At 35.0% G+C, this 72,089-nt stretch overlaps 3 protein-coding genes and 1 non-coding gene across 4 annotated transcripts; 2 read left to right on the top strand and 2 right to left on the bottom strand.

Moving 5' to 3' along the window:
* Positions 1-8,716: 8,716 nt before the first annotated feature.
* LOC131182419 (NAC transcription factor 32-like) lies at positions 8,717-10,244 on the bottom strand. The gene is made up of 3 exons (XM_058151969.1): positions 9,826-10,244; positions 9,365-9,648; positions 8,717-9,277 (listed from the first exon to the last, which is right to left on the bottom strand). Exons 1-3 carry the CDS (start codon positions 10,082-10,084, stop codon positions 8,717-8,719), a joined length of 1,104 nt encoding a protein of 367 aa, XP_058007952.1. The 5' UTR covers positions 10,085-10,244.
* Positions 10,245-40,166: 29,922 nt separating this feature from the next.
* LOC131182451 (cation/H(+) antiporter 2-like) lies at positions 40,167-40,754 on the top strand. Its single transcript, XM_058152003.1, has 2 exons — positions 40,167-40,400; positions 40,497-40,754. The coding sequence occupies exons 1-2, from the start codon at positions 40,233-40,235 to the stop codon at positions 40,752-40,754; spliced, it is 426 nt and encodes a 141-aa protein (XP_058007986.1). The 5' UTR covers positions 40,167-40,232.
* A 26-nt stretch (positions 40,755-40,780) lies between these two features.
* Positions 40,781-42,427, bottom strand: LOC110654203 (NAC transcription factor 32-like). Its single transcript, XM_058152001.1, has 3 exons — positions 42,015-42,427; positions 41,554-41,837; positions 40,781-41,466 (listed from the first exon to the last, which is right to left on the bottom strand). Exons 1-3 carry the CDS (start codon positions 42,271-42,273, stop codon positions 40,930-40,932), a joined length of 1,080 nt encoding a protein of 359 aa, XP_058007984.1. The 5' UTR covers positions 42,274-42,427; the 3' UTR covers positions 40,781-40,929.
* Positions 42,428-64,635: 22,208 nt separating this feature from the next.
* Positions 64,636-64,742, top strand: LOC131182667 (small nucleolar RNA R71). The gene has a single exon (XR_009150929.1). It is a non-coding gene; the product is annotated as a small nucleolar RNA R71 (small nucleolar RNA).
* Positions 64,743-72,089: the final 7,347 nt, after the last annotated feature.

The raw sequence follows: 72,089 nt of genomic DNA, 5'->3' as shown, positions 1-72,089 counted from the left end.
CAATTGAGAGGAGAGGCTGCTGGTTATGTTTTCTTTTCATAACCACACTTAAATAGCTAGGTTAACACACTAAACCCTAGCCACATGTCACCTTTTGATTAGCTCTAGGTTTAAGTGACCCAATCACATTGTGCCAAGTGTCAAACCTATATTTAATCTTGATTGTAATCATCTTACATGATTAAAAAACATTTGGCAAGCTTATGTGTTATGCCATGTGTCACCATCTCATGGTGCCACGTGTCACACTGTGAAATGACCAAAATGCCCCTGTGTCTTAATTTTGAGTTCTTAACCCAAAATAATTATTTTCTTCTTCTAATTAATTTATATCAAATATAAATTAATTAATTAATCTCTATTAATTAATTTCTCATCAATTAAATTCATATTTAAACACTTTAAATATAAATTTAATTTATACTACACATCCAATAATCTAGATTTGGTTTCAAGTCATGCTAGGGACTTTGCAATTTAATTGCAAACCAAATCTATTTAATTAATCAATTAAACTCTTTAATTAATTAATTAAATCATATTTAAATAGGTGATAACTTGTGTATGTGTGTGACTTACTAGGCTCATCACTAATTGGCAATGAGACATGATATCAACTCTTAATATCATCAGAACTCTTTCTTGCCATAAATGATTTCTCTAAATCATTTTATGAACCTCATAGACCATGGTTAACACCTAGCATAGCATGCCATGGCCACCCAATTAGTAATAAGGTTTACCTTAAATGAACCTATAATCATATGTTACCATGCACTAAAATCTCTCTGTTACAAAATCCCAACTCAAGCTGGAGTCATGGTTTATGTCAAACTCCATTTGCTATGAATATTATGTTCTCTTTTAATTCCAGTTCTTGATTAAAAGATTTTTCTCATCAGAAACTCTTTTCTGAATAAATCTATCTGTCTTGGCAGAACTTGAAACATCAAGAACAATTAAATGAACATAAGATTTTAACTCTATTTACTTAGAGGCAGATTCCATCTTGATCAACACCTACCTCCATATATAACTAGCAGGAGCCAACACATGCCCATATACCCATACATAGTACAAGTATGAAAGCGATATCAAACTCAAACTACCTATATACAAGATAAGCTGTGCTATCTCGTGTCTAAAGATTATATGCACTGATATGATTTATGACAAAACATTGACAAGAGTAAACTCCATGTGCTTGTCATAAGTGTCACTGGTTCGGCCTACTTATCATTTATAAGTGCCTATCATGTTTGTCATATGGCATGAGACTCACCATTCCATCTTATTTATATCTCATATAAATAACTTAGGAACAAACAAGAATACAATCTTTCTGGATAAGTCATGTCCTTATTATGAAGTATCCTTGATTGTGAACCTATTTATGATACTTTGTGCTAGAAATATTGTCACTCATATTCTTAACAACTTAAGAATAATATTTCTAACAAAATATCAATGGACCTTTTCTATTACACATAAATATATTATGTAAACGGAAAAGTGGAAATGCCTTTTATTATTAAAAATATGTACAAGATACATACTAAATGATATGCTCTAGGGCATACTACTAACAATCTCCCACTAGCACTAGAGCCATTCATTACAATATCTTAGACCTATCTTCTCAAGATGTCGGTCTAACTGAGTCTGTGACATAGGCTTAGTGAATGGATCAGCTGGATTTTCAGCTGATGCTATTTTCTGCATGGCTACATCGCCTCACCCAACTATTTCTCTGATAATGTGGTAGCGCCTTTCTATGTGTTTGGATTTTTGGTGAGACCTTGGTTCCTTAGCCTGTATGACTGCTCCATTGTTGTCACAATGTAATGGAGCTACGACTCAATGGAAGGAACTCTGTAAGTTACATCACGAACTTCTTTATCCAAAGCGACTTCCTTTGCAACATCGATGCAACAATATACTCGGCCTCGATAGTGGAATCTGCGATGCGTGCTCTGTTTGGAACTCTTCCAACCGATCGCACCTCCATTACAAATGAACACATATCCAGAGGTAGACTTTCTATAATCGAAATCTTATTGGAAATCAGAATCAATATAACAAATCAATTGCAAGTCTCAACCTCCATAAATCAAGAATAAATCATTATTTCTTCTCAAGTACTAAAGGAAATTCTTGTGACTATCGATGTTCCAAACTGGATTGGATTGATACCTGCTAGTCAAACTAACAGCATATGCGATATCGGGCCTAGTACACAACATTGCATACATTAAACTTCCAATAGCCGAAGCATATGGAATCCTGGCCATCTTATCTCTTTCTTCAGGTGTCTTTGGAGACATCTCTTTAGAAAGGTGGATACCATGTCTCACTGGTAACAATCCTCTCTTGGAATCAAGCATGTTAAACCTCTTTAACACCTTTTCCAAGTATAGACTTTGGGATAAACCAATTATTCTTTTCGCTCTATCTCTATAGATGCGAATCCCAAGAATATAGGTTGCCTCCCCTAAGTCTTTCATGGAGAATGTATTTGACAACCATACCTTTATAGTTGTCAACATACCGTATCATTACCCATCAACGATATGTCATCCACATATAAGACAAGGAAAGTGATAGCTTTGTCACTAACCTTCTTATATACACATGGCTCATCCTCATTTTTATAAAACCAAAAGATTTAATGGCTTCATCAAAACGGATGTTCCAACTCCTCGAAGCTTGTTTCAACCCATAAATGGATCGCTTTAGCTTGCATACCTTGGAACCATCTTGGGATTCAAATCCCCTAGGTTGTTCCATGAAAATGTTTTCTTCAATGTATCCATTGAGAAAGGCTGTTTTGACATCCATCTGCCAAATCTCATAATCATAGTATGTAGCTATTGCTAATAAAATCCTAATTGATTTAAGCATGGCAACAGGCGAGAAAGTCTCCTCATAGTCTATTCCTTGCCTTTGGCGAAACCCTTTCGCTACTAGCCTTGCCATATAGGTCTCTACCTTTCCATCAGAACCAATTTTCTTCTTGAAAACCCATTTGTTCCCTATAGGTACAATACCTTCAGGTGGGTCAACAAGATCCCAAACTTGATTCTTATACATGGAATCAATCTCGGATTTCATAGCATCAATCCATTTTGAAGAGTCTATATCTGATATAGCTTCTTCATAGGTAAGTGGATCATCTCCATGATCTACTTCTTCATGAGTAGACAACTCTTGTTCTTCTTCATGAAGAAAACCATATCTCACTGGTGGGTGAGATACCCTGGTTGTTCTACGAGGAACAGCTGTAGATGTTTCATCAATGGGTATAGGTTGACTAGATGGATCTATATCCATCTGATGCATTGGTTGGTCAGAATTCTCCAATTCTAACTCTATTTGCCTTCCTTTGCCTCCTTCTTGAACAAACTGTTGTTCAAGAAATGTGGCATCTCTACTTATCACAGCCTTTTGTGAAGTAGGCAAATAAAAATAATATCCAAAACTATCTTTTGGATATCCAACAAATCGACCTCTTACGATCTGGTCTCCAATTTATCGGTGTTGACTTTTGATATAATTGGACAACCCCAAATCTTAACATGCTTAAGACTTGGTTTTCTTCCATGCCATATCTCATAAGGTGTGGAAGAAAGCGATTTTGATGGAATCCTATTCAGAATATATAAAGTGATTCTAATGCAAATCCCCAAAGGAGATTGGCATATCAGTATAGCTCATCATACTACGTACCATATCCAATAGGTACGATTTCTCCTTTCAGATACACCATTCAGCTGTGGCGTTCCTGGAGGAGTCAGCTGAGAAACAATGCCATGCTCTCTCAAGTATTCATCAAATTCAGTACTCAAATATTCACCTCCACGATCTGATCGAAGAGCTTTAATACTTTTTCCTGTTTGATTTTCTACTTCAGATTTAAATTCCTTAAACTTTTCAAAGGATTCATGTTTGTATTTCATCAAATACAAATACCCAAACCTTGATTTATCATCAGTAAAGGTAATAAAATAATGAAAGCCCCCTCTAGCCATTTCTTTAAACGGACCACATACATCACTATGTATTAGTTCCAAAATATTTTCAGCTCTTAGCCCTTGTCCAACAAAGGGTGATCTAGTCATTTTGCCTTGAAGGCAAGATTCACAAGTTGGACAAGGGCTCAGCTCAATTGGTAAGAGGCGAGTAAAACCGTGAGGTGATATGGGTTCGAATCCTAGCTTTGCAGGGCCAAGGGATTAACTCCACCAAAGCGGACAGTACTGATTTGAGTTGCAGGCCCGGCCTCTAGAAGGGTACGCTGGCAAGAAGGCTCACTAGAGGGGCTTGAGCTGGGGCCCACTAAGCCGGGGTGTGACAAGATGAAGGTCTAAGACATAAAGTATATGAGCTAGTCTGGATTTTAATACTGGCAACTGAAGATAGTTTCCAACTCTCTATCTGTGTGCTTATGAAAACTATCGTAATGTGCCAATGAATGCAAACTTTTGATTTTGAATTCAACAAACCTGTTCATTGTCTACAGAAACTGTTGTAATGTAGCTATATTTTTCTTTTATTTGATTTGGTTCTGACCAGAGTTGAAACTAAAGACTTTACAGCCTTGAAACAAATTTAATGTCAAAGGGAAAAAAGAAAAGCAAAGAAGCAAATACTAGGGGATTGCTCATTCTTTGTGTTTGCTCTGTTTGTTAATTATAAGAAAAAATTTGGTATCATGATTAAACAAAAATGGTGGGAATTTAAATTTTTTAATATTTACAGTTAGAGGGATCTTGAGTCAATTTGTATGCACTGAGATTAAGTTTATTCTTGAGTAATTTTATGATCACATTTTCACATCAACGGGTGTATTTAAGATAAACAATTCTAGAGCTGGGTTGAATTTTGATAAATAAAATATGAGAGCTCTCATTTTTATTAATTGGACTAAATCTATTGGGTAGTAACCCAATTTATTATAACTTTTGTATTATTTATCCCTAATATGCATTTCTATGTGAAAATTTATTTTTCTTATTTGAATCAATGACAGTAAAAAAGAAATTTCCTTTTTTTTAAGGCTTATAACTTGAACTCAAGACCTTACAATTTTAAAATTATTATTTAAACATTATCTATATACTATCTTCCATTTTATCTTATATTTCAAATTTTAATAATTATATATTTTAAGATAAAATTATTTAGTTAAGGATTACTTAATAGTATTAATTATAACCAGAAAAAAATAATTAAAGTGAAATTTAAAATTATTATATTTATGAATTATATATGTCAAAAATTTTGAATATATATAATTATATATTATGATAATTTAGCATTACGAAAAAATATGGTTTAAAACCAGAAAAAAAAAAGAACTAGAAAGTTCAGATAAATAAAATAAGACTTTCTAACTAAGGATACTCGTTAAAAAGCTTATCATAGTAGCGCTTCACCAGCCTTTGCTCCCAAGATGTATCCATATCATCTTCCTCAGTACGTATGAACCTTAAAAGGTTGAAGAAATAATTAATATACAAGGGAAATTTTCATATCAGGAAGGAGGAGAAATAGACTATGTAATGCATTACAAATTCCTAGAATTGATCCATAAAGTCCATGGTTCAATAGAAATATATTCCCAATTCCAGCTGCCTCAAACTATAACTCCCTTAACCATTTCTCAGTCTAACACTAAATCAAAGAGCTAAAATTAGAAGGAAAAAAATAAGTTGCAAGACAATATATAATTATGAATGCACAGTAATCCACATGAATTTTGTTAGAGACCAAAGATACCTATATCCTTCTCTTAGGGTGTCCCGATCCGTTTTAACTGGCAATTTCACATTTGATGACTTTTCTTTCCCTTAGAAGCTAACTGCATCAAATTGAACACCCCAAAAATGGAACAAAAAATTCAAAACACAAGGATGATTGTAGCCTTCTTCCTTCCTCAGTGGAAGAGACTATTCATCATCCATTTGCTATAGGACATAAAGGATTTCACAAATACAAAACTCTCCATTTGCATAATTCCATTTATGTCCACCTTTCAGCTTAATAAAACAAATAAAGAATCTTTTAGGCCGAATACTAACAACTTCATTTTTCAAATTCTAAAGCTTCAAATCATCAACTAGCTAAACAGTATCGTACCATAATCGTTCAAGAATTTCTTGTGCCGATCGTAGGCGTTGAGGCCTCGAATGTGAGCTTGGTATTGCCTGTCTTCAGTACCCAAATCCATTGAATAACAAATATCTACAGCAATACAGGGATCAAAATGTTAATTAGCATTGAGAAAGAGGAAAAAGGCCCAGATGGTACTGCTTTCTCTTCTCTGTCGTAGATTGCCAATTACAGATACCCAAAAGAAGCCACTTTAACCCCAGCTACTCTGTGGCTTTTGGACTTGAAGGAATTGCTGCTTTCTCCCTCAAGTCTTCGAGTTTTACATCAATTTGCAAATTAGGGCGGTAGAGAGGAGAGCTGGAAGGAAATCAATGTAATTACTGTGAAATATACAGAGGAAGGAATATAGTGATTTATTTATGCTTTGAAGAAAAAAAAAATATAAAGATAAAGTTATTATATTATTATATTAAAAATAACTATTTATAAAAAAGGCATAATGAAAAAAAAATTAATAGTATATTTCCTTTCCGCTTAATTTGAATAGAAAACAAAATGATTCAAATGATTTTTCACAAAAAATTTTATAATTTTATTTTCTTTCTTATAAAATATGGAAATTAGACTTTTTATTTTTCATTTTCTTTTATTTTTATCAATAAAATAAGAGAGTTGCCTATTTTCGCTTTTCATACTGTTTCTTCTCTTTTTTCTGCCTTATAAAATGTCTTTATAATTTGTGTTAAATTAACGTTTCTAGTTTTTGTATTTTAAAAAATAAATAATTTTTTTTTATTTTTTTTATATAATTGACTTCAATCGAGATTTAAATTTAAAAATTTTATGATTTTAGAGATGACTCTAATTCTATTGAACCATAACTTATAAATATTTAAACTTCATGTTTTTTCATTATTTTTGTCGATATAATCAATAATTAATAAATTAAAAGGTGATCGGTAAATAAAAATATTCATAATGATAAAATTTAAGCGTAAAATGGTAATTATCGTAAGATATTAATATATTTTTAAGTTAAGGAAATCAATGGAAAGTTGAAACTATATAATAAAATTAAAACAAAAAAAAATCTATTGAATAATTGAACCGTTAGGTCGACCGAGTCATATCGAATCGCTTTTTTATCTAGCTCATTAATAAACTTAGACTAATTTAACGGCTGATTCATTGGTTCACCGGTTCAATTGGCAGGTTTGATCCGAATTTAACAACTATGCATTTATATCTAAATTAAGAGATTTGCAAATAAGAAAAATGCTTCATTTGTGGTCTTATTTAAGAATTTTAACTCTTAAATAATAAGGTGAGAAGTCAATTCATTTTATTTTTATAAGTTATATTATCCCTTGTTATTTTTGTTATTAATTTGGCTTCAATTGTGATTTGAATTTGAGATTTTATATTTTTAAAGACAATTACAATACTATTGAATTAAAGTTGGTTAATTGCTAACCCTTGCTTAATTAGTGCTTTATAATTTTTATCTTAGAAATGGTGCTTTCAGAGAAATAAGGAGAATGGTAAGGAGTTGGTTGCTCACTCTTTCAACTCCCTGGACACATATACAAAAGGAAAGAGTCAAATGTATAGAAATGAAAAAACAAAGCATATAGTCTCTAACCATGTCGCCGCAAACAAAGGTTCTCCAAGAAATCTCAGATGTGAAGATAATGCCCCCAAGCCACACACAAGTCCTAAGCACAGAAAATGGGTGATGAGATAGGAGGAAAAAGGAAGGGATGTTAATCTTGCTATAATCTCTCTCTCTCTCTTCTCTCTCTTTACTTTCTTGATGCTTCTAAGTCCCTTTCTCTAGCTTAGTTTCCATTCTTGTTCGGGTATCAACTTGCAATTGTAAACTAAGCAGAAGGCTATTCTTGGGAAATGGATGCTGCACAATTTGCCAAACGTGCAATTTGCCAGAAAGATCTCTTTAACTTTAACCCAATAATAACAACAGGAATGCAGGCAGCTCGTATGCTTGTAATCTCCCGCATTTTTCATCTTATCTTGACACCTTCAGGACAACCAGGACCTGTTGCAAATATTATTGTATGCATTTCCTGTCTTTCTTTGATACAAGAGCAGATTTTTAAGGTTTTTGCAGTACTTCATATGTTGTTGTTTTTTCGCTGTTTTGTTTTTCAGGCTGGACTAGTGCTAGGTCCTTCATTGTTGTGCAAAATCAAAAAACTTCAGGAATTCTTTATCCAGTCTTCTTCTATAGAATACTATCAACTTCTGACATTCAATTTTCGAGTCATTTTTTTGTTCTTGATTGGTTTGGACACAGACGTTCCTTATATGAGGCGAAATCTGCGTTTGGCAAGCACTCTTGCATTTGAAGGTATAATTGCATGCATCCTTTTTGGAGCAGCTTCTGCAATCGCTATCTCCATTTATTGAAGTAAATGGAAATTGGTTATTGTTTTTCCATTGATTCTAGCAAATTCAATTTACAAAACTGGATGTTCCCTGCTAACTAACCAGTTATCATCATCCTTTACATAAGTTGATCACCAAATGACTAAATAATTTCAAATCAGATGATGGTCAATCACTCTATATAACTAATTACTAACTATAGTAGACAATTGGAAATAATATCCCAATCATCCGGTGATAGTGATAGCTCGAACTCACAAGAATTCTCATTCAGATATTTAGATACGATGTCCTCTGTGGGTTGTATCTGGATGTCCTCTGTGGGATGTATCTGGATGTCCTCTGCGGAATGTATCTGGATGTCCTCTGGGGGATATATCTGAACAGGTTCAGGCATTGGTGGTGTCATACCAGTAGCATAAGTTCGATAAGATCCATAGTTGGCAGCTGCACACATTGCTCGTTGATAATTGGCAGCTTCTAACATTGCTTGGTGATGATCATGATCGTTGATTGGAACATAAGGAGGATCTTCATAAAATGCACTTGGATTCTCTTGGATTGGGATTGAAACAATTTGCTTATTGTCATTAAGGGCGTTTGTGTAGGCTGGAGGATCGCTATTTTTGTCAACATCCCTAACAACATCAGCAGTTTGATCATCTAACTCTGCAGATTGTTCCTCATTTGAAAGTCGACTTCTCAAATTGTCTTTCGCATCCCTCTTATATATCTTGCATAAAACCACATTATCCAACTGCCACAGAAAAAGAATAGAGAATTAATCAAACAAAAGAAAAATTAATGAACAACAAACAAGAAATTTAAATATTTATTTAATTACCCTCATATCATCGGCACTTGTTTTGATTCTTGGAGGGGCATCACTGACCCTATATTCATGCATAATCCAGTTAGTCTTTGTACCATTTGGAGGCTTTCCCATGTAGAAAACAAGTGCCTTCCTATATCCAACCACAGCACCCTTATATTTAACAGCTTTATCCCCTCCAGTTGCCTTCCAGTATCCACCACCGGCATCTCGTTTTGGTCTACTTCCATTTGGATATCTCTTGTCCCTTGGTGTAAAAAAGTACCATTCTGTCTCCCCACATTGCCAATACTCCTCTGTTCATCAAAACAAGGAAAAGGTAAATCCATCGACAAAACATAGATTTAATCATAACATTGCAAAACAAAATCATAGTGGAAAAGAAGAAAAAAAATTATAGCATTGCAAAAACAAAATCATCGCGTAAATATATGCATAAGCATGGAAATAGGTTGTGTTAAAGATCAAAGAACCTGCAAGCTTCTCGGGATTGTACTCATAAAGTTTAACCTCCATGATCTTGTTTGGAGGCAAGGGTTGATTGGCTATCTTGTTTTTCAAGTAATGAACGACAAGCTCTCCGTCCAAAGGGCGAAACCTATACCCGGGTGGAAAAGAATTAAAATAATCAATATCAATGAAGTTCTTTCTGTTGTTGTCATTGATGGGGTCTGTTCGAGGTTGACGAGTAGCGGTAACAGAAGCATTGGACTGCGGCTGTGTCACCTCCATAATTGGACTCTTGCGAGGAATTTTTTCCCGAGAAGACTGATGCAAGCTAACGTAAAAGTATTGAAATTCTCTCTCCCTCAACTTTCTCTCTTTTATATGAATAGACTTCTAATAAAAATTAAAATAACCCTAAAAGATAGATTTTCAAGACTTAATATTTATCTATTCTTATTAGAAACCAAGTTTGAAACTAGATAAGTGTGGGACACAAGTTTTTTTAATATCTGATAAACCAATCAAACTTCTAAGATTATTTAAACATTATCCCTATACTATCTTCCATTTTATTTTATATTTCAAATTTTAATAATTATATATTTAAAGATAAAATTATTTAGTTAAGTATTATTTAATAGTATTAATTATAACCAGAAAAAAATAATTAAAATGAAATTTAAGATTATTATATTTATAAATTATATCATCACACCTTATGATATGCATATGGATATTTATGAATTATATATGTCAAAAATTTTGAATATATATATATATACATATAATTTATTAAAAATTAAATTTCAAATGTTATATCTTTCAAATTCTAAATATTTTTTTTTAAAATAAAATTATCATTTAAACATTATCTATTTCTATATTTCATTTTATTTTGTATTTCAAATTTCAAACGTTATATCTTTTAAATTCTAAATATTTTATTTTTTAAATAAAATTATCATTTAAACATTATCTATTACTATCTTTCATTTTATTTTATATTTCAAATAATTATATATTATGATAATTTAGCATTATGGAAAATAAAAGACTACATTTAACCGTTGATGAAAATCAATTTATTTTAAATTTTTATTTTTAAATTAATTTTAAATTATTTTAAAAAATTAATTTTAGAATTTATATAAATTTACATTTTTAGTCTAACTTTGACTAAACTTCTACCCAATTAAGTTTTTTTATTGTAATTTAAAATAAAATTTTATATAATAATAATAATAATAATAATAATAATAATAATAATAATAATAATAATATAGGTATGAATTTTTTTTTATTTATCTAATAAACTAATCTTAGAAATTAATTAATTTATTCGGTATATATAAATGTTACACAAATAGCAAAATATTTAGAAGAAACAAGAAACCATTGAATACAAAGCAAAATCATCCAATAGACTTGGATAGGAGTGAAACCCTATAATACGAGTGATTTGTGATAAGATTATCAAGATAGCATCTCATTTTGTTGTTGCAATCCTCATCTCATGTAACTAATGGGCTAATGTTTATCAGCGCCTTGCAACTCTTTACAATGGCCACTTCTCAAAGTTTAATCCACGCCAACTAAAACTCACTAGAGAGCTACAAAATACAAAATGGAGCATCCTTGTTTGTGCTAACAACATAGCAATAACAGGACTAAAATTCCAGAATACCAATCAACTCTCAAGACAGCAAAAGAAAGCAACAGGAAGCAAGCAGAGATCAAAACTCTGATTCATGTGGGCAATTTCTAAGAATTGATTGAATCCCCAAGATTACAAAGCCAGCCATAAGACCCCACTTTAACATCAAAGTTTAAATCTCAGCAGTATAAAAGAGCAAAGTGTGGAAATCAACAGTGTTCACCCAACCTTGTATATATGTCTCTGAGTTTTACTCTTCACTTGCAGTTTAATGCATTCAGCTTCCATTAAACAGGCATTATTTCTTTGGAGCCACAAGGAACATGACATTGCAAAAAAGGACAGCTAAAATTCTTCTTGCATTTTCCACTAACTAGAGCCATCCATTAAAGAAATATTGATGCAAAATCCTTCGGGAAGCGAAAAACAATACCCCACCATTGAAGGAAAAGTTTCAGATGATCCTGCTAAATTGAAAGAGAAACTGTTGGGTGGATTGAAACGGATCACTACAAGGTGATTGAAACCATAAGCAGAAAAGGAGAAGGTTATAATAAAGGAGAGGAATCAACGGCTGGAGTGTTGCAAAAGGTCATTAATCCATAAAGTATCTTGCCACGGGTTCATCTGAATGAGAAAAAGACATACCCAACTGCTTTCCCATGTTGACAGCTTGCCAAGCTTCATCTGCTATGTCTAAGGAATATTCATTGGAATATTTTTCTCTTGGGGCGAGAATTCATGCGATGGATGTCACTATTTGCTGGCTTCACAATTCTTCCTGTTTTTGATCCTTTTTTCATTTTTCCGCCACCATTAAGCTTTGGGGAGATCTGAAATAAGTGATTCGCAGGGAGTGGGAGCTGGGCTGGGCTAGTAGCTATATAAGGAACCAGAGCTAAATGGTTTGGGCTGGCTGGTGTTGTTGATTAGGCCCGGAGTAATTGATAACAGTTGGAGAGGAAATAATGGGTGCAGGGAGGCTTACCAATTTCTAGAAGCTCCGAGTTAATAAAGGAAGATTGGCAACTGTCATTTACCGTTTGCTGTGTTGATTAAAGGTGCTAAGGGGTCCTCAAAGACAGGAGCAGCGTGCAGATAATCAGAATTCAAATTATGCTTATGCATTGGAGAACAAGATTCTGTTATCTGTATTTCAAATTCTGACGATGCTTCGATTTAAGATTTGTGGAGCTCGATGTTCTTTGGGGTTCCCAACTCGTCCCCATCTGTTTGGATGGCAAGAGTTGCCGAAGAATCGTTAAGGGAGAGGCGGCTATGGTGTTGGTTCAATAATTGATGTTGCTTATCATGCGTTGCAGATGAATTTTCATGATCGATGTAGTTGTCTTCAGAAAGGTATAAGCCACTTGTACTCACATTCTCATTGCGCTTGCCAGATGCACCAATAGGGTTGTTTTCGGAGTCCACGTCAGCATCCGAACTTTCTGACAGGGACAATCGTCGTTCGTTGTTGGAGATTGGAGGTGAGAACAACTCATGGCATGGTTCTTCGGTGGCTCTGATATTGAATTTGACATGATCAATATCCACCTGAATGATTTTGTTAATAAACTCAGTAGAATCTGTCAAAATCAGCACTCTTGCGTAATCAAATCTTGATTTTGCTAGGGTTACGCCATCAAGAGAGATGAATTCTCCACAAAGACTTCCAACCCATTGAAAGAAATGTGAGGTCCGCGCATCCATGAAAAGACAAAGCATTTACATATAGATTGCTAACCTTCTTTCCATGAAAGGACAAAGCATTTGCATATTGATTGCCATGTTCGAAAACAATAGATCATGCATTTATTCTAAGTTCCAACTTGCTGATTTTTTTACCAAGTGCTTAGCTGTCGTCTGTTCCCATTTATTTTCCGATCAATATTCCTGAATAATATAGAGAATAAAATTATTCTTCCGATTAAACAATGAAATACTATATCACCACCAAACTTGGCCAACCATACATCACTTTCAATTCATTAATCATATGTTATTATTATAATGCAATATGGTTTTTATATATGAATATTAAAAAAGGAATATGATTCCATAATTTATATTTCATAGAAACCACGCTCTGATAGGACCCATTTAGTCCGATATTCCTCTCTCTCTATATATATATAAAAGAGTAGTTGATAGGAGTTGACACGTAAAATTATTATTTTTATACTAAATTTATTTTTTTATTTTTCTTTTAAATGTTATTTTTTTTATAATTAACTATCAAAACTCAAAATTTTTATTAAATTTATTATCTAAAAATTATTATATTATTTTTTTAATAAAAAAATAAAATAATAATATTTTTTATTTAATATTCATATGTATATATAGCGCACGTAAAGTTTTCCTGATATTGTCAATAAAATTATGAAATTATAATAAATTTATTTATAAAACATAATATGTTTAATTTCGTTAAATTTTCTCTATTCTTTAATAAGGATTAATAATATTATTTTTAAAAATAATATTAATATTAATAAATAAAGAAAATATTTAATTATATTATATGTAACGTCATCACCAAAGGTAGTCCGCACATTTTACTATCTAATGACTAATGTCTGTTCGGATAATTAAAATGTCTGGAACTACACTTAAACTATAGTGAGGAGGCATAAATTAATGAAATAAATATTAAAAAAAATGTAGGAAAAATTTTGAGAAAATAAAATAAAATTTAGAGAATTTATTTATTTGGTACAAAAATAATAAAAATAACCCGATATGCACCATGAAGGGCATTTTGGTCATTTCACCCATAAAGGTAAATTTTGACATAAATGTCAAATTAAAATTAGGAAATAAAATAAATAACATAAATTAAATTTATGAATTTGAGTTTGAAAAATGAGAAGAGAAAGAAGAAGAAAAGAAAAAAAAAGGAAAGAAAAGAAAAGAAAGGAAATAGATTTATGAAATTTAAAAACAATAAAGTACACATAAATGTATATATATAAATACCCACAAGAGACAAAACCCCACCAACCATCTTCTTCTTCCCTCTTCTCTCTCTCTCTCCTTGCCGTCCACCATGGGAGCTCTCTCCCTCCATTTTTGTCTTCCCTAAAGCTTGATTTTCCAAGCTTCCTCCTCACCAAAACCCATAGACCCCTTCATTAAAAATTTAGCCCACTCCATAAGGAAGCCATTGATAGTGAAAAGAAGAAGAAAAGTTGAAGTTTAACAAGTTATCCAAGAGGTTAGTGCACTAATCCCTCTTCTTCTCTTTATTAAACATGAAAAGCATGTTTAGCTAAGCATAAATACCATTAAAACAAAAAGAAAATCTAGAGGAAAGAACCCTTGAATTTTTGGCAGCCATGGAACTTGAAGTTTATTGCTTTCAAATGATGAAAAATGGTTCCATGAGAATGTGTAATTAGTTGAAATGTTTGGGTGTTTGATTGTGTAAATTTGAAACTTTGAAAACTAGGGTTTGTGTAAATGTTGAGGACTTTGTGTAAAATGTTGAAATTGACCTATTGGGATGAGATTGTTGCTTATAGAAGTGTATTGCATACAAATTGAAGTAAGGAAGTTGGTGGAGATTGAGTTTTGGAAGTGTTAATTTTCTGCAGGTTGTGTTTGTTGAGGGCAGTGTACATTTTAGGCCATAAATAAAATTGTGTGACCCTAATTGGTATGAGACCAATTGGAGGTGAAACTAGACCCAAAATATCCCATTTTCCATGAAGAAACCATGCCCAAATTCTGTCCAAAACTTGAGCTAAATACTGCCCAAATTCGGATTTCCCTGCACCCAACCTAGAAAATGACCAAATGAACAGTACGTATTCATTTGGTCATAACTCTCTCTATACTGGTCCAAATGAGCTAAAATTTTACCCATTGAAATTTTAGACATAGGGCTACACTTTTCATGAAGACCACTTAACCCAGTTTTGCCTTTAACAAATTCAAATTATTAGCACAAGTTGGGTCACTGAAACTGCCAACCCAGAAAATGACCAAATGAACAGTACGTGTTCATTTGGTCATAACTCTCTCTATACTGGTCCAAATGACCTAAAATTTCACCCATGGAAAGTTTAGACATAGGGATACACTTTTCATGAAGACCACTTAACCCAGTTTTGCCTTTAACCAATTCAAATTATTAGCACAATTTGGGTCACTGAAACTACCAACCCAGAAAATGACCAAATGAATAGTACGTGTTCATTTGGTCATAACTCTCTCTATACTAGTCCAAATGACCTAAAATTTCACCCATGGAAAGTTTAGACATAGGGATACACTTTTCATGAAGACCACTTAACCCAGTTTTGCCTTTAACCAATTCAAATTATTAGCACAAGTTGGGTCACTGAAACTGCCAACTCAGAAAATGACCAAATGAACAGTACATGTTCATTTGGTCATAACTCTCTCTATACTGGTCCAAATGACCTAAAATTTTACCAATGGAAAGTATAGACATAGGGCTACACTTTTCATGAAGACCACTTAACCCAGTTTTGCTTTTAACCAAATCAAATTGTTAGCAAAAGTTGAGTCACTAAAACTGCCAACCCAGAAATTGTCCAAAATACTGTTCCTTTGGTATGCTTGACCAGTTTTGGCAAAAATGCCATAACTTGGTCTCCAAAGCTGAAAATTGAGTGAAACTAGTGCCAAAAGTTTTATAAGACATAGCACAACAATTTTTATGTTTTGACCAAGCTCTAGAAACCATTGCATCCTAGGGAAAATATTAGCCAAAGTTAGGAATTGAAATCTAGAAAATGTTAAGTTGAACTCAGAATGCCATTTGATACCTGTGTGTTCATTTGGCCATAACTCCCACTAGGAAATTCCATTTGAGATTTGCCAATATGATCTAGAAACATGATACTTAGGGATACAATATTGATTTAGACACCTTTGCCAAATTCTAAGTGTAAAGACCCTAAAAAGAGGGTCAAACATACGCTCAAGTTTATTTTTGCCCTTATAGGACTGAGAGTCCAGGTTAATACATTGACCATAACTCACTATACCAAGCTTGAAAAATTATGAAATTGTACCTGGGAGTCCCTAAGACATAGAGGAACATATCTTGTGAAGGAACCTAAGTCTAAAAATGACAATAAAATGATCAAATGACTGGTCAAAGTTTATTGACTAGAAATTGTAAATTCTGGACAGCTTAGAGGCAAAGGGACCAGTTATGGTATTTTGACCATAACTTGAGTTCTATAAGTCCAAATTCAGTGATTCAAAAACTGAAATTCAAGTTTAAACATAGAGGAACAATTGTTATGAAGGAAGTGTGACTAAATAGACATCCTAACCTAGTCAAATTCCTAGATAAAGATAACACATCAACATGAACCTAAAGAAAGGTTCATGGGAAAAATGCTATATATGATAATTAAAATACTCATAAGGATAATTAAATATTAAAAATGATATGAATATGTAAATTGGGACTAATGTCCCATTAATATGAAATTAATGGTACCAATGAACAGTACTAGAAAATAGTAACAGTGAATAGTGCTAAAATAATTAAAAATGTTTGATTGCCCATAGTATACCTAGACTTATTTATTTAGTTTGGATAAATTGGTATACCAATTAGGGACCACAGATAGCAGTACTGCTTATAGAGCAAATCATGAACTGACAATATATGTCTGATATGATTGTTCTACAGGCTATATGCCTACTTACTGGCCATTGTGCCTACTTTATTTCTGGCTTTACAAGCCTGACAGTTGGTCTCGTGCCCGACAGCTGGCCTCGTGGCCCGATGTGATGTATACAGGGTAGACATATGGCTGTCTAACCCGTATACTCCCGTGTATCCAGCTTTTATAATTTGTTATAGGTTTCTTGGGCATTGATAATAATTAATTAATACCTAATATACAATAAGTAAACAGGAAAGACCCCAATAATTTTAATTGATTCCAAAGTGTAAAAAAATGTAAAAGACCCAGAATTTATGATTTGTAAATATTATTTCAATTGTTTAATTATTATTATTATAAATTATGCACCACTAAGCGTTATGCTTAGCGCGTTGGTTTTCCATCGCGTAGGTACTGAAGATCAGCAGCCGCCACAGTAGTATTCGGACAGAGTTCCGACCAGATCTGCAACCGATCAGAGTCACCTCATCAGTCTTTTGTATTTTGGTAGGGCCCATGTGTAGACTAGTATTTTGGTTCATTATGTCTAGTCATGATGTAATTACTAGTTTATGATGTATTTTATTTTGGACTTGAAATGAAAACTTATAATTTATTATCTATAAATTTTCATATGAATGCAATAGATGACACTTCATTTTGAGATCTCATAAATAGTTGTGAATGATATGATAAAAGAAAATATGATATGGAAATATGTGAGATGACTATGAATATGTTAACACGTGATAGTGGAACCCGCCAGATGCTAATAAAACAGAGGAGGATCTGTCCGGGTCTCCACAGAAATAAGATATATATATAAAAAAAAAATTCTACACATAAATTACCTGATTTAAATGACATTAAAATTTACAATAGACATGACAAGACAAGATAGGGTGCTCCGGCACCGAATGTAGCACTTCTTGCTCTGCTATACAATAGATGAGTAAGGGGCGTCACATTTAGTGGAATCAGAGCAGAGGTTTAGGCGGTCCTAGACCTAGATAGATAGAAAGAAATAGTTGCATCACATGCATGGGCCTTTAGATAGAGTCGAGGTGACACTAATGCAGATCTGTTTCTTTATCTGTTTTATAGGATCGATGGCATCTGATCCTTCAGAGCACGGACCTCCAGAACTGATAGAGGAGGAAGTAGAGAGTCACGCACCTGCACCTGCGTGTAGTCGTGGTGCAAAGAGCGTGAGAGCGTAACCATCGTTGGGTACTTTAGTAAGGACACAGCAAGCCTTCCTAGAGCAAATGACTCAATTGCTCTGTCAGGTCACCAGAGCTATGCCACCACCTCCCACCAAGATATAGGACCCAGAGAGAGAGTTAGAAATGATGAGCGCTCAGAGGGACAGCAACAAGAAGAGAGGGTCCGACTGCCACCCAAATAGCTTGCTACAGAGAGCAAGAGACCCAGGGGGTATGAGGGTCAGATTCAGAGCAGAGAACAGAGGCAGAGGTTCCAATTTACCCCGAGGAGTGGAGGTCAAACCGGTGTATCAATTGGCAATTCTGTGGGTCCTATAGCACGGAGATCAACCCCGATGCCAGTTTGTACACATTGTGGGAAGAACCACAGAGGAAAGTGTAGATTGCTAACGGGTGGATGTTTCAGATGTGGGTCCACAGAGCATTTTTTTGAGAGATTGCCCACGGAGGAGTGCTCCCACAGCTCCACCATTGCACTGCAGGTCCGCCCCACAAGATGCAGGGTAGAAGACCAATGAGACCAGAGATAGCTGGTACATCACAGAGAGCTTCTGAGACTATAGAACAACCCGAGGTTGAAGTAGCACCCTGTGTGTACACTATGGCTCGAGAGGAGCCAGACCTGGTAGACGTTGTTAGAGGTACATTCTCTAATTATAATACCTTTAAGTATGTATTGATAGACCCTAACTATGTTCACCCCTATATATGCATTGTACCTCCTGTTGAAAGAGGATACCAATAGATGGGTCAGAAGATGACATACTTGTCACCAACCCTTTAGGTCACCAGATGATTGTAGATTATCAACCGAAAAGGATCGTGTTAAAGATAATAGATGGAAATGAGAAGGGGGCTGTATGTGAGATGAAAGAAGATGAGCATGCACTGGTTGAAAAAAAAAAAAAGAGTTAGTCTATTAGGATATACCGTGGTAACTATGCAATGCTCTTGATGTTTGTGCTGTAAGCTGTAGATTACAGTACCGACTTGGGACTATTATGTAGAGCTACGTATTTCCAATAGTAAATCGAGAAAAGGATAAGATTGTAGAACTAGGATTAATAAAACAAACTAAAAAAAAAAAGTAAAGTATTATAACACAAAAAGGTGAAAAGACAAGGAGATAGCGGTCCCTCGATTAATTACACTGCGTAAATTTCGAGGACGAAATTTTATTTAGAGGGGAAGATTTGTAACGTCCTCACCAAAGGTAGTCCATACATTTTACTGTTTTGATGACTAATGTCTGTTCGGACAATTAAAATGTCTGAAACTACACTTAAACTATAGTGAGGAGGCATAAATTAATAAAATAAATATTAAAAAAAATGTAGGAAAAATTTTGAGAAAATAAAATAAAATTTAGAGAATTTACTTATTTGGTACAAAAATAATAAAAATAACCCGATATGCACCATGAATGGCATTTTGGTCATTTCACCCATAGAGATGAATTTTGACATAAATGTCAAATTAAAATTAGGAAATAAAATAAATAACATAAATTAATTTTATGAATTTGAATTTGAAAAATGAGAAGAGAAAGAAGAAGAAAAGAAAAAAAAAAAAGGAAAGAAAAGAAAAGAAAGGAAATAGATTTATGAAATTTAAAAACAATAAAGTACACATAAATGTATATATATAAATACCCACAAGAGACAAAACCCCACCAACCATCTTCTTCTTCCCTCTTCTCTCTCTCTCTCTCCTTGCCGTCCACCATGGGAGCTCTCTCCCTCCATTTTTGTCTTCCTTAAAGCTTGATTTTCCAAGCTTCCTCCTCACCAAAACCCATAGACCCCTTCATTAAAAATTTAGCCCACTCCATAAGGAAGCCATTGATATTGAAAAGAAGAAGAAAAGTTGAAGTTTAACAAGTTACCCAAGAGGTTAGTGCACTAATCCCTCTTTTTCTCTTTATTAAACATGAAAAGCATGTTTAGCTAAGCATAAATACCATTAAAACAAAAAGAAAATCTAGAGGAAAGAACCCTTGAATTTTTGGCAGCCATGGAACTTGAAGTTTATTGCTTTCAAGTGATGAAAAATGGTTCCATGAGAATGTGTAATTAGTTGAAATGTTTGGGTGTTTGATTGTGTAAATTTGAAACTTTGAAAACTAGGGTTTGTGTAAATGTTGAGGACTTTGTGTAAAATGTTGAAATTGACCTATTGGGATGAGATTGTTGCTTATAGAAGTGTATTGCATACAAATTGAAGTAAGGAAGTTGGTGGAGATTGAGTTTTGGAAGTGTTAATTTTCTGCAGGTTGTGTTTGTTGAGGGCAGTGTACATTTTAGGCCATAAATAAAATTGTGTGACCCCAATTGGTATGAGGCCAATTGGAGGTGAAACTAGACCCAAAATATCCCATTTTCCATGAAGAAACCATGCTCAAATTCTGTCCAAAACTTGAGCTAAATACTGCCCAAATTCGGATTTCCCTGCACCCAACCCAGAAAATGACCAAATGAACAGTACGTATTCATTTGGTCATAACTCTCTCTATACTGGTCCAAATGAGCTAAATTTTACCCATGGAAATTTTAGACATAGGGCTACACTTTTCATGAAGACCACTTAACCAAGTTTTGCCTTTAACAAATTCAAATTATTAGCAAAAGTTGGGTCACTGAAACTGCCAACCCAGAAAATGACCAAATGAACAGTACGTGTTCATTTGGTCATAACTCTCTCTATACTGGTCCAAATGACCTAAAATTTCACCCATGGAAAGTTTAGACATAGGGCTACACTTTTCATGAAGAGCACTTAACCCAATTTTGCCTTTAACCAATTCAAATTATTAGCACAATTTGGGTCACTGAAACTGCCAACCCAGAAAATGACCAAATGAACAGTACGTGTTCATTTGGTCATAACTCTATCTATACAGGTCCAAATGACCTAAAATTTCACCCATGGAAGGTTTAGACATAGGGCTAAACTTTTCATGAAGACCACTTAACCCAGTTTTTCTTTTAACCAATTCAAATTATTAGCACAAGTTGGGTTACTGAAACTGCCAACTCAGAAAATGACCAAATGAACAGTACATGTTCATTTGGTCATAACTCTCTCTATACTAGTCCAAATGACCTAAAATTTTGCCAATGGAAAGTATAGACAGAGGGCTACACTTTTCATGAAGACCACTTAACCCAGTTTTTCTTTTAACCAAATCAAATTGTTAGCAAAAGTTGAGTCACTAAAACTGCCAACCCAGAAATTGTCCAAAATACTGTTCTTTTGGTATGCTTTACCAGTTTTGGCAAAAATGCCATAACTTGGTCTCCAAAGCTGCAAATTGAGTGAAACTAGTGCCAAAAGTTTTATAAGACATAGCACAACAATTTTTATGTTTTGACCAAGCTCTAGAAACCATTGCATCCTAGGGAAAATATTAGCCAAAGTTAGGAATTGAAATCTAGAAAATTTTAAGTTGAACTTAGAATGCCATTTGATACCTGTGTGTTCATTTGGCCATAACTCCCACTAGGAAATTCCATTTGAGATTTGCCAATATGATCTAGAAACATGATACTTAGGGATACAATATTGATTTAGACACCTTTGCCAAATTCTAAGTGTAAAGACCCTAAAAAGAGGGTCAAACATACTGCCCTGAAGTTGATTTTTGCCCTTATAGGACTGAGAGTCCAGGTTAATACATTGACCATAACTCACTATACCAAGCTTGAAAAATTATGAAATTGTACCTGGGAGTCCCTAAGACATAGAGGAACATATCTTGTGAAGGAACCTAAGTCTAAAAATGACAATAAAATGATCAAATGACTGGTCAAAGTTTATTGACTAGAAATTGTAAATTCTGGACAGCTTAGAGGCAAAGGGACCAGTTATGGTATTTTGACCATAACTTGAGTTCTATAAGTCCAAATTCAGTGATTCAAAAACTGAAATTCAAGTTTAAACATAGAGGAACAATTGTTATGAAGGAAGTGTGACTAAATAGACATCCTAACCTAGTCAAATTCCTAGATAAAGATAACACATCAACATGAACCTAAAGAAAGGTTCATGGGAAAATACTATATATGATAATTAAAATACTCATAAGGATAATTAAATATTAAAAATGATATGAATATGTAAATTGGGACTAATGTCCCATTAATATGAAATTAATGGTACCAATGAACAGTACTAGAAAATAGTAACAGTGAATAGTGCTAAAATAATTGAAAATGTTTGATTGCCCATAGTATACCTAGACTTATTTATTTAGTTTGGATAAATTGGTATACCAATTAGGGACCACAGATAGCAGTACTGCTTATAGAGCAAATCATGAACTGACAATATATGTCTGATATGATTGTTCTACAGGCTATATGCCTACTTCATCGCCATTGTGCCTACTTTATTTCTCGCTTTACAAGCTCGACAATGGTCTCGTGCCCGACACCGCCTCGTGGCTCGATGTATGTATACAGGGTAGACTTATGGCTGTCTAACCCGTGTACTCCCGTGTATCCAGCTTTTATAATTTGTTATAGGTTTCTTGGGCATTGATAATAATTAATTAATACTGAATATACAATAAGTAAACAGAAAAGACCCCAATAATTTTAATTGATTCCAAAGTGTAAAAAAAATGTAAAAGACCCAGAATTTATGATTTGTAAATATTATTTCAATTGTTTAATTATTATTATTATAAATTATGCACCACTAAGCGTTATGCTTAGCGCGTTGGTTTTCCATCGCGTAGGTACTGGAGATCGCCACAAGAGTATTCGGACAGAGTTCGACCAGATTCGCAACCGATCGAGTCACCTCATCGCCTTTTTGTATTTTGGTAGGGCCCATGTGTAGACTAGTATTTTGGTTCATTATGTCTAGTCATGATGTAATTACTAGTTTATGATGTATTTTATTTTGGACTTGAAATGAAAACTTATAATTTATTATCTATAAATTTTCATATGAATGCAATAGATGACACTTCATTTTGAGATCTCATAAATAGTTGTGAATGATATGATAAAAGAAAATATGATATGGAAATATGTGAGATGACTATGAATATGTTAACACGTGATAGTGGAACCCGCCAGATGCTAATAAAACAAAGGAGGATCTGTCCGGGTCTCCACAGAAATAAGATACATATATATAAAAAAAAAATTCTACACATAAATTACCTGATTTAAATGACATTAAAATTTACAATAGACATGACAAGACAAGATAGGGTGCTCCGGCACCGAATGTGGCACTTCTTGCTCGGCTATACAATAGACGGGTAAGGGGCGTCACATTTAGTGGTATCAGAGCAGAGGTTTAGGCGGTCCTAGACCTAGATAGATAGAAAGAAATAGTTGCATCACATGCATGGGCCTTTAAATAGAGTCGAGGTGACACTAATGCAGATCTGTTTCTTTGTCTGTTTTATAGGATCAATGGCATCTGATCCTTCAGAGCACAGACCTCCAGAACCGATAGAGGAGGAAGTAGAGAGTCACACAACTGCACTGCGTAGTCGTGGGCGCAGAGCGTGAGAGCAGAACCATCGTTGGGTACTTTAGTAAGGACACAGCAAGCCTTCCTAGAGCAAATGACTCAATTGCTCTGTCAGGTCACCAGAGCTATGCCACCACCTCCCCAGCCAGTATATAGGACCCCAGTAGAGAGAGTTAGAAATGATGAGCAGTTCAGGAGGGACAGGCAGCGCAAGAGAGGGTCTGGACCTGGCCAGTCCAGCGCAGTTGCTACAGAGAGCAAGAGACCCAGGGGGTCTGAGGGTCAGATTCAGAGCAGAGAACAGAGGCAGAGGTTCCAATTTACCCCGAGGAGAGGAGGTCAAACGGGTGTATCAATTGGCAATTCTGCGGGTCCTATAGCACGGAGATCAACCCCGATGCCAGTTTGTACACATTGTGGGAAGAACCACAGAGGAAAGTGTAGATTGCTAACGGGTGGATGTTTCAGATGTGGGTCCACAGAGCATTTTTTGAGAGATTGCCCACGGAGGAGTGCTCCCACAGCTCCACCACAGACTCAGAGGTCTGCCCCCACAGTACAGAGGGGTAGAAGACCAATGAGACCAGAGATAGCTGGTACATCACAGAGAGCTTCTGAGACTATAGAACAACCCGAGGTTGAAGTAGCACCCTGTGTGTACACTATGGCTCGAGAGGAGCCAGACCTGGTAGACGTTGTTAGAGGTACATTCTCTAATTATAATACCTTTAAGTATGTATTGATAGACCCTAACTATGTTCACCCCTATATATGCATTGTACCTCCTGTTGAAAGAGGATACCAATAGATGGGTCAGAAGATGACATACTTGTCACCAACCCTTTAGGTCACCAGATGATTGTAGATTATCAACCGAAAAGGATCGTGTTAAAGATAATAGATGGAAATGAGAAGGGGGCTGTATGTGAGATGAAAGAAGATGAGCACAGAATTGGTTGAAAAAAAAAAAAAAAGAGATAGTCTATTAAGATATACCGTGGTAACTATGCAATGCTCTTGATGTTTGTGCTGTAAGCTGTAGATTACGGTACCGACTTGGGACTATTGTGTAGAGCTACGTATTTACAATAGTAAATCGAGAAACGGATAAGATTGTAGAACTAGGATTAATAAGACAGACTAAAAAAAAAAAAGTAAAGTATTATAACACAAAAAGGTGAAAAGACAAGGAGATAGCGGTCCCTCGATTAATTACACTGTGTAAATTTCGAGGACGAAATTTTATTTAGAGGGGAAGAATTGTAACGTCCTCACCAAAGGTAGTCCGTACATTTTACTGTTCTGATGACTAATGTCTGTTCGGACAATTAAAATGTCTGGAACTACACTTAAACTATAGTGAGGAGGCATAAATTAATGAAATAAATATTAAAAAAAATGTAGGAAAAATCTTGAGAAAATAAAATAAAATTTAGAGAATTTATTTATTTGGTAAAAATATAATAAGAATAACCCAATATGCACCATGAAGGGCATTTTGGTCATTTCACCCATAGAGGTGAATTTTGACATAAATGTCAAATTAAAATTAGGAAATAAAATAAATAACATAAATTAAATTTATGAATTTGAATTTGAAAAATGAGAAGAGAAAGAAGAAGAAAAGAAAAAAAAAAGGAAAGAAAAGAAAAGAAAGGAAATAGATTTATGAAATTTAAAAACAATAAAGTACACATAAATGTATATATATAAATACCCACAAGAGACAAAACCCCACCAACCATCTTCTTTTTCCCTCTTCTCTCTCTCTCTCTCCTTGCCGTCCACCATGGGAGCTCTCTCCCTCCATTTTTGTCTTCCCTAAAGCTTGATTTTCCAAGCTTCCTCCTCTCCAAAACCCATAGACCCCTTCATTAAAAATTTAGCCCACTCCATAAGGAAGCCATTGATAGTGAAAAGAAGAAGAAAAGTTGAAGTTTAACAAGTTACCCAAGAGGTTAGTGCACTAATCCTTCTTTCTCTCTTTATTAAACATGAAAAGCATGTTTAGCTAAGCATAAATACCATTAAAACAAAAAGAAAATCTAGAGGAAAGAACCCTTGAATTTTTGGCAGCCATGGAACTTGAAGTTTATTGCTTTCAAGTGATGAAAAATGGTTCCATGAGAATGTGTAATTAGTTGAAATGTTTGGGTGTTTGATTGTGTAAATTTGAAACTTTGAAAACTAGGGTTTGTGTAAATGTTGAGGACTTTGTGTAAAATGTTGAAATTGACCTATTGGGATGAGATTGTTGCTTATAGAAGTGTATTGCATACAAATTGAAGTAAGGAAGTTGGTGGAGATTGAGTTTTGGAAGTGTTAATTTTCTGCAGGTTGTGTTTGTTGAGGGCAGTGTACATTTTAGGCCATAAATAAAATTGTGTGACCCCAATTGGTATGAGGCCAATTGGAGGTGAAACTAGACCCAAAATATCCCATTTTCCATGAAGAAACCATGCCCAAATTCTGTCCAAAACTTGAGCTAAATACTGCCCAAATTCGGATTTCCCTGCACCCAACCTAGAAAATGACCAAATGAACAGTACGTATTCATTTGGTCATAACTCTCTCTATACTGGTCCAAATGAGCTAAAATTTTACCCATGGAAATTTTAGACATAGGGCTACACTTTTCATGAAGACCACTTAACCCAGTTTTGCCTTTAACAAATTTAAATTATTAGCAAAATTTGGGTTACTGAAACTGCCAACCCAGAAAATGACCAAATGAATAGTACGTGTTCATTTGGTCATAACTCTCTCTATACTGGTCCAAATGACCTAAAATTTCACCCATGGAAAGTTTAGACATAGGGCTACACTTTTCATGAAGAGAACTTAACCCAATTTTGCCTTTAACCAATTCAAATTATTATCACAAGTTGGGTCACTGAAACTGCCAACCCAGAAAATGACCAAATGAACAGTACGTGTTCATTTGGTCATAACTCTATCTATACAGGTCCAAATGACCTAAAATTTCAACCATGGAAAGTTTAGACATAGGGCTACACTTTTCATGAGATCACTTAACCCAGTTTTGCCTTTAACCAATTCAAATTATTAGCACAAGTTGGGTCACTGAAACTGCCAACCCAGAAAATGACCAAATGAACAGTACATGTTCATTTGGTCATAACTCTCTCTATACTGGTCCAAATGACCTAAACTTTTACCAATGGAAAGTATAGACATAGGGATACACTTTTCATGAAGACCACTTAACCCAGTTTTGCTTTTAACCAAATCAAATTGTTAGCAAAAGTTGAGTCACTAAAACTGCCAACCCAGAAATTGTCCAAAATACTGTTCTTTTGGTATGCTTTACCAGTTTTGGCAAAAATGCCATAACTTGGTCTCCAAAGCTGCAAATTGAGTGAAACTAGTGCCAAAAGTTTTATAAGACATAGCACAACAATTTTTATGTTTTGACCAAGCTCTAGAAACCATTGCATCCTAGGGAAAATATTAGCCAAAATTAGGAATTGAAATCTAGAAAATGTTAAGTTGAACTCAGAATGCCATTTGATACCTGTGTGTTCATTTGGCCATAACTCCCACTAGGAAATTCCATTTGAGATTTGCCAATATGATCTAGAAACATGATACTTAGGGATACAATATTGATTTAGACACCTTTGCCAAATTCTAAGTGTAAAGACCCTAAAAAGAGGGTCAAACATACTGCCCTGAAGTTGATTTTTGCCCTTATAGGACTGAGAGTCCAGGTTAATACATTGACCATAACTCACTATACCAAGCTTGAAAAATTATGAAATTGTACCTGGGAGTCCCTAAGACATAGAGGAACATATCTTGTGAAGGAACCTAAGTCTAAAAATGACAATAAAATGATCAAATGACTGGTCAAAGTTTATTGACTAGAAATTGTAAATTCTGGACAGCTTAGAGGCAAAGGGACCAGTTATGGTATTTTGACCATAACTTGAGTTCTATAAGTCCAAATTCAGTGATTCAAAAACTGAAATTCAAGTTTAAACATAGAGGAACAATTGTTATGAAGGAAGTGTGACTAAATAGACATCCTAACCTAGTCAAATTCCTAGATAAAGATAACACATCAACATGAACCTAAAGAAAGGTTCATGGGAAAAATGCTATATATGATAATTAAAATACTCATAAGGATAATTAAATATTAAAAATGATATGAATATGTAAATTGGGACTAATGTCCCATTAATATGAAATTAATGGTACCAATGAACAGTACTAGAAAATAGTAATAGTGAATAGTGCTAAAATAATTAAAAATGTTTGATTGCCCATAGTATACCTAGACTTATTTATTTAGTTTGGATAAATTGGTATACCAATTAGGGACCACAGATAGCAGTACTGCTTATAGAGCAAATCATGAACTGACAATATATGTCTGATATGATTGTTCTACAGGCTATATGCCTACTTACTGGCCATTGTGCCTACTTTATTTCTGGCTTTACAAGCTCGACAATGGTCTCATGCCCGATACCGGCCTCGTGCTCGATGATGTATACATGGTAGACATATGGCTGTCTAACCCGTATACTCCCGTGTATCCAGCTTTTATAATTTGTTATAGGTTTCTTGGGCATTGATAATAATTAATTAATACTGAATATACAATAAGTAAACAGGAAAGACCCCAATAATTTTAATTGATTCCAAAGTGTAAAAAAATGTAAAAGACCCAGAATTTATGATTTGTAAATATTATTTCAATTGTTTAATTATTATTATTATAAATTATGCACCACTAAGCGTTATGCTTAGCGCGTTGGTTTTCCATCGCACAGGTACATCAAGATCACCGCCACAAGAGTATTCGGACAGAGTTCACCAGGATCCGCAACCGATCAGAGTCACCTCATCAGTCTTTTGTATTTTGGTAGGGCCCATGTGTAGACTAGTATTTTGGTTCATTATGTCTAGTCATGATGTAATTACTAGTTTATGATGTATTTTATTTTGGACTTGAAATGAAAACTTATAATTTATTATCTATAAATTTCCATATGAATGCAATAGATGACACTTCATTTTGAGATCTCATAAATAGTTGTGAATGATATGATAAAAGAAAATATGATATGGAAATATGTGAGATGACTATGAATATGTTAACACGTGATAGTGGAACCCGCCAGATGCTAATAAAACAGAGGAGGATCTGTCCGGGTCTCCACAGAAATAAGATATATATATATATATATATATATATATATATATATATATATATATATATATATATATATATAAATTCTACACATAAATTACCTGATTTAAATGACATTAAAATTTACAATAGACATGACAAGACAAGATAGGGTGCTCCGGCACCGAATGTGGCACTTCTTGCTCGGCTATACAATAGACGGGTAAGGGGCGTCACATTTAGTGGTATCAGAGCAGAGGTTTAGGCGGTCCTAGACCTAGATAGATAGAAAGAAATAGTTGCATCACATGCATGGGCCTTTAAATAGAGTCGAGGTGACACTAATGCAGATCTGTTTCTTTGTCTGTTTTATAGGATCGATGGCATCTGATCCTTCAGAGCACGGACCTCCAGAACCGATAGAGGAGGAAGTAGAGAGTCACGCACCTGCACCTGCGTGTAGTCAGGGGCGCAGTAGCAGTAGAGCAGAACCATCGTTGGGTACTTTAGTAAGGACACAGCAAGCCTTCCTAGAGCAAATGACTCAATTGCTCTGTCAGGTCACCAGAGCTATGCCACCACCTCCCCAGCCAGTATATAGGACCCCAGTAGAGAGAGTTAGAAATGATGAGCAGTTCAGGAGGGACAGGCAGTGCAAGAGAGGGTCCAACTGCCACCCAAATACAGCTTGCTACAGAGAGCAAGAGACCCAGGGGGTCTGAGGGTCAGATTCAGAGCAGAGAACAGAGGCAGAGGTTCCAATTTACCCCGAGGAGAGGAGGTCAAACCGGTGTATCAATTGGCAATTCTGCGGGTCCTATAGCACGGAGATCAACCCCGATGCCAGTTTGTACACATTGTGGGAAGAACCACAGAGGAAAGTGTAGATTGCTAACGGGTGGATGTTTCAGATGTGGGTCCACAGAGCATTTTTTTGAGAGATTGCCCACGGAGGAGTGCTCCCACAGCTCCACCATTGCACTCAGGTCCGCCCCACAGCATGAGAGGGTAGAAGACCAATGAGACCAGAGATACCGGTACATCACGAGAGCTTCGAGACTATAGAACAACCCGAGGTTGAAGTAGCACCCTGTGTGTACACTATGGCTCGAGAGGAGCCAGACCTGGTAGACGTTGTTAGAGGTACATTCTCTAATTATAATACCTTTAAGTATGTATTGATAGACCCTAACTATGTTCACCCCTATATATGCATTGTACCTCCTGTTGAAAGAGGATACCAATAGATGGGTCAGAAGATGACATACTTGTCACCAACCCTTTAGGTCACCAGATGATTGTAGATTATCAACCGAAAAGGATCGTGTTAAAGATAATAGATGGAAATGAGAAGGGGGCTGTATGTGAGATGAAAGAAGATGAGCACAGAATTGGTTGAAAAAAAAAAAAAGAGATAGTCTATTAGGATATACCGTGGTAACTATGCAATGCTCTTGATGTTTGTGCTGTAAGCTGTAGATTACAGTACCGACTTGGGACTATTGTGTAGAGCTACGTATTTCCAATAGTAAATCGAGAAAAGGATAAGATTGTAGAACTAGGATTAATATGACAGACTAAAAAAAAAAAAAAGTAAAGTATTATAACACAAAAAGGTGAAAAGACAAGGAGATAGCGGTCCCTCGATTAATTACACTGCGTAAATTTCGAGGACGAAATTTTATTTAGAGGGGAAGAATTGTAACGTCCTCACCAAAGGTAGTCCATACATTTTACTGTTTTGATGACTAATGTCTGTTCGGACAATTAAAATGTCTGAAACTACACTTAAACTATAGTGATGAGGCATAAATTAATGAAATAAATATTAAAAAAAATGTAGGAAAAATTTTGAGAAAATAAAATAAAATTTAGAGAATTTACTTATTTGGTACAAAAATAATAAAAATAACCCAATATGCACCATGAATGGCACTTTGGTCATTTCACCCATAGAGGTGAATTTTGACATAAATGTCAAATTAAAATTAGGAAATAAAATAAATAACATAAATTAATTTTATGAATTTGAATTTGAAAAATGAGAAGAGAAAGAAGAAGAAAAGAAAAAAAAAAGGAAAGAAAAGAAAAGAAAGGAAATAGATTTATGAAATTTAAAAACAATAAAGTACACATAAATGTATATATATAAATACCCACAAGAGACAAAACCCCACCAACCATCTTCTTCTTCCCTCTTCTCTCTCTCTCTCTCTCCTTGCCGTCCACCATGGGAGCTCTCTCCCTCCATTTTTGTCTTCCTTAAAGCTTGATTTTCCAAGCTTCCTCTCACCAAAACCCATAGACCCCTTCATTAAAAATTTAGCCCACTCCATAAGGAAGCCATTGATATTGAAAAGAAGAAGAAAAGTTGAAGTTTAACAAGTTACCCAAGAGGTTAGTGCACTAATCCCTCTTTTTCTCTTTATTAAACATGAAAAGCATGTTTAGCTAAGCATAAATACCATTAAAACAAAAAGAAAATCTAGAGGAAAGAACCCTTGAATTTTTGGCAGCCATGGAACTTGAAGTTTATTGCTTTCAAGTGATGAAAAATGGTTCCATGAGAATGTGTAATTAGTTGAAATGTTTGGGTGTTTGATTGTGTAAATTTGAAACTTTGAAAACTAGGGTTTGTGTAAATGTTGAGGACTTTGTGTAAAATGTTGAAATTGACCTATTGGGATGAGATTGTTGCTTATAGAAGTGTATTGCATACAAATTGAAGTAAGGAAGTTGGTGGAGATTGAGTTTTGGAAGTGTTAATTTTCTGCAGGTTGTGTTTGTTGAGGGCAGTGTACATTTTAGGCCATAAATAAAATTGTGTGACCCCAATTGGTATGAGGCCAATTGGAGGTGAAACTAGACCCAAAATATCCCATTTTCCATGAAGAAACCATGCTCAAATTCTGTCCAAAACTTGAGCTAAATACTGCCCAAATTCGGATTTCCCTGCACCCAACCCAGAAAATGACCAAATGAACAGTACGTATTCATTTGGTCATAACTCTCTCTATACTGGTCCAAATGAGCTAAAATTTTACCCATGGAAATTTTAGACATAGGGCTACACTTTTCATGAAGACCACTTAACCAAGTTTTGCCTTTAACAAATTCAAATTATTAGCAAAATTTGCGTCACTGAAACTGCCAACCCAGAAAATGACCAAATGAATAGTACGTGTTCATTTGGTCATAACTCTCTCTATACTGGTCCAAATGACCTAAAATTTCACCCATGGAAAGTTTAGACATAGGGCTACACTTTTCATGAGGAGCACTTAACCCAATTTTGCCTTTAACCAATTCAAATTATTAGCACAATTTGGGTCACTGAAATTGCCAACCCAGAAAATGACCAAATGAACAGTACGTGTTCATTTGGTCATAACTCTCTCTATACTGGTCTAAATGACCTAAAATTTCACCCATGGAAAGTTTAGACATAGGGCTACACTTTTCATGAAGACCACTTAACCCAGTTTTGCCTTTAACCAATTCAAATTATTAGCAAAAGTTGGGTAACTGAAACTGCCAACCCAGAAAATGACCAAATGAACAGTACATGTTCATTTGGTCATAACTCTCTCTATACTAGTCCAAATGACCTAAAATTTTACCAATGGAAAGTATAGACAGAGGGCTACACTTTTCATGAAGACCACTTAACCCAGTTTTGCTTTTAACCAAATCAAATTGTTAGCAAAAGTTGAGTCACTAAAACTGCCAACCCAGAAATTGTCCAAAATACTGTTCTTTTGGTATGCTTTACCAGTTTTGGAAAAAAAGCCATAACTTGGTCTCCAAAGCTGCAAATTGAGTGAAACTAGTGCCAAAAGTTTTATAAGACATAGCACAACAATTTTTATGTTTTGACCAAGCTCTAGAAACCATTGCATCCTAGGGAAAATATTAGCCAAAGTTAGGAATTGAAATCTAGAAAATATTAAGTTGAACTCAGAATGCCATTTGATACCTGTGTGTTCATTTGGCCATAACTCCCACTAGGAAATTCCATTTGAGATTTGCCAATATGATCTAGAAACATGATACTTAGGGATACAATATTGATTTAGACACCTTTGCCAAATTCTAAGTGTAAGGACCCTAAAAAGAGGGTCAAACATACTGCCCTGAAGTTGATTTTTGCCCTTATAGGACTGAGAGCCCAGGTTAATACATTGACCATAACTCACTATACCAAGCTTGAAAAATTATGAAATTGTACCTGGGAGTCCCTAAGACATAGAGGAACATATCTTGTGAAGGAACCTAAGTCTAAAAATGACAATAAAATGATCAAATGACTGGTCAAAGTTTATTGACTAGAAATTGTAAATTCTGGACAGCTTAGAGGCAAAGGGACCAGTTATGGTATTTTGACCATAACTTGAGTTCTATAAGTCCAAATTCAGTAATTCAAAAACTAAAATTCAAGTTTAAACATAGAGGAACAATTGTTATGAAGGAAGTGTGACTAAATAGACATCCTAACCTAGTCAAATTCCTAGATAAAGATAATACATCAACATGAACCTAAAGAAAGGTTCATGGGAAAAATGCTATATATGATAATTAAAATACTCATAAGGATAATTAAATATTAAAAATGATATGAATATGTAAATTGGGACTAATGTCCCATTAATATGAAATTAATGGTACCAATGAACAGTACTAGAAAATAGTAACAGTGAATAGTGCTAAAATAATTGAAAATGTTTGATTGCCCATAGTATACCTAGACTTATTTATTTAGTTTGGATAAATTGGTATACCAATTAGGGACCACAGATAGCAGTACTGCTTATAGAGCAAATCATGAACTGACAATATATGTCTGATATGATTGTTCTACAGGCTATATGCCTACTTACTGGCCATTGTGCCTACTTTATTTCTGGCTTTACAAGCCTGACAGTTGGTCTCGTGCCCGACAGCTGGCCTCGTGCCTGACAGATGTATACAGGGTAGACATATGGCTGTCTAACCCGTATACTCCCGTGTATCCAGCTTTTATAATTTGTTATAGGTTTCTTGGGCATTGATAATAATTAATTAATACTGAATATACAATAAGTAAACAGGAAAGACCCCAATAATTTTAATTGATTCCAAAGTGTAAAAAAAATGTAAAAGACCCAGAATTTATGATTTGTAAATATTATTTCAATTGTTTAATTATTATTATTATAAATTATGCACCACTAAGAGTTATGCTTAGCGCGTTGGTTTTCCATTGCGTAGGTACCGAAGATCAGCAGCCGCCACAATAGTATTCGGACAGAGTTCCGACCAAATCTGCAACCGATCAGAGTCACCTCATCAGTCTTTTGTATTTTGGTAGGGCCCATGTGTAGACTAGTATTTTGGTTCATTATGTCTAGTCATGATGTAATTACTAGTTTATGATGTATTTTTTTTTTACTTGAAATGAAAACTTATAATTTATTATCTATAAATTTCCATATGAATGCAATAGATGACACTTCATTTTGAGATCTCATAAATAGTTGTGAATGATATGATAAAAGAAAATATGATATGGAAATATGTGAGATGACTATGAATATGTTAACATGTGATAGTGGAACCCGCCAGATGCTAATAAAACAGAGGAGGATCTATCCAGGTCTCCACAGAAATAAGATATATATATATATATAAAAAAAAAATTCTACACATAAATTACCTGATTTAAATGACATTAAAATTTACACTAGACATGACAAGACAAGATAGGGTGCTCCGGCACCGAATGTGGCACTTCTTGCTCGGCTATACAATAGACGGGTAAGGGGCGTCACATTTAGTGGTATCAGAGCAGAGGTTTAGGCGGTCCTAGACCTAGATAGATAGAAAGAAATAGTTGCATCACATGCATGGGCCTTTAAATAGAGTCGAGGTGACACTAATGCAGATCTGTTTCTTTGTCTGTTTTATAGGATCGATGGCATCTGATCCTTCAGAGCACGGACCTCCAGAACCGATAGAGGAGGAAGTAGAGAGTCACGCACCTGCACCTGCGTGTAGTCGCGATGGCAGAGCAGAGAGTAGAACCATCGTTGGGTACTTTAGTAAGGACACAGCAAGCCTTCCTAGAGCAAATGACTCAATTGCTCTGTCAGGTCACCAGAGCTATGCCACCACCTCCCCAGCCAGTATATAGGACCCCAGTAGAGAGAGTTAGAAATGATGAGCAGCTGCAGCCCTGGCTTGGTTCTGCAGATGCTTACACCATTAGATTTTCTTCTGCTGGCATTTGTTTGGTTTTGTTACCTGCATTTTTGTTTACTTGACTTTTGTAATGCAACTTCATTGTTGTCTTGTTAGTTTGTTTTGTACCTTTCCCTCCAGTTTTTTTCACTTAGCATGCCATTGCCTAGGTTGGATGTAAAGGGGATGCCTATTGGCTGGGTTTAGTTTGGCGTTGACCATGCTTAGTTTTTCTTGGATTCAATTTATTAATAAAAAATTTTGCTTATAAAAAAAAAAAAGAAGCTTCCCTTTGCTTATCAAAAACAAAAATTGAAGTACAGTTTTAACGAGGTATTCACTAATTTTTTTGAATTTATAGATTTACATGGTCAATTATTTCCCACTTTTATTGCTATGCTATATATTGTCTGTTAAGCTTGCAAGTGCTTTTATTTGTTCCTTCATTTTTAATCTTATAATGAAAAGGAACATCTTCTAGTTAGCTGTAACCTTAAGCTCTTACTACTCTTAGTCTTATTAATTATAGGGGAATGGATGGATAGATCTCAAAAGTTTTTGTCACTCTTTGACCCTTCATTTTCCCTCTGTCTTTCTTCCATTTATGGTGTGATTTCTTCCTTTTCAAAATGAGATACTCACTGCTGTAATACCCAACAAGGATAAAGATGTTAAAGGTATTGTCTCACGCATACGACTTTAATGGATGATAGAGAGGATCAATATAGAAAACGTTCATCTATTCAGGTGTTCTTCTTATGATCCCTAACTAGATAGAAGTTTCATATTTTTTTTCATTATTTTCTCTCTAAAAGAAGAAATTAAAGCATTTTATTCTCTTTTTGCAAGCTTATTGACCCTCATCAAACTAGTAGTACTGTTGTCTCTCCTAGAAGGGAAGCGCATTGTGGTCCCTCTCAATATTCATCATAGGTGTAATAACTTGATGTCTTTACCAGACTAGATAGCCAATTTTACACATTGCTATCTTTAAAAGTCCATTACTTGTCATTATATGAAAGTGAATTTAATGATTTTTTTTCTAATTATTTTGCATATCTTCTCCTCCTAGGAGTTATAATTTTGATAGTTTAATACTCCTGTTGTCATTGCACATGCTAACAGCTGGAAAATGGAGAGGAGTGATGACCTGATCATACGATTTACATGTATGATAAGTAGAAGTTTGGAGCTAGTGCTTTCTTACTAAATTTGGGAATGTGAAAAAGAAGCAATTTGATGTGCTTCTTTAATTGTGTCCAGGCGTTGATCAAATGGTTGGTTCAACTTGTGGAGCAGCTCAATCATCTACGTGCTTATTGCTTAGGATATGATGGGAGCATACATGACATTTGCAAATTTAGTATGGTACAAGATGAAGGTCTAAGACATAAAGTATATGAGCTAGTCTGGATTTTAATACTGGCAACTGAAGATAGTTGCCAACTCTCTATCTGTGTGCTTATGAAAACTATCGTAATGTGCCAGTGAATGCAAACTTTTGATTTTGAATTCAACAAACCTGTTCATTGTCTACGTAAACTGTTGTAATGTAGCTATATTTTTCTTTTATTTGATTTGGTTCGACTGAGTTGAAACTAAAGACTTTACAAATTTTTGAAACAAATTTAATGTCAAAGGGAAAAAAGAAAAGCAAAGAAGCAAATACTAGGGGATTGCTCATTCTTTGTGTTTGCTCTGTTTGTTAATTATAAGAAAAAATTTGGTATCATGATTAAACAAAAATGGTGGGAATTTAAATTTTTTAATATTTACAGTTAGAGGGATCTTGAGTCAATTTGTATGCACTGAGATTAAGTTTATTCTTGAGTAATTTTATGATCACATTTTCACATCAACGGGTGTATTTAAGATAAACAATTCTAGAGCTGAGTTGAATTTTGATAAATAAAAAATGAGAGCTCTCATTTTTATTAATTGGACTAAATCTATTGGGTAGCAACCCAATTTATTATAACTTTGGTATTATTTATCCCTAATATGCATTTCTATGTGAAAATTTATTTTTCTTATTTGAATCAATGACAGTAAAAAAGAAATTTCCTTTTTTTTAAGGCTTATAACTTGAACTCAAGACCTTACAATTTTAAAATTATTATTTAAACATTATCTATATACTATCTTCCATTTTATCTTATATTTCAAATTTTAATAATTATATATTTTAAGATAAAATTATTTAGTTAAGTATTACTTAATAGTATTAATTATAACCAGAAAAAAATAATTAAAGTGAAATTTAAAATTATTATATTTATGAATTATATATGTCAAAAATTTTGAATATATATAATTATATATTATGATAATTTAGCATTACGAAAAATATGGTTTAAAACCAGAAAAAAAAAAAGAACTAGAAAGTTCAGATAAATAAAATAAGACTTTCTAACTAAGGATACTCGTTAAAAAGCTTATCATAGTAGCGCTTCACCAGCCTTTGCTCCCAAGATGTATCCATATCATCTTCCTCAGTACGTATGAACCTTAAAAGGTTGAAGAAATAATTAATATACAAGGGAAATTTTCATATCAGGAAGGAGGAGAAATAGACTATGTAATGCATTACAAATTCCTAGAATTGATCCATAAAGTCCATGGTTCAATAGAAATATATTCCCAATTCCAAATTTGCCTCAAACTATAACTCCTTTAACCATTTCTCGCCTAACACTAAATCAAAGAGCTAAAATTAGAAGGAAAAAAATAAGTTGCAAGACAATATATAATTATGAATGCACAGTAATCCACATGAATTTTGTTAGAGACCAGCATACTTATATCCTTCTCTTAGGGTGTCCCGATCCGTTTTAACTCGCAATTTCACATTTGAAGACTTTTCTTTCCCTTAGAAGCTAACTACATCAAATTGAACCCCCCAAAAATGGAACAAAAAATTCAAAACACAAGGATGATTGTAGCCTTCTTCCTTCCTCAGTGGAAGAGACTGTTCATCATCCATTTGCTGTAGGACATAAAGGATTTCACAAATACAAAACTCTCCATTTGCATAATTCCATTTATGTCCACCTTTCAGCTTAATAAAACAAATAAAGAATCTTTTAGGCCGAATACTAACAACTTCATTTTTCAAATTTTAAAGCTTCAAATCATCAACTAGCTAAACAGTATGTTCAAGAATTTCTTGTGCCGATCGTAGGCGTTGAGGCCTCGAATGTGAGCTTGGTATTGCCTGTCTTCAGTACCCAAATCCATTGAAGAACAAATATCTACAGCAATACAGGGATCAAAATGTTAATTAGCATTGAGAAAGAGGAAAAAGGCGTCCAGATGGTACTGTTTTCTCTCTTCTCTGTCGTAGATTGCCAATTACAGATACCCAAAAGAAGCCACTTTAACCCCAGCTACTCTGTGGCTTTTGGACTTGAAGGAATTGCTGCTTTTTCCTCAAGTCTTCGAGTTTTACATCAATTTGCAAATTAGGGCGGTAGAGAGGAGAGCTGGAAGGAAAATCGAATGAATTACTGTGGAAATATACAGAGGAAGGAATATAGTGATTTATTTATGCTTTGAAGAAAAAAAAATATAAAGATAAAGTTATTATATTATTATATTAAAAATAACTATTTATAAAAAAGGCATAATGAAAAAAAAAATTAATAGTATATTTCCTTTCCGCTTAATTTGAATAGAAAACAAAATGATTCAAATGATTTTTCACAAAAATTTTTATAATTTTATTTTCTTTCTTATAAAATATGGAAATTAGACTTTTTATTTTTCATTTTCTTTTATTTTTATCAATAAAATAAGAGAGTTGCCTATTTTCTCTTTTCATACTGTTTCTTCTCTTTTTTCTGCCTTATAAAATGTCTTTATAATTTGTGTTAAATTAACGTTTCTAGTTTTTGTATTTTAAAAATAAATAATTTTTTTTTTATTTTTTTATATAATTGACTTCAATCGAGATTTAAATTTAAAAATTTTATGATTTTAGAGATGACTCTAATTCTATTGAACCATAACTTATAAATATTTAAATTTCATGTTTTTTCATTATTTTTGTCGATATAATCAATAATCAATAATTAATAAATTAAAAGGTGATCGGTAAATAAAAATATTCATAATGATAAAATTTAAGCGTAAAATGGTAATTATCGTAAGATATTAATATATTTTTAAGTTAAGGAAATCAATGGAAAGTTGAAACTATATAATAAAATTAAAACAAAAAAAAATCTATTGAATAATTGAACCGTTAGGTCGACCGAGTCATATCGAATCGCTTTTTTATCTAGCTCATTAATAAACTTAGACTAATTTAACGGCTGATTCATTGGTTCACCGGTTCAATTGGCAGGTTTGATCCGAATTTAACAACTATGCATTTATATCTAAATTAAGAGATTTGCAAATAAGAAAAATGCTTCATTTGTGGTCTTATTTAAGAATTTTAACTCTTAAATAATAAGGTGAGAAGTCAATTCATTTTATTTTTATAAGTTATATTATCCCTTGTTATTTTTGTTATTAATTTGGCTTCGATTGTGATTTGAATTTGAGATTTTATATTTTTAAAGACAATTGCAATACTATTGAATTAAAGTTGGTTAATTGCTAACCCTTGCTTAATTAGTGCTTTATAATTTTTATCTTAGAAATGGTGCTTTCAGAGAAATAAGGAGAATGGTAAGGAGTTGGTTGCTCACTCTTTCAACTCCCTGGACACATATACAAAAGGAAAGAGTCAAATGTATAGAAATGAACAACAAAGCATATAGTCTCTAACCATGTCGCCGCAAACAAAGGTTCTCCAAGAAATCTCAGATGTGAAGATAATGCTCCCAAGCCACACACAAGTCCTAAGCACAGAAAATGGGTGATGAGATAGGAGGAAAAAGGAAGGGATGTTAATCTTGCTATAATCTCTCTCTCTCTCTCTCTTTACTTTCTTGATGCTTCTAAGTCCCTTTCTCTAGCTTAGTTTCCATTCTTGTTCGGGTATCAACTTGCAATTGTAAACTAAGCAGAAGGCTATTCTTGGGAAATGGATGCTGCACAATTTGCCAAACGTGCAATTTGCCAGAAAGATCTCTTTAACTTTAACCCAATAATAACAACAGGAATGCAGGCAGCTCGTATGCTTGTAATCTCCCGCATTTTTCATCTTATCTTGACACCTTCAGGACAACCAGGACCTGTTGCAAATATTATTGTATGCATTTCCTGTCTTTCTTTGATACAAGAGCAGATTTTTAAGGTTTTTGCAGTACTTCATATGTTGTTGTTTTTTCGCTGTTTTGTTTTTCAGGCTGGACTAGTGCTAGGTCCTTCATTGTTGTGCAAAATCAAAAAACTTCAGGAATTCTTTATCCGGTCTTCTTCTATAGAATACTATCAACTTCTGACATTCAATTTTCGAGTCATTTTTTTGTTCTTGATTGGTTTGGACACAGACGTTCCTTATATGAGGCGAAATCTGCGTTTGGCAAGCACTCTTGCATTTGAAGGTATAATTGCATGCACCCTTTTTGGAGCAGCTTCTGCAATCGCTATCTCCATTTATTGAAGTAAATGGAAATTGGTTATTGTTTTTCCATTGATTCTAGCAAATTCAATTTACAAAACTGGATGTTCCCTGCTAACTAACCAGTTATCATCATCCTATACATAAGTTGATCACCAAATGACTAAATAATTTCAAATCAGATGATGGTCAATCACTGTATATAACTAATTACTAACTATAGTAGACAATTGGAAATAATATCCCAATCATCCGGTGATAGTGATAGCTCGAACTCACAAGAATTCTCATTCAGATATTTAGATACGATGTCCTCTGTGGGATGTATCTGGATGTCCTCTGTGGGATGTATCTGGATGTCCTCTGGGGGATATATCTGAACAGGTTCAGGCATTGGTGGTGTCATACCAGTAGCATAAGTTCGATAAGATCCATAGTTGGCAGCTGCAAACATTGCTCGTTGATAATTGGCAGCTTCTAACATTGCTTGGTGATGATCATGATCGTTGATTGGAACATAAGGAGGATCTTCATAAAATGCACTTGGATTCTCTTGGATTGGGATTGAAACAATTTGCTTATTGTCATTAAGGGCGTTTGTGTAGGCTGGAGGATCGCTATTTTTGTCAACATCCCTAACAACATCAGCAGTTTGATCATCTAACTCTGCAGATTGTTCCTCATTTGAAAGTCGACTTCTCAAATTGTCTTTCGCATCCCTCTTATATATCTTGCATAAAACCACATTATCCAACTGCCACAGAAAAAGAATAGAGAATTAATCAAACAAAAGAAAAATTAATGAACAACAAACAAGAAATTTAAATATTTATTTAATTACCCTCATATCATCGGCACTTGTTTTGATTCTTGGAGGGGCATCACTGACCCTATATTCATGCATAATCCAGTTAGTCTTTGTACCATTTGGAGGCTTTCCCATGTAGAAAACAAGTGCCTTCCTATATCCAACCACAGCACCCTTATATTTAACAGCTTTATCCCCTCCAGTTGCCTTCCAGTATCCACCACCGGCATCTCGTTTTGGTCTACTTCCATTTGGATATCTCTTGTCCCTTGGTGTAAAAAAGTACCATTCTGTCTCCCCACATTGCCAATACTCCTCTGTTCATCAAAACAAGGAAAAGGTAAATCCATCGACAAAACATAGATTTAATCATAACATTGCAAAACAAAATCATAGTGGAAAAGAAGAAAAAAAATTATAGCATTGCAAAAACAAAATCATCGCGTAAATATATGCATAAGCATGGAAATAGGTTGTGTTAAAGATCAAAGAACCTGCAAGCTTCTCGGGATTGTACTCATAAAGTTTAACCTCCATGATCTTGTTTGGAGGCAAGGGTTGATTGGCTATCTTGTTTTTCAAGTAATGAACGACAAGCTCTCCGTCCAAAGGGCGAAACCTATACCCGGGTGGAAAAGAATTAAAATAATCAATATCAATGAAGTTCTTTCTGTTGTTGTCATTGATGGGGTCTGTTCGAGGTTGACGAGTAGCGGTAACAGAAGCATTGGACTGCGGCTGTGTCACCTCCATAATTGGACTCTTGCGAGGAATTTTTTCCCGAGAAGACTGATGCAAGCTAACGTAAAAGTATTGAAATTCTCTCTCCCTCAACTTTCTCTCTTTTATATGAATAGACTTCTAATAAAAATTAAAATAACCCTAAAAGATAGATTTTCAAGACTTAATATTTATCTATTCTTATTAGAAACCAAGTTTGAAACTAGATAAGTGTGGGACACAAGTTTTTTTAATATCTGATAAACCAATCAAACTTCTAAGATTATTTAAACATTATCCCTATACTATCTTCCATTTTATTTTATATTTCAAATTTTAATAATTATATATTTAAAGATAAAATTATTTAGTTAAGTATTATTTAATAGAATTAATTATAACCAGAAAAAAATAATTAAAATGAAATTTAAGATTATTATATTTATAAATTATATCATCACACCTTATGATATGGATATGGATATTTATGAATTATATATGTCAAAAATTTTGAATATATATATATATATATATATACATATAATTTATTAAAAATTAAATTTCAAATGTTATATCTTTTAAATTCTAAATATTTTTTTTAAAATAAAATTATCATTTAAACATTATCTATTTCTATATTTCATTTTATTTTGTATTTCAAATTTCAAACGTTATATCTTTTAAATTCTAAATATTTTATTTTTTAAATAAAATTATCATTTAAACATTATCTATTACTATCTTTCATTTTATTTTATATTTCAAATAATTATATATTATGATAATTTAGCATTATGGAAAATAAAAGACTACATTTAACCGTTGATAAAAATCAATTTATTTTAAATTTTTATTTTTAAATTAATTTTAAATTATTTTAAAAAATTAATTTTAGAATTTATATAAATTTACATTTTTAGTCTAACTTTGACTAAACTTCTACCCAATTAAGTTTTTTTATTGTAATTTAAAATAAAATTTTATATAATAATAATAATAATAATAATAATAATAATAATAATAATAATAATAATAATAATAATATAGGTATGAATTTTTTTTTATTTATCTAATAAACTAATCTTAGAAATTAATTAATTTATTCGGTATATATAAATGTTACACAAATAGCAAAATATTTAGAAGAAACAAGAAACCATTGAATACAAAGCAAAATCATCCAATAGACTTGGATAGGAGTGAAACCCTATAATACGAGTGATTTGTGATAAGATTATCAAGATAGCATCTCATTTTGTTGTTGCAATCCTCATCTCATGTAACTAATGGGCTAATGTTTATCAGAGCCTTGCAACTCTTTACAATGGCCACTTCTCAAAGTTTAATCCACGCCAACTAAAACTCACTAGAGAGCTACAAAATACAAAATGGAGCATCCTTGTTTGTGCTAACAACATAGCAATAACAGGACTAAAATTCCAGAATACCAATCAACTCTCAAGACAGCAAAAGAAAGCAACAGGAAGCAAGCAGAGATCAAAACTCTGATTCATGTGGGCAATTTCTAAGAATTGATTGAATCCCCAAGATTACAAAGCCAGCCATAAGACCCCACTTTAACATCAAAGTTTAAATCTCAGCAGTATAAAAGAGCAAAGTGTGGAAATCAACAGTGTTCACCCAACCTTGTATATATGTCTCTGAGTTTTACTCTTCACTTGCAGTTTAATGCATTCAGCTTCCATTAAACAGGCATTATTTCTTTGGAGCCACAAGGAACATGACATTGCAAAAAAGGACAGCTAAAATTCTTCTTGCATTTTCCACTAACTAGAGCCATCCATTAAAGAAATATTGATGCAAAATCCTTCGGGAAGCGAAAAACAATACCCCACCATTGAAGGAAAAGTTTCAGATGATCCTGCTAAATTGAAAGAGAAACTGTTGGGTGGATTGAAACGGATCACTACAAGGTGATTGAAACCATAAGCAGAAAAGGAGAAGGTTATAATAAAGGAGAGGAATCAACGGCTGGAGTGTTGCAAAAGGTCATTAATCCATAAAGTATCTTGCCACGGGTTCATCTGAATGAGAAAAAGACATACCCAACTGCTTTCCCATGTTGACAGCTTGCCAAGCTTCATCTGCTATGTCTAAGGAATATTCATTGGAATATTTTTCTCTTGGGGCGAGAATTCATGCGATGGATGTCACTATTTGCTGGCTTCACAATTCTTCCTGTTTTTGATCCTTTTTTCATTTTTCCGCCACCATTAAGCTTTGGGGAGATCTGAAATAAGTGATTCGCAGGGAGTGGGAGCTGGGCTGGGCTAGCAGCTATATAAGGAACCAGAGCTAAATGGTTTGGGCTGGCTGGTGTTGTTGATTAGGCCCGGAGTAATTGATAACAGTTGGAGAGGAAATAATGGGTGCAGGGAGGCTTACCAATTTCTAGAAGCTCCGAGTTAATAAAGGAAGATTGGCAACTGTCATTTACCGTTTGCTGTGTTGATTAAAGGTGCTAAGGGGTCCTCAAAGACAGGAGCAGCGTGCAGATAATCAGAATTCAAATTATGCTTATGCATTGGAGAACAAGATTCTGTTATCTGTATTTCAAATTCTGACGATGCTTCGATTTAAGATTTGTGGAGCTCGATGTTCTTTGGGGTTCCCAACTCGTCCCCATCTGTTTGGATGGCAAGAGTTGCCGAAGAATCGTTAAGGGAGAGGCGGCTATGGTGTTGGTTCAATAATTGATGTTGCTTATCATGCGTTGCAGATGAATTTTCATGATCGATGTAGTTGTCTTCAGAAAGGTATAAGCCACTTGTACTCACATTCTCATTGCGCTTGCCAGATGCACCAATAGGGTTGTTTTCGGAGTCCACGTCAGCATCCGAACTTTCTGACAGGGACAATCGTCGTTCGTTGTTGGAGATTGGAGGTGAGAACAACTCATGGCATGGTTCTTCGGTGGCTCTGATATTGAATTTGACATGATCAATATCCACCTGAATGATTTTGTTAATAAACTCAGTAGAATCTGTCAAAATCAGCACTCTTGCGTAATCAAATCTTGATTTTGCTAGGGTTACGCCATCAAGAGAGATGAATTCTCCACAAAGACTTCCAACCCATTGAAAGAAATGTGAGGTCCGCGCATCCATGAAAAGACAAAGCATTTACATATAGATTGCTAACCTTCTTTCCATGAAAGGACAAAGCATTTGCATATTGATTGCCATGTTCGAAAACAATAGATAATGCATTTATTCTAAGTTCCAACTTGCTGATTTTTTTACCAAGTGCTTAGCTGTCGTCTGTTCCCATTTATTTTCCGATCAATATTCCTGAATAATATAGAGAATAAAATTATTCTTTCAATTAAACAATAAAATACTATATCACCACCAAACTTGGCCAACCATACATCACTTTCAATTCATTAATCATATGTTATTATTATAATGCAATATGGTTTTTATATATGAATATTAAAAAAGGAATATGATTCCATAATTTATATTTCATAGAAACCACGCTCTGATGGGACCCATTTAGTCCGCTATTCCTCTCTTTCTCTATATATATAAAAGAGTAGTTGATAGGAGTTGACACGTAAAATTATTATTTTTATACTAAATTTATTTTTTTATTTTTCTTTTAAATGTTATTTTTTTATAATTAACTATCAAAACTCAAAATTTTTATTAAATTTATTATCTAAAAATTATTATATTATTTTTTTAATAAAAAAAATAAAATAATAATATTTTTTATTTAATATTCATATGTATATATAGCGCACGTAAAGTTTTCCTGATATTGTCAATAAAATTATGAAATTATAATAAATTTATTTATAAAACATAATATGTTTAATTTCGTTAAATTTTCTCTATTTTTTAATAAGGATTAATAATATTATTTTTAAAAATAATATTAATATTAATAAATAAAGAAAATATTTAATTATATTATATGTAACGTCCTCACCAAAGGTAGTCCGTACATTTTACTGTTCTAATGACTAATGTCTGTTCGGACAATTAAAATGTCTGGAACTACACTTAAACTATAGTGAGGAGGCATAAATTAATGAAATAAATATTAAAAAAAATGTAGGAAAAATTTTGAGAAAATAAAATAAAATTTAGAGAATTTATTTATTTGGTACAAAAATAATAAAAATAACCCGATATACACTATGAAGGGCATTTTGGTCATTTCACCCATAGAGGTGAATTTTGACATAAATGTCAAATTAAAATTAGGAAATAAAATAAATAACATAAATTAAATTTATGAATTTGAATTTGAAAAATGAGAAGAGAAAGAAGAAGAAAAGAAAAAAAAAAGGAAAGAAAAGAAAAGAAAGGAAATAGATTTATGAAATTTAAAAACAACAAAGTACTCATAAATGTATATATATAAATACCTACAAGAGACAAAACCCCACCAACCATCTTCTTCTTCCCTCTTCTCTCTCTCTCTCCTTGCCGTCCACCATGGGAGCTCTCTCCCTCCATTTTTGTCTTCCCTAAAGCTTGATTTTCCAAGCTTCCTCCTCACCAAAACCCATAGACCCCTTCATTAAAAATTTAGCCCACTCCATAAGGAAGCCATTGATAGTGAAAAGAAGAAGAAAAGTTGAAGTTTAACAAGTTACCCAAGAGGTTAGTGCACTAATCCCTCTTCTTCTCTTTATTAAACATGAAAAGCATGTTTAGCTAAGCATAAATACCATTAAAACAAAAAGAAAATCTAGAGGAAAGAACCCTTGAATTTTTGGCAGCCATGGAACGTGAAGTTTATTGCTTTCAAATGATGAAAAATGGTTCCATGAGAATGTGTAATTAGTTGAAATGTTTGGGTGTTTGATTGTGTAAATTTGAAACTTTGAAAACTAGGGTTTGTGTAAATGTTGAGGACTTTGTGTAAAATGTTGAAATTGACCTATTGGGATGACATTGTTTCTTATAGAAGTGTATTACATACAAATTGAAGTAAGGAAGTTGGTGGAGATTGAGTTTTGGAAGTGTTAATTTTCTGCAGGTTGTGTTTTGTTGAGGGCAGTGTACATTTTAGGCCATAAATAAAATTGTGTGACCCCAATTGGTATGAGACCAATTGGAGGTGAAACTAGACCCAAAATATCCCATTTTCCATGAAAAAACTATGCCCAAATTCTGTCCAAAACTTGAGCTAAATACTGCCCAAATTCGGATTTCCCTGCACCCAACCTAGAAAATGACCAAATGAACAGTACGTATTCATTTGGTCATAACTCTCTCTATACTGGTCCAAATGAGCTAAAATTTTACCCATTGAAATTTTAGACATAGGGCTACACTTTTCATGAAGACCACTTAACCCAGTTTTACCTTTAACAAATTCAAATTATTAGCACAATTTGGGTCACTGAAACTGTCAACCCAGAAAATGACCAAATGAACTCATTTGGTCATAACTCTCTCTATACTGGTCCAAATGACCTAACATTTCACCCATGGAAAGTTTAGACATAGGAATACACTTTTCATGAAGACCACTTAACCCAGTTTTGCCTTTAACCAATTCAAATTATTAGCACAAGTTGGGTCACTGAAACTACCAACCCAGAAAATGACCAAATGAACAGTACGTATTCATTTGGTCATAACTCTCTCTATACTGGTCCAAATGACCTAAAATTTCACCCATGGAAAGTTTAGACATAGGGATACACTTTTCATGAAGACCACTTAACCCAGTTTTGCCTTTAACCAATTCAAATTATTAGCACAAGTTGGGTCACTGAAACTGCCAACTCAGAAAATGACCAAATGAACAGTACATGTTCATTTGGTCATAACTCTCTCTATACTGGTCCAAATGACCTAAAATTTTACCAATGGAAAGTATAGACATAGGGCTACACTTTTCATGAAGACCACTTAACCCAGTTTTGCTTTTAACCAAATCAAATTGTTAGCAAAAGTTGAGTCACTAAAACTGCCAACCCAGAAATTGTCCAAAATACTGTTCCTTTGGGATGCTTGACCAGTTTTGGCAAAAATGCCATAACTTGGTCTCCAAAGCTGCAAATTGAGTGAAACTAGTGCCAAAAGTTTTATAAGACATAGCACAACAATTTTTATGTTTTGACCAAGTTCTAGAAACCATTGCATCCTAGGGAAAATATTAGCCAAAATTAGGAATTGAAATCTATAAAATGTTAAGTTGAACTCAGAATGCCATTTGATACCTGTGTGTTCATTTGGCCATAACTCCCACTAGGAAATTCCATTTGAGATTTGCCAATATGATCTAGAAACATGATACTTAGGGATACAATATTGATTTAGACACCTTTGCCAAATTCTAAGTGTAAAGACCCTAAAAAGAGGGTCAAACATACTGCCCTGAAGTTGATTTTTGCCCTTATAGGACTGAGAGTCCAGGTTAATACATTGACCATAACTCACTATACCAAGCTTGAAAAATTATGAAATTGTACCTGGCAGTCCCTAAGACATAGAGGAACATATCTTGTGAAGGAACCTAAGTCTAAAAATTACAATAAAATGATCAAATGACTGGTCAAAGTTTATTGACTAGAAATTATAAATTCTGGACAGCTTAGAGGCAAAGGCACCAGTTATGGTATTTTGACCATAACTTGAGTTCTATAAGTCCAAATTCAGTGATTCAAAAACTGAAATTCAAGTTTAAACATAGAGGAACAATTGTTATGAAGGAAGTGTGACTAAATAGACATCCTAACCTAGTCAAATTCCTAGATAAAGATAACACATCAACATGAACCTAAAGAAAGGTTCATGGGAAAAATGCTATATATGATAATTAAAATACTCATAAGGATAATTAAATATTAAAAATGATATGAATATGTAAATTGGGACTAATGTCCCATTAATATGAAATTAATGGTACCAATGAACAGTACTAGAAAATAGTAACAGTGAATAGTGCTAAAATAATTAAAAATGTTTGATTGCCCATAGTATACCTAGACTTATTTATTTAGTTTGGATAAATTGGTATACCAATTAGGGACCACAGATAGCAGTACTGCTTATAGAGCAAATCATGAACTGACAATATATGTCTGATATGATTGTTCTACAGGCTATATGCCTACTTCATCGCCATTGTGCCTACTTTATTTACGGCTTTACAAGTCGACAATGGGTCTCGTGCCCGATACCGCCTCGTGGCCCGATGTATATATACAGGGTAGACATATGGCTGTCTAACCCGTATACTCCCGTGTATCCAGCTTTTATAATTTGTTATAGGTTTCTTGGGCATTGATAATAATTAATTAATACTGAATATACAATAAGTAAACAGGAAAGACCCCAATAATTTTAATTGATTCCAAAGTGTAAAAAAAATGTAAAAGACCCAGAATTTATGATTTGTAAATATTATTTCAATTGTTTAATTATTATTATTATTATAAATTATGCACCACTAAGCGTTATGCTTAGCGCGTTGGTTTTCCATCGCGTAGGTACTGAAGATCAGCAGCCGCCACAGTAGTATTCGGACAGAGTTCCGACCAGATCTGCAACCGATCAGAGTCACCTCATCAGTCTTTTGTATTTTGGTAGGGCCCATGTGTAGACTAGTATTTTGGTTCATTATGTCTAGTCATGATGTAATTACTAGTTTATGATGTATTTTATTTTGGACTTGAAATGAAAACTTATAATTTATTATCTATAAATTTTCATATGAATGCAATAGATGACACTTCATTTTGAGATCTCATAAATAGTTGTGAATGATATGATAAAAGAAAATATGATATGGAAATATGTGAGATGACTATGAATATGTTAACACGTGATAGTGGAACCCGCCAGATGCTAATAAAACAAAGGAGGATCTGTCCGGGTCTCCACAGAAATAAGATATATATATAAAAAAAAAATTCTACACATAAATTACCTGATTTAAATGACATTAAAATTTACAATAGACATGACAAGACAAGATAGGGTGCTCCGGCACCGAATGTGGCACTTCTTGCTCGGCTATACAATAGACAGGTAAGGGGCGTCACATTTAGTGGTATCAGAGCAGAGGTTTAGGCGGTCCTAGACCTAGATAGATAGAAAGAAATAGTTGCATCACATGCATGGGCCTTTAAATAGAGTCGAGGTGACACTAATGCAGATCTGTTTCTTTGTCTGTTTTATAGGATCGATGGCATCTGATCCTTCAGAGCACGGACCTCCAGAACCGATAGAGGAGGAAGTAGAGAGTCACGCACCTGCACCTGCGTGTAGTCAGGGGCGCAGTAGCAGTAGAGCAGAACCATCGTTGGGTACTTTAGTAAGGACACAGCAAGCCTTCCTAGAGCAAATGACTCAATTGCTCACAGTCACTGAGCTATGCCACCACCTCCCCACCAAGATATAGGACCCGAGAGAGAGTTAGAAATGATGAGCGATTCAGAGGGACGAGCAAGAAGAGAGGGTCCGGACTGCCACCCAGCGTAGTTGCTACAGAGAGCAAGAGACCCAGGGGGTCTGAGGGTCAGATTCAGAGCAAAGAACAGAGGCAGAGGTTCCAATTTACCCCGAGGAGAGGAGGTCAAACCGGTGTATCAATTGGCAATTCTGCGAGTCCTATAGCACGGAGATCAACCCCGATGCCAGTTTGTACACATTGTGGGAAGAACCACAGAGGAAAGTGTAGATTGCTAACGGGTGGATGTTTCAGATGTGGGTCCACAGAGCATTTTTTTGAGAGATTGCCCACGGAGGAGTGCTCCCAAAGCTCCACCACAGATTCAGAGGTCTGCTCCCACAGTACAGAGGGGTAGAAGACCAATGAGACCAGAGATAGCTGGTACATCACAGAGAGCTTCTGAGACTATAGAACAACCCGAGGTTGAAGTAGCACCCTGTGTGTACACTATGGCTCGAGAGGAGCTGCACTGTAGACGTTGTTAGAGGTACATTCTCTAATTATAATACCTTTAAGTATGTATTGATAGACCCTAACTATGTTCACCCCTATATATGCATTGTACCTCCTGTTGAAAGAGGATACCAATAGATGGGTCAGAAGATGACATACTTGTCACCAACCCTTTAGGTTACCAAATGATTGTAGATTATCAACCGAAAAGGATCGTGTTAAAGATAATAAATGGAATTGAGAAGGGGGTTGTATGTGAGATGAAAGAAGATGAGCACAGAATTGGTTGAAAAAAAAAAAAAAAAAGAGATAGTCTATTAGGATATACCGTGGTAACTATGCAATGCTCTTGATGTTTGTGCTGTAAGCTGTAGATTACAGTATCGACTTGGGACTATTGTGTAGAGCTACATATTTCCAATAGTAAATCGAGAAAAGGATAAGATTGTAGAACTAGGATTAATAAGACAGGCTAAAAAAAAAAAAAGTAAAGTATTATAACACAAAAAGGTGAAAAGACAAGGAGATAGCGGTCCCTCGATTAATTACACTGCGTAAATTTCGAGGACGAAATTTTATTTAGAGGGGAAGAATTGTAACGTTCTCACCAAAGGTAGTCCATACATTTTACTTGTAACACCCTAGGCAAATCCCACATCGACAAAACACGGGAGAGATGCTGGGTTCATAAGATGGAGGTTCCTAACCCCATTGACGCGTTTTAAAACCGTGAGGGCTTCGACCCAGAGCGGACAATATCACTAGTGGGCCGGGCCATTACATTTGTGGTATCAGAGCTGGTCTCCCTCTAGTACGGTGTGTGGTGCAAGGACGCACCAGGCGGAAGCTGGTGGGCTTGTCACGACCCAGGGATGGGGTTGGGACGTGCTTGTTCAACCAGCTACACACTGGGGTGAAAACTTCGTGTCCCACATCGGAAATGGGAAGAAAAGATTTGGGCCATATATGTGGGAGCCTTCCTCACCTGGTCAGCGCGCTTTTGGGAATGAAACCTCCCAAGGGACAAATCCGTGAGGCCCATGGGCCAAAGCGGACAATACTAACTGGAGAAGGATCGGGCTGTTACATTACTGTTTTGATGACTAATGTCTGTTCGGACAATTAAAATGTCTGGAACTACACTTAAACTATAGTGAGGAGGCATAAATTAATGAAATAAATATTAAAAAAAAATGTAGGAAAAATTTTGAGAAAATAAAATAAAATTTAGAGAATTTATTTATTTGGTACAAAAATAATAAAAATAACCCGATATGCACCATGAAGGGCATTTTGGTCATTTCACCCATAGAGGTGAATTTTGACATAAATGTCAAATTAAAATTATGAAATAAAATAAATAACATAAATTAATTTTATGAATTTGAATTTGAAAAATGAGAAGAGAAAGAAGAAGAAAAGAAAAAAAACAAAGGAAAGAAAAGAAAAGAAAGGAAATAGATTTATGAAATTTAAAAACAATAAAGTACACATAAATGTATATATATAAATACCCACAAGAGACAAAACCCCACCAACCATCTTCTTCTTCCCTCTTGATGCGTCCCTACCGCAAGTGCACGGGTCGTACAAGTAGTATAGAAAAATATCGATCCCACGAGGAGTCGTGTTAATGATTGAATTTTTGATATAAAAGTTGACTAAATCGAAGTATCTATGAAATTAAAGAAGTGAATTGATGAGTAATGGAGCGTAAAATCTATATGTGCAAAATCAATATTCTATTTAACAATGTATTGCATTAAACTAAAATTGCATCAAATTGAAAAAAGCAAGTTCAAATATGGCAATATTGAAAATGGCAATCAATTAAATTCAATTGAAAATTAACAATGGTAAAAAAAGCGATTCCGGAGTTCGGGATTTCATATTCGAGCTATTTTGGGATTTAAATTGGTTATCCAATTTTATGAAACTTATGGGTTTTGAGGAGATTAATTCTTAAATCATTTGAATTCCCTTTCGAGTGAGACAAAGAGTGCCTTAATCAAACTAATTCTACTTTCGTGGAGTTAGAATTAATTAAGACCCATTAAGTTCTTTAATTAATCTGTGAATCCTCTTAATCCTTAGCCTATTTCTAGATCTAAGTTAATTAAGTTCAATTTCTTGATTATCTATCACAAGATCTTCTCCTTTCGGTGCTTCAACCATGGATTAAGAACATCACTTAATGGGATCCTACACTAAGCATGTCATTAAGCATACAAGAAATGAATAAAACTCATTAAGACCACAAAATATGGATTACCCAATCAAAATCCACAAAATATCTCAAATATTACAACCCTTACTCCAGAATCAAAAGTAAACTACTCACTATCCATAATGCTTATAAGATATGATGAGTTTAAATGGAAATAAAGCTTTAATCTAAGCTAAGAAGTAAGAAATTAAACACTAGAAATGTAAAAAAAATGTAAGGGAAGAAAGAAATCTGCAAATCTTGGTTGGAAATGGTGTGGAAGGTGAAAGTGACTCCTCAAATTCTGTCTCTCTTCTCCTCTTCTTCTTTGCTCCTTATCCCTCAATAAAATGGGAAAATGGGACTATTTATAGCATTTTTCTGACATGGAGCCCTAAAATAGTATGTTCTAGGAGGAATTGATTGAGGGAATCTTCTGCCAGCTCATTAATGAACTCTTTATAGGACTGCATAAGTGGACTGCATAAGTTATGCAGTCCCTTATGCAGTTTTCGGCTGGTTCTGAGTCACTTATGCGAAACTGCATGACTTGGTGCATAGGTTATGCACAATTCCGTGAAGGTGCATAAGGGAGGCGAGAGTGTGCATAAGCTATGCTGTCTCCTTATGCTCTGTCTCCTTATGCACATTTCGGCTGGTTCTGGAACAGTGATCTTTCTCCTTATGCAGATCTGCATAGCTTATGCGGCAAGTTATGCACAATTTGGTCAATGCATATTTCAGCTTGAAAACTTGTTTTTGACATCTTTGGTCAGAGAAGACACTCCTCAATGGCAAAATTCTCTTCAGTCCTTCAAAAACACCATTTTTCCTACAAAACAAAGTAAAAATTACAAATTAATCCAAAATCGACAATTATGAAAAACTAACTAATTTACTAATGAAGTTAGCTAAAGATAACTAATAATAGAATAAAATGGCTATAAAATTAGACCTAAATGACTATGAAAAATGTATGCATCAAATACCCCCAAACTCAAGCTTTTGCTTGTCCTCAAGCAAACTTTAAAATGTGGTGCAAAGTTTTTAGGGGTGCCTTATCCAAAGAGTTATGAAAATTACCAATTGAAGTAACTTAATACACCTTCAGCCATACCAGCAATCCATATACCCATCCTTCAAAATGCAAAGAATTTAATGCTTATCCAAGTTTTCACCGCTTAGCCATCAAGTCAATTATCATTCAAAATCTCCAAACCAACCAATCAAAAGAGAGGGTCATGCTCAAAAGGAATTCTAGAACAATCAATAGTCAAAGTGTCTCTATATGAAATGATGGAATTGAATGAATGAATGAATAGTTCTCCAATCCCATAGGCAAATTCCCCACTCCTATCTCCACTAATGTAGCAAGTACTTTCAAGAGATCAAAGGTCTTTTTATGGATGTAATGGGGCCATGGGATTCAAAAAGAGGCTAAGAAGAAAAATGGGTAAAAAGTATTCAAAGCATGAGAATATGTTGCAATTTTGAAACATAAGGTACACTTTATTATATCTTTTTCTCTTTTCTTTATATGTATATGTATATAGGAGAGAGAAATACATAATGAGGATTGTCAAGTGCTAGCATATTTTACAAGACACATAAAATGGAGGGACATTTTGATACTTTAGACTTGTATTTTGCATTTTCTTTTGATGATTGTCCCTAAAGATGCCACCCCCAAACTCATTTCTTTTAATACTTTGGGTGGATTTCTTTCATTTTGAATGACAATGGTGAAAAGCACATATACTAGCACTTTTACAAGGTGACAAGTATTTCTTCTCCCTTTTATTGTATATTTTTTTCTTTTTTTCTTTTTTTATTTTTATTTTTATTTTTTTTAGAAAGTGTACCTAACATTCAATATTATTCTCATGAAAAGGGTTGGAGTGTTTGGTTCATTGGCTAGGTAGCAATAAGGATTTCAAGAAAAATTAGGGATAAAAAGGTTCAAAGGGGTTTGCAAGGGTAAATTTTAATTGGGAAAAAGGGCCAAAGGTTTAAAATGAGAAGGTTTTAAATCAAAGAATGCCTAATCATCTCTCTCTTCAAGTACAAGCTGGTATTTCGCCTTGAAAGGTTTAGAAAATTTGTTCTAGGATTGGTGAGACATCATTTGACTATCTTATATCCAATAACTCCCTCTAAACACTTCCTTCTCCAAATGGCTAGTTGGGTGGCTTTTTGGCTAAGAAGATATAGACAAGAGATAGACACTTCAAAACCTTGCACCTTTTAGGAAACTTTAAATCCACAAACCCAACTAAAGGGTGAGTCAAATCATTCTCATAGGCACATTTTCAATACTCAAGGGATTTGGCAAAAGATTTTAATGCATGATGCATGATTCCTAAAATGAGTAATGCATTAACTAAATGGAGGGAGTCTATTTGTATTCAATGTGTACAATTTCTAAGTGATGTATAATGTGTGTGTAAATGTGTTATGTATATGTATGTGTGGAAATATATGTAAAATATTTACAATATATGTAAATGAAATGGGATGAGATGTTCCTATACTCAAAATGTGAAAAATAAAGCTAAAAATCAAAATGTGCACCCCCAAACTCAAAATTGGACATTGTCCTCAATGTCTCAAGCAGCATGTAACAGCCCGATCCTTCTCCAGTTAGTATTGTCCGCTTTGGCCCATGGGCCTCACGGATTTGTCCCTTGGGAGGTTTCATTCCCAAAAGCGTGCTGACCAGGTGAGGAAGGCTCCCACATATATGGCCCAAATCTTTTCTTCCCGTTTCCGATGTGGGACACGAAGTTTCCACCCGGCGTAGCTGGTTGAACAAGCACGTCCCAACCCCATCCCTGGGTCGTGACAAGCCCACCAGCTTCCGCCTGGTGCGTCCTCGCACCACACACCGTACTAGAGGGAGTCCAGCTCTGATACCAAATTGTAACAGCCCGATCCTTCTCCAGTTAGTATTGTCCGCTTTGGCCCATGGACCTCACAGATTTGTCCCTTGGGAGGTTTCATTCCCAAAAGCGCGCTGACCAGGTGAGGAAGGCTCCCACATATATGGCCCAAATCTTTTCTTCCCGTTTCTGATGTGGGACACGAAGTTTCCACCCCAGTGCGTAGCTGGTTGAACAAGCACGTCCCAACCCCATCCCTGGGTCGTGACACAGCAGATAACCAAAACTCAAAGCAAATAATATTGACCAGGAATTGTAAAAATTAAGAGCAAAAAGAAAGAGTTACCTGGGATGAGAATTCAAGATAAAGGGAGGCATAAGAAGCTGCACAAGTTGTGCAGAGTTAAAAGCTGTCCAGAGCATGTGCATAGGTAAGGTGCATAAGCCATGCGGTGCTGCATAAGAGGCAATATATGTTGCATAGGCTATGCAGGACAGTTGCATAAGGGGAATACAACCTGTGCAGTGCTGCATAAGTAGCAGAAAGGGTTGCACAGGCTATGCAAAACAGTTGCATAAGGGGAATACAACCTGTGCAGTGTATACAAAAGCTGCTGCATGGGAATTGGCAAGGGGAATGTACAACCAGCAGTAGAAGTATTGAAATATATACATAGTATGGGCAAATATGTATAAAAGGGCAATAAGTGCAATGAAAATCAAAGAAGACTAATGTAATAGCTATCTAATAAAACTTCAAGAAAAACAGAATTTAAAACAAACTAATTCAGAACTAACAAACATAATCCAAAACAAACTATAAATGTTTGAACATATTTACAAAGGAAAAGTCCTACAAGTTGGAACAAAAGTAAAACAAACACTAATCTAGTTCTATTGTCTTGCCCTTGTCCAAGGATGTTGCTATAAGTGGTACGCTACCTTTGTCGAAAAGATGGTGCTGGAGGAGGTGATGGAGGTGGGGGTGGCATGCCCAAAAAGAACATGAGTTGCTTCACCATCTCCTTCAGTTTTTTCTGTTTGTCCCTGGTTTCCATGACAAGGTCAAATAGTTGATCATGACGATCCTTGAGTGTATCAAGACCAGTGTCAAGCTTCCTATCCACAAAGAATATATCATCACTAAGCCTTTCAAGATAGGTGAATAAGGCTTTAGTGTTGAATGCAGGAGGTGCTGTGGATGAGGAAGGTTCAGCTGTAGGAGGTATGGGCTGAGCAGAGGTAGCTGGAATGTCCTGAGCAGGCTGAGGGGGTGGGGTAGGTGTAGTAGGGTGCTGTGGGACGGATGGGAAAGCTTGGGTTTCTGGTTGTGCAAGGCCTGGCCAGCTGCAGGCGAAGATCAAAATATGACAAATTGAACCCTGTTTTGGTTAAGTGTGCAGTATCAAAATATGAAGTGTCCTCAAGTGCTGGTATTGAGTGCTCTGCAGGATTAAAACCAAAATGCTTGGCTATGACAGTGATAAGCCCACCCAAAACAATGTCACCTATGGATTTGGTGGCAATATGCAGCACATGCTCACAAAAGAAATAACTGGGAGAAACCTTAACTTTGTGAAATGCACACCATAACATAAAGAGTTCAGATTTTCCTACAGCACCAGAACTAGTCCCTCTGCCCAATATGGTGCTAGCCATCAGCCTATGAATAAACCTAAGTGCAGGGTCAAGTATTTGGGATGTTTTTGATCTTCCAGCAGAGAAAGTTTGAGGTTGGTTTGTGATGATTCCCCAAAATTGGGCAGCATTCCAAATGCCCTTGTTGGCTACCTCTACTCCAGTATGTGGTACTCTAAATAACCCATCAATAGCAAAACCACAAATGCTATGAAATTGGTCTAATGACAGTTCTCTATTTTGCCCCAAGCATCTAAATTTCATAATTGGCTTATGGTCTACATCATGCAAGTTGAGGGTAGCAGAGAATGAAGAAATAAACTCCAAAACTAGAATTGGATAAACTATCTCTTGCTTATGCACAAATTCTGTCCAACCCATACCATCAAGATATGCAACTACATTGTCAAATAAACCAAGAGATTGTAAAGCATCAGCAGATATATACCTAGTGGGTTGTACCTTCCTATCCTTAAGTCGCTTAAAAGCTGCTTTTTGAATCGTATCAGGGAGAGGCCAGGGTAGCTTTGATACAAATGAGGTTGCCGAAATTGTCTTTTTGCTGGAAGAGGGTGTAGAGGCTGGAGCTTTTGGCTTTTTGGGAGGTGGTTCCGACAATGGGGTGGGTGGGTCTTTGCGTTTGGACAGAGGAGGGGCAGAGGACATGGGTCGCACAGATTTTGACCGGATTTTGCGTTTGTATGTGGTTGGGGGAGGTGGTGGGGGTGTCGCTTGTGGAGGAGAATTGGGATTAGGGGGTATCGATGACAATGGAGAGACTTCGAGAGGAGAAGGTGGACGGGAATGGGGAGGGGACTCCATTACCGATGGAGAAGATGGAAGAGATAAGGGGGAAATGAAAATGTAGGGGGAAATTTAGGGTTTACGTGATGAAAGTGCTAGTGGAGAAGACGGGATAGAGACAGCGAGAATGCCGAAAGGAATGGAGGTTGAAGGACGGTCGTGGGGTGAAGAGGCGGGAAGTGGAGGTAGGGATTTTTGTTTACCGAAAATGAATTTGAATCGGGTTTGTAAGAGACTGCATAAGGGGAAAATGATTTATGCATAACCTGTGCACTCTTTTATACATGTTTCAGAATGATTTAAACTTCAGAGAAATGGCTTATGCACAAGTGCATAAGTCATGCACTGTCCTTATGCATGTTTCGGCAGGTATTGAAATCTTGGGTTGGTGGTCATGCAGTTGTGCATAAGTCATGCACCTTCCTTATGCAAGTTTCAGTGACCCTTGAAATTTTGAGGAGCGAAGTCATGCGGGAGTGCATAAGTTATGCACTCCCCTTATGCATCTCTCGGCAGAAGTGGTTTTTCAGAAAATCGGGTCATGCAGAAGTGCATAGGCTATGCACTCTGCTCATGCACTGTTCGGCAATTTTTTTTGAATTTTGGTTAGTGGTCATGCAGATGTGCATAAGCTATGCACTCTGCTTATGCACTCTTCGGTGGGTTTTGAAATTCAGAATCTTTGGTTATGCAGAGGTGCATAAGCTATGCACATTGCTTATGCAGGTCTCGGCAACTTTTGGAATTTTCTGATTTCTGGTCATGCAGAAGTGCATAGGTTATGCACTCTGCTTATGCACCCCTCGGCAGAATTGGAAATTCAGAGTTTTTGGTTATGCGGAAGTGCATAACTTATGCATCTTCCTTATGCACCCCTCGGCAAGTTTGATTTTTCTGGGTTTCTGGTCATGTAGAAGTGCATAGGTTATGCACTCTGCTTATGCACCCCTCGGCAGAATTGGAAATTCAGAGTTTTTGGTTATGTGGAAGTGCATAGGTTATGCACTCTGCTTATGCAAACTTCGGCAGAGAGAGAAAATGAAGAATTTGAGGTTATGCAAATGTGCATAGGTCATGCACTCTGCTTATGCAAGTTTCTGGAGATGTGAAATTTGACAAAATTAGGCTATGCAGAGTTGCATAAGCTATGCACCCTCCTTATGCACTTGTAATAAAGGTGAAAAATGGCAAGAATTGTGGTTATGCAGGATTGCATAAGCTATGCAGTTGCTTATGCACAATTTAACAAGATCAAGAATGCAATAGAACATGGATTGCAAGTGTGAAAAATACCCTAGAATGAGGAAATATAATTCCATAAAGCATAAACCATGAGAATTTTTCACCAAAAACACATCAATATATACAAAGTATATCAAAAAGGCATCACACAGGCATGTAGACATTGATCCTACATAAAAGACCTTTGAGAGCTATGCTATCTTGACTCAAATTCTGCAAATCAACATTTAGCACATAAAACTCCATAAAATCTGCATAAAGTTGCATCTAACCACAAATGAGAAATGAACTCTCCAAGATTTGCCAAGAAAATGCAGCATTTCTACCTTGTATCCTATAACCCAAAGAAGCTCAAAACTGCAAAAATGACTCACTTACCACCATATTAACATTATAAGCACAAGTATTAAAAAAAATACACACCCAACCTCACCAAAAATTTAAGTGATCTGCTGCAGATTCTATTTTTCTGCTCTGCATAAACCAGATAGCAACTTCAGCAGTTCACCAACCTTCCTCCATTGATATACATCCAACCTCACCAAAAATACAAGCCATTTGCTGCAGACACCCTTTTTGCTGCAGATTTCATTTTTCCTCTGCATGAACTAGATTGCAGCTCCTGCACAGATTATGCAGCAAAAACTTATCAGTTCTTTTGAAGGACAAAATTTTTCAAGTTAAGAATTACTTCCCCAACAGTTCACCAGCCTTTCTTCATTGAATTACATCTACAAGGGACAAGATTTAACAATGTCAAAAATTGAATTTGGGGAGATTTAAGATAAAACAAAATCAATGAAAATGAAAGTAAATTAGCAAAAGCAAAATAAAAGGACTTGGGATGCCTCCCAAGAGGGCTAATTTATAGTCCTTAGCTGGACTCTTCATGAATTTCACTGAAAAGAGGTGACGGATTGGAGAGCTTGTAACAGCTTGCTCCTATTATTGGGTCTCCAGTTATGTAATGTTTCAATCTATGCCAATTGACCTTAAAATTCCCAGATTTTTCACTCCAAATTTCAATTGCTCCATAAGGGAAAACCTTAGAAATTCTATATGGACCAGTCCACCTTGACTTGAGTTTTCCAGGGAACAATTTCAATCTTGAGTTGAACAACAAAACTAAATCACCTTCTTTGAATTCTTTTTTTCTCAGATGCTTATCATGCCAAACTTTAGTTCTTTCTTTGTAAATACGGGCACTTTCATAAGCATCCATCCTCAATTCCTCAAGCTCATTAAGTTGTAACAACCTTTTTTCACCAGCTTGCTTAAGATCAAAATTCAAGGTCTGAATGGCCCAATATGCTCTATGTTCTAGCTCCACAGGTAAATGACAAGACTTACCATACACCAACCTAATGGGAGTAGTTCCTATAGGGGTTTTGTAGGCAGTCCTATATGCCCATAAAGCATCATCTAGTTTGATAGACCAATCTTTCCGAGAATTGTTCACTGTTTTCTCCAAAATATGCTTGAGCTCTCTGTTAGAAATTTCAACTTGTCCTGAAGTTTGAGGATGGTATGGGGTAGCTATCTTGTGCACTACACCATACTTCCTCATTAAGCTCTCAAATTGCTTATTACAAAAATGGGAACCCCCATCACTAATTATAGCCCTAGGAGCTCCAAATCTGCTCAAGACAAATTTCTTCAAAAATTTCACTACCACTCTAACATCATTAGTTGGAGTTGCAATAGCTTCCACCCACTTTGACACATAATCAACCCCAACTAAGATGTATCTATTACCATATGAAGGAGGGAATGGCCCCATAAAATCTATTCCCCAAACATCAAATAATTCCACTTCAAGAATATTATTTAGGGGCATTTGATCTCTTTTTAACAAATTTCCACTCCTTTGACATTTATCACAATTCGACACAAATTTCCTCACATCCTTAAAAGATTTGGCCAAAAGAAACCAGCTTGCAAAATTTTACTAGCTGTCTTAGAGATTCCAAAATGACCTCCATAATCAGAAGCATGGCAATGATGCATAATGCTCTGTACCTCCTCTTCAGGAATACATCTTCTAATCAGACCATCACAACATCTCCTAAAGAGTAAAGGGTCATCCCATCTATAAAACTTCACCTCATGCAAAAACTTTTTCTTTTGTTGCCATGTCATACCTAGAGGTAAAACTCCACAAGATAGATAATTCACAAAGTCTGCATACCAAGGTAGTTTAGGAACAAGAGAGAAAAGTTGTTCATCCAAGAAAAACTCATCAATAGGGATTTCATCCAATTCTTCACCATCCAATTTCAACCTACTAAGATTATCAGCAACTACATTTTCAGCTCCTTTCTTATCTCTAATCTCCAAATCAAACTCTTGTAGCATCAGAATCCACCTAATGAGCCTAGGTTTGGCCTCCTTTTTACGGAGCAAATACACGATGGTCGCATGATCTGAAAATATAACCACCTTTGAGTCAATAATGTAAGGTCCGAACTTTTCCAATGCAAAGACAATTGCCAAAAATTCCTTTTCAGTTGTTGCATAATTTGTTTGAGCCTCATCCATGTTCTACTAGCATAATAAATAGCATAAGCCTTTTTGTCCTTTCTTTGACCAAGAATTTCAATTGCATAGTTGCTAGCATCACACATAATTTCAAAAGGTAGGCTCCAATCGTGGTTGCATGATTGGTGCAGTGATGATAAGAGCTTGCTTCAACTCGCAAAAGGCATCCAAACACTCTTGGTCAAATACAAATGGTGTGTCATTACTTAACAAATTAGACAAAGGTTTAGCTATTTTAGAAAAATCCTTGATAAAGCGTCTCAGAGAACCCGTCGTGTCCTAGGAAACTTCGAATTCCCTTGACATTGGTAGGAGGAGCCATCTTCTCTATCACTTTAACTTTGGCTTTATCAACCTCTATTCCTCTGTTAGACACCAAATGTCCAAGCACTATCCCTTCCTGAACCATGAAATGACACTTTTCCCGCTTTAACACAAGGTCAGATTCGCACATCACCGCAAAACTCTAGAAAGGTTAGCCAAGCATATATCAAATGAAGATCCATAAACAGAAAAATCGTCCATAAAAACCTCCATTATGTCTTCAATGAAATCTGAGAAGATTGCCATCATGCACCTTTGAAAAGTGGCTGGTGCATTACATAACCCAAATGGCATCCTTCTATAAGCAAAGGTTCCATATGGACAAGTAAAAGTGGTTTTCTCTTGATCATTTGGATGGATAGGGATTTGAAAAAAACCTGAGTATCCATCTAAATAGCAAAAGTAAGAATGCCTAGCTAGTCTTTCCAACATCTGATCAATGAAGGGAAGTGGAAAATGATCTTTTCTAGTGGCAACATTTAATTTTCTGTAGTCTATGCACATTCGCCAACTAGTCACCGTTCTAGTGGGAATTAATTTATTATTTTCTTTTTTGACCACTGTCATTCCACCCTTTTTTGGAACAACATGTACTGGGCTCACCCAAGTACTATCTGAGATAGGGTAAATGATCCCTGCATCAAGCAACTTCAAAATTTCCTTTTTAACAACTTCTTTCATATTTGGGTTCAACCTCCTCTGATGTTCAATAGATGGCTTACAATTTTCTTCCAAAATGATTCTATGCATATAAAAGTGTGGGCTTATTCCCTTAATGTCATCTATGGTGTATCCTAAGACTTTCCTAAATTGTCTCAACACTCTTAACAACTTATCAGCCTCTAATGTACTCAAATTTGCATTTACAATTACTGTAGGGTTCAGGAGGTATATATTTCTCTTCCTTCTCTTCAATTTTCTCTTTACAATTTTCTGCACTCTCTTGTTTTTCACTCTCATCAGTATTTTTCTCATTTTCTCTCTTCTCACTGTTTTCACTCTTCTCATCATTTATAACTTTTCCACTTCTTAAAGTAATAGCTTGACACTGCTCTCTTGGATTTTCTGGTTGACTTGGAAGCTTTCCAAAAGACTTAGCACTTGAGGAGGATGCTTGTTGTGCAATATGGTTTTCCAGCATTCTGTTGTGTGTTTGCATCTGTTCCAGCCTTGCTTTCACCTCTCTCATCTCCTCATCATGCTTATTTTGGTTAGCAAGTATCTGTTGCAATAAAGCTTCAGTGGTGGAATTTTGTTCTTGCTATTTTGGTGGAGGGTTCATATTTTTCTGCTGAAAATTAGGCAATGGTTGCCTATTTTGCTGATATGGAACTTGACTTTCTTTGTTGTGGTTGAAAATTCTGATTTGGAACTTGACTTTGCTGATTTCCCCATGAAAAGTTGGGATGATTCCTCCAATTTGGATTGTAAGTTTGAGAATAAGAATTCCCCATTTGTTTGTTTCCATAATTACCAACATATGCTGCTTGTTCTCCATAGTCTACTCCACAGCTGGTAGTTTCCTCTGCATAAGCCACTTGTTGTGAACTTCCGGTGATGATGATGAACTAACCAACATACTCAAATCTTCCATCTTCTTAGCAAGGACATTTGTAAGTGCATCAAATTTTGCATTAATCATGTTGAATGGATCAAGATCATACATTCCATGACTTGCCTTTTACGAGTTGAGCTGGTCCTCTTGGACTACTCCAAAGATGAGTATTCTTTGCAATTTTCTCCAATAGCTCATAAGCTTCATCTTCATGCTTTATAATAAATTCTCCTCCTGTTTGAGCATCAATAATTCCTCTGATTGCAGGAGTGACATTTGTGTAGAAATTCTGATTTATCATCCATTTTGGAATGGCATGATGTGGGCATAATCTCTCTAATTCCTTCCATCTCATCCATGACTCATAAAGAGTTTCATCTTCTCTTGGTCTGAAAGCTGTCATTTGATTCCTCAGCTCTTGAGTTTTTCCAGGTGGAAAATATTGTGCAAGAAATGCATCAGTGAGTTGCTCCCAATTTGTAATGGAGTTGTGAGGTAAAGAATCAAGCCAATCCAATGCTCTATCTTTCAAAGAGAATGGGAATAGCTTCAATCTTACTGCATCATCAGACACTCCAGGTTGTTTTTGCATGTCGCAAATCATAGCAAACTTCTTCAGGTGTGTGTGTGGATTTTCAGAAGGATGTCCTCCAAATTGAGAATTTTGAATCATTTGAAGAACTCCAAAATCCATCTTGTAACTATTTGCATCAATCCTTGGTCTTGCTATGCTCTCTCTCAAATCATCAAAACGTGGAAAAGCATGGTCCATCATACTTTCCCTAGGCACGTTTGCATTAACAACTTCTCCGTGGGCTTCATTTTCATTGTTTTGACCATTTCCAGCATTACCAACACCAATTCTAATTCTTTCATCAGCCATGTCTGCTTCAATTTCAATCTCTCTTAAAGCTTCCTTCCTTTTTCTGGTCTCTTTCTTGTTGGCTTTACAAAATTTCTCAATTTCAGGATTGAACAGTAAGGTTGTGTCACTTGAGCTTCTAGCTCTTCTCATAAAAGATTAAAAGTACCTGAAAAAGAACAAACAAACACAAAAATGAAAAGATAACAAAAAATAAAACTATAATCAACTAAAATAATCAAGAATTCAATCTTAAACAAACAACTCCCCGGCAACGGCGCCAAAAACTTGATGCGTCCCTACCGCAAGTGCACGGGTCGTACAAGTAGTATAGAAAAATATCGATCCCATGAGGAGTCGTGTTAATGATTGAATTTTTGATATAAAAGTTGACTAAATCGAAGTATCTATGAAATTAAAGAAGTGAATTGATGAGTAATGGAGCGTAAAATCTATATGTGCAAAATCAATATTCTATTTAACAATGTATTGCATTAAACTAAAATTGCATCAAATTGAAATAAGCAAGTTCAAATATGGCAATATTGAAAATGGCAATCAATTAAATTCAATTGAAAATTAACAATGGTAAAAAAAGCGATTCCGGAGTTCGGGATTTCATATTCGAGCTATTTTGGGATTTAAATTGGTTATCCAATTTTATGAAACTTATGGGTTTTAAGGAGATTAATTCTTAAATCCTTTGAATTCCCTTTCGAGTGAGACAAAGAGTGCCTTAATCAAACTAATCCTACTTTCGTGGAGTTAGAATTAATTAAGACCCATTAAGTTCTTTAATTAATCTGTGAATCCTCTTAATCCTTAGCCTATTTCTAGATCTAAGTTAATTAAGTCCAATTTCTTGATTATCTATCACAAGATCTTCTCCTTTCGGTGCTTCAACCATGGATTAAGAACATCACTTAATGGGATCCTACACTAAGCATGTCATTAAGCATACAAGAAATGAATAAAACTCATTAAGACCACAAAATATGGATTACCCAATCAAAATCCACAAAATATCTCAAATATTACAACCCTTACTCCAGAATCAAAAGTAAACTACTCACTATCCATAATGCTTATAAGATATGATGAGTTTAAATGGAAATAAAGCTTTAATCTAAGCTAAGAAGTAAGAAATTAAACACTAGAAATGTAAAAAAAATGTAAGGGAAGAAAGAAATCTGCAAATCTTGGTTGGAAATGGTGTGGAAGGTGAAAGTGACTCCTCAAATTCTGTCTCTCTTCTCCTCTTCTTCTTTGCTCCTTATCCCTCAATAAAATGGGAAAATGGGACTATTTATAGCATTTTTCTGACATGGAGCCCTAAAATAGTAGGTTCTAGGAGGAATTGATTGAGGGAATCTTCTCACTCATTAATGAACTCTTTATAGGATCGCATAAGTGGATGCATAAGTTATGCATCCCTTATGCGATTTTACCGGTTCTCGAGTCACTTATGCGAAATCGCATGACTTGGTGCATAGGTTATGCACAATTAGTGAAGGTGCATTAGTGAGGCGAGAGTGTGCATAAGCTATGCTGTCTCCTTATGCTCTGTCTCCTTATGCACATTTCGGCTGGTTCTGGAACAGTGATCTTTCTCCTTATGCAGATCTGCATAGCTTATGCGGCAAGTTATGCACAATTTGGTCAATGCATATTTCAGCTTGAAAACTTGTTTTTGACATCTTTGGCTGTAGAAGACACTCCTCAATGGCAAAATTCTCTTCAGTCCTTCAAAAACACCATTTTTCCTACAAAACAAAGTAAAAATTACAAATTAATCCAAAATCGACAATTATGAAAAACTAACTAATTTACTAATGAAGTTAGCTAAAGATAACTAATAATAGAATAAAATGGCTATAAAATTAGACCTAAATGACTATGCAAAATGTATGCATCACCTCTTCTCTCTCTCTCTCTCCTTGCCGTCCACCATGGGAGCTCTCTCCCTCCATTTTTGTCTTCCTTAAAGCTTGATTTTCCAAGCTTCCTCCTCACCAAAACCCATAGACCCCTTCATTAAAAATTTAGCCCACTCCATAAGGAAGCCATTGATAGTGAAAAGAAGAAGAAAAGTTGAAGTTTAACAAGTTACCCAAGAGGTTAGTGCACTAATCCCTCTTTTTCTCTTTATTAAACATGAAAAGCATGTTTAGCTAAGCATAAATACCATTAAAACAAAAAGAAAATCTAGAGGAAAGAACCCTTGAATTTTTGGCAGCCATGAAACTTGAAGTTTATTGCTTTCAAGTGATGAAAAATGGTTCCATGAGAATGTGTAATTAGTTGAAATGTTTGGGTGTTTGATTGTGTAAATTTGAAACTTTGAAAACTAGGGTTTGTGTAAATGTTGAGGACTTTGTGTAAAATGTTGAAATTGACCTATTGGGATGAGATTTTTGCTTATAGAAGTGTATTGCATACAAATTGAAGTAAGGAAGTTGGTGGAGATTGAGTTTTGGAAGTGTTAATTTTCTACAGGTTGTGTTTGTTGAGGGCAGTATACATTTTAGGCCATAAATAAAATTGTGTGACCCCAATTGGTATGAGGCCAATTGGAGGTGAAACTAGACCCAAAATATCCCATTTTCCATGAAGAAACCATGCTCAAATTCTGTCCAAAACTTGAGCTAAATACTGCCCAAATTCGGATTTCCCTGCACCCAACCCAGAAAATGACCAAATGAACAGTACGTATTCATTTGGTCATAACTCTCTCTATACTGGTCCAAATGAGCTAAAATTTTACCCATGGAAATTTTAGACATAGGGCTACACTTTTCATGAAGACCACTTAACCAAGTTTTGCCTTTAACAAATTCAAATTATTAGCAAAAGTTGGGTCACTGAAACTGCCAACCCAGAAAATGACCAAATGAACAGTACGTGTTCATTTGGTCATAACTCTCTCTATACTGGTCCAAATGACCTAAAATTTCACCCATGGAAAGTTTAGACATAGGGCTACACTTTTCATGAAGAGCACTTAACCCAATTTTTCCTTTAACCAATTCAAATTATTAGCACAAGTTGGGTCACTGAAACTGCCAACCCAGAAAATGACCAAATGAACAGTACGTGTTCATTTGGTCATAACTCTCTCTATACTGGTCCAAATGACCTAAAATTTCACCCATGGAAAGTTTAGACATAGGGCTACACTTTTCATGAAGACCACTTAACCCAGTTTTGCCTTTAACCAATTCAAATTATTAGCACAAGTTGGGTCACTGAAACTGCCAACCCAGAAAATGACCAAATGAACAGTACATGTTCATTTGGTCATAACTCTCTCTATACTAGTCCAAATGACCTAAAATTTTACCAATGGAAAGTATAGACAGAGGGCTACACTTTTCATGAAGACCACTTAACCCAGTTTTTCTTTTAACCAAATCAAATTGTTAGCAAAAGTTGAGTCACTAAAACTGCCAACCCAGAAATTGTCCAAAATACTGTTCTTTTGGTATGCTTTACCAGTTTTGGAAAAAATGCCATAACTTGGTCTCCAAAGCTTCAAATTGAGTGAAACTAGTGCCAAAAGTTTTATAAGACATAGCACAACAATTTTTATGTTTTGACCAAGCTCTAGAAACCATTGCATCCTAGGGAAAATATTAGCCAAAGTTAGAAATTGAAATCTAGAAAATATTAAGTTGAACTTAGAATGCCATTTGATACCTGTGTGTTCATTTGGCCATAACTCCCACTAGGAAATTCCATTTGAGATTTGCCAATATGATCTAGAAACATGATACTTAGGGATACAATATTGATTTCGACACCTTTGCCAAATTCTAAGTGTAAATACCCTAAAAAGAGGGTCAAACATACTGCCCTGAAGTTGATTTTTGCCCTTATAGGACTGAGAGTCCAGGTTAATACATTGACCATAACTCACTATACCAAGCTTGAAAAATTATGAAATTGTACCTGGGAGTCCCTAAGACATAGAGGAACATATCTTGTGAAGGAACCTAAGTCTAAAAATGACAATAAAATGATCAAATGACTGGTCAAAGTTTATTGACTAGAAATTGTAAATTCTGGACAGCTTAGAGGCAAAGGGACCAGTTATGGTATTTTGACCATAACTTGAGTTCTATAAGTCCAAATTCAGTAATTCAAAAACTGAAATTCAAGTTTAAACATAGAGGAACAATTGTTATGAAGGAAGTATGACTAAATAGACATCCTAACCTAGTCAAATTCCTAGATAAAGATAACACATCAACATGAACCTAAAGAAAGGTTCATGGGAAAAATGCTATATATGATAATTAAAATACTCATAAGGATAATTAAATATTAAAAATGATATGAATATGTAAATTGGGACTAATGTCCCATTAATATGAAAGTAATGGTACCAATGAACAGTACTAGAAAATAGTAACAGTGAATAGTGCTGAAATAATTGAAAATGTTTGATTGCCCATAGTATACCTAGACTTATTTATTTAGTTTGGATAAATTGGTATACCAATTAGGGACCACAGATAGCAGTACTGCTTATAGAGAAAATCATAAACTGACAATATATGTCTGATATGATTGTTCTACAGGCTATATGCCTACTTACTGGCCATTGTGCCTACTTTATTTCTGGCTTTACAAGCCTGACAGTTGGTCTCGTGCCCTACAGCTGGCCTCATGCCTGACAGATGTATACAGGGTAGACATATGGCTGTCTAACCCGTATACTCCCGTGTATCCAGCTTTTATAATTTGTTATAGGTTTCTTGGGCATTGATAATAATTAATTAATACTGAATATACAATAAGTAAACAGGAAAGACCCCAATAATTTTAATTGATTCCAAAGTGTAAAAAAAATGTAAAAGACCCAGAATTTATGATTTGTAAATATTATTTCAATTGTTTAATTATTATTATTATAAATTATGCACCACTAAGAGTTATGCTTAGCGCGTTGGTTTTCCATTGCGTAGGTACCGAAGATCAGCAGCCGCCACAGTAGTATTCGGACAGAGTTCCGACCAAATCTGCAACCGATCAGATTCACCTCATCAGTCTTTTGTATTTTGGTAGGGCCCATGTGTAGACTAGTATTTTGGTTCATTATGTCTAGTCATGATGTAATTACTAGTTTATGATGTATTTTTTTTTTTACTTGAAATGAAAACTTATAATTTATTATCTATAAATTTCCATATGAATGCAATAGATGACACTTCATTTTGAGATCTCATAAATAGTTGTGAATGATATGATAAAAGAAAATATGATATGGAAATATGTGAGATGACTATGAATATGTTAACACGTGATAGTGGAACCCGCCAGATGCTAATAAAACAGAGGAGGATCTGTCCGGGTCTCCACAGAAATAAGATATATATATATATATATATATATATATATATATATATATATATATATATATAAATTCTACACATAAATTACCTGATTTAAATGACATTAAAATTTACAATAAACATGACAAGACAAGATAGGGTGCTCCGGCACCGAATGTGGCACTTCTTGCTCGGCTATACAATAGACGGGTAAGGGGCGTCACATTTAGTGGTATCAGAGCAGAGGTTTAGGCGGTCCTAGACCTAGATAGATAGAAAGAAATAGTTGCATCACATGCATAGGCCTTTAAATAGAGTCGATGTGACACTAATGCAGATCTGCTTTCTTTGTCTGCTTTATAGGATCGATGGCATCCGATCCTTGAGCACGGACCTCGTAACCGATAGAGGAGGAAGTAGAGAGTCACGCACCGCACTGCATGTAGTCGGCGCAGAGCGTGAGAGCGTAACCATCGTTGGGTACTTTAGTAAGGACACAGAAGCCTTCCTAGAGCAAATGACTCAATTGCTCACAGTCACCAAAGCTATGCCACCACCTCCCCAGCCAGTATATAGGACCCCAGTAGAGAGAGTTAGAAATGATGAGCAGCTGCAGCCCTGGCTTGGTTCTGCAGATGCTTACACCATTAGATTTTCTTCTGCTGGCATTTGTTTGGTTTTGTTACCTGCATTTTTGTTTACTTGACTTTTGTAATGCAACTTCATTGTTGTCTTGTTAGTTTGTTTTGTACCTTTACCTCCGCTTTTTCACTTAGCATGCCATTGCCTAGGTTGGATGTAAAGGGGATGCCTATTGGCTGGGTTTAGTTTGGCGTTGACCATGCTTAGTTTTTCTTGGATTCAATTTATTAATAAAAAATTTTGCTTATAAAAAAAAAAAAGAAGCTTCCCTTTGCTTATCAAAAACAAAAATTGAAGTACAGTTTTAACGAGGTATTCACTAATTTTTTTGAATTTATAGATTTACATGGTCAATTATTTCCCACTTTTATTGCTATGCTATATATTGTCTGTTAAGCTTGCAAGTGCTTTTATTTGTTCCTTCATTTTTAATCTTATAATGAAAAGGAACATCTTCTAGTTAGTCAGAACCTTAAGCTCTTACTACTCTTAGTCTTATTAATTATAGGGGAATGGATGGATAGATCTCAAAAGTTTTTGTCACTCTTTGACCCTTCATTTTCCCTCTGTCTTTCTTCCATTTATGGTGTGATTTCTTCCTTTTCAAAATGAGATACTCACTGTTGTAATAACCAACTATGATAAAGATGTTAAAGGTATTGTCTCACGCATACGACTTTAATGGATGATAGAGAGGATCAATATAGAAAACGTTCATCTATTCAGGTGTTCTTCTTATGATCCCTAACTAGATAGAAGTTTCATATTTTTTTTCATTATTTTCTCTCTAAAAGAAGAAATTAAAGCATTTTATTCTCTTTTTGCAAGCTTATTGACCCTCATCAAACTAGTAGTACTGTTGTCTCTCCCAGAAGGGAAGCGCATTGTGGTCCCTCTCAATATTCATCATAGGTATAATAACTTGATG

This window comes from Hevea brasiliensis, chromosome 8 (genome assembly GCF_030052815.1).
Source record: "Hevea brasiliensis isolate MT/VB/25A 57/8 chromosome 8, ASM3005281v1, whole genome shotgun sequence".
Classification (NCBI taxonomy): Eukaryota; Viridiplantae; Streptophyta; class Magnoliopsida; order Malpighiales; family Euphorbiaceae; genus Hevea; species Hevea brasiliensis.
Note: the sequence above shows the minus strand (reverse complement) of the source record. Positions and strands in the feature narration are given on the sequence as shown.

What these genes read in the sequence shown, in the direction of transcription:
- LOC131182419 (XM_058151969.1), bottom strand. Translation starts at nt 10,084, where the DNA reads ATGGAGGTGACACAGCCGCAGTCCAATGCTTCTGTTACCGCTACTCGT. An exon ending in CAATCCCGAGAAGCTTGCAG is followed by an intron (nt 9,649 to 9,825) that starts GTTCTTTGATCT and finishes TTTGATGAACAG; the next exon opens with AGGAGTATTGGCAATGTGGG. An exon ending in CAAGTGCCGATGATATGAGG is followed by an intron (nt 9,278 to 9,364) that starts GTAATTAAATAA and finishes TTTCTGTGGCAG; the next exon opens with TTGGATAATGTGGTTTTATG.
- LOC131182451 (XM_058152003.1), top strand. Translation starts at nt 40,233, where the DNA reads ATGGATGCTGCACAATTTGCCAAACGTGCAATTTGCCAGAAAGATCTC. An exon ending in GACCTGTTGCAAATATTATT is followed by an intron (nt 40,401 to 40,496) that starts GTATGCATTTCC and finishes TTTGTTTTTCAG; the next exon opens with GCTGGACTAGTGCTAGGTCC.
- LOC110654203 (XM_058152001.1), bottom strand. Translation starts at nt 42,273, where the DNA reads ATGGAGGTGACACAGCCGCAGTCCAATGCTTCTGTTACCGCTACTCGT. An exon ending in CAATCCCGAGAAGCTTGCAG is followed by an intron (nt 41,838 to 42,014) that starts GTTCTTTGATCT and finishes TTTGATGAACAG; the next exon opens with AGGAGTATTGGCAATGTGGG. An exon ending in CAAGTGCCGATGATATGAGG is followed by an intron (nt 41,467 to 41,553) that starts GTAATTAAATAA and finishes TTTCTGTGGCAG; the next exon opens with TTGGATAATGTGGTTTTATG.